Source organism: Amphiura filiformis, unplaced genomic scaffold, assembly GCF_039555335.1.
Source record: "Amphiura filiformis unplaced genomic scaffold, Afil_fr2py scaffold_21, whole genome shotgun sequence".
Classification (NCBI taxonomy): domain Eukaryota; kingdom Metazoa; phylum Echinodermata; class Ophiuroidea; order Amphilepidida; family Amphiuridae; genus Amphiura; species Amphiura filiformis.
In genome coordinates, this window is record NW_027305485.1 from 474478 (window position 1) to 546566 (window position 72089).

Here is a 72089-nt window from a genome sequence, read left to right on the forward strand (position 1 = left end):
TTAACTTCCTACTCCTACACTACCTCTGCAGTACTACACAGCTACCACCCACTGACAGCAAGGATGAGAATGAATAAGAAAGTCACACCCCTACTTTAGCTTCCTACTACTTCCACTACCTCTGCAATGCTACCCAGCTAGCACCCTCCCTCATCTGCAGCAAAAGATGAGAATCAATAGGAAAAATGTGTTAATACAATTTAACATTATAAAAGCCTACAAAAACCCAAGTTATTTTGGTAATAAATGAAAAATTGGGCATAGTAGCCCCGCTCAGCGCATGTTAATAGTAATGACACTTACGAACACATGCAAGCATGTATTAGTAAAGTATCATCATAATCTACTATACACATAATAAAACAATATGATTCCAACAGACTGTGCCTATTACCACATAACAAAAATAAACATGACTCACCAAATAAAATCCTCTCTTGTTTATACAATATAAAACTCACCAAAATGATATCCTCTCAAAAGCCACAATACTCCTCAGACTTAGCTCTTAGTTGACGTAACTCTAAGGAATACTACTCCAATCCCTACTTCTCCATAGTAGTCGATAATCCTCTCAGGATTAACCCCGGGTAACTCACAGGGCCGGCGTTAATCCCTACTCTCCATCTTAGTTGATAATCCACTCAGGATTAACCCCGGGTAACTCACAGGGCCGGCGTTAATCCCTACTCTCCATCTTAGTTGATATCCACTCAGGATTAACCCTGGGTAACTCACAGGGCCGGCGTTAATCCCTACTCTCCATCTTAGTTGATAATCCACTCAGGATTAACCCTGGGTAACTCACAGGGCCGGCGTTAATCCCTACTCTCCATCTTAGTTGATAATCCGCTCAGGATTAACACCGGGTAACTCACAGGGCCGGCGTTAATCCCTACTCTCCATCTTAGTTGATAATCCACTCAGGATTAACCCCGGGTAACTCACAGGGCCGGCGTTAATCCCTACTCTCCATCTTAGTTGATAATCCACTCAGGATTAACCCCGGGTAACTCACAGGGCCGGCGTTAATCCCTACTCTCCATCTTAGTTGATATCCACTCAGGATTAACACCGGGTAACTCACAGGGCCGGCGTTAATCCCTACTCTCCATCTTAGTTGATAATCCACTCAGGATTAACCCCGGGTAACTCACAGGGCCGGCGTTAATCCCTACTCTCCATCTTAGTTGATAATCCACTCAGGATTAACCCTGGTAACTCACAGGGCCGGCGTTAATCCCTACTCTCCATCTTAGTTGATAATCCACTCAGGATTAACCCTGGGTAACTCACAGGGCCGGCGTTAATCCCTACTCTCCATCTTAGTTGATAATCCACTCAGGATTAACCCCGGGTAACTCACAGGGCCGGCGTTAATCCCTACTCTCCATCTTAGTTGATAATCCACTCAGGATTAACCCTGGGTAACTCACAGGGCCGGCGTTAATCCCTACTCTCCATCTTAGTTGATAATCCACTCAGGATTAACCCCGGGTAACTCACAGGGCCGGCGTTAATCCCTACTCTCCATCTTAGTTGATAATCCCGCTCAGGCCTGTAGGCCTAAGTATATCCTACAAAAAGCAACCATATGCACAAGTCCGTTGGAATCAATAAAATAAATAATAAATACTGCCCATCACTTACCACGTAATTCCGTGAACGCTAAACCTTCACATAAAAAGATATATGAATATTTAAATACTTTTTCACACAACACATAGGCCTAAATAAGATTATAGGCCCTGTACGTGACAATCTCCTAATAAAAACCTAATTATCTTGAAGTAGCATTTGGGTGTGACTTGTACATAAATACTATAATCTAAATGTTAAAGCCTCTATGATTTGAAACAAATTGTAATTTCGTTACAAGACTACTTTTGGTTGAGGCCTATGTCTGTATATTAGATAATAAGCATGAATAATGTCAAAGGTCAGGCAACATTGCAACACATAATATTTGGTGAAATGTGAGAAAGAGAGTGTGAGTATTATTTTCCGAACGAAAATAATACAACGCGACAATATAATGATCCCTATTTAATTATGCACAACATGCCACGTCTAAAATAATTAAATAAATCTAAGATCCGAAAATATAAAACGGGGAACCCCCGTATTGATGCAATTAGCACATGTACATTGTATATGCACTCCCAGTAATGTACCCGTGCTGTACACGCACCTATGACCTCGAAGAAAGGTCATCCATCACCTTCGCACGTAAGCACCCACACAATGATGGAACCCATATTTAATTACAAATATAAAATAATACACAACACCAAACTAATTCAGCTCTTTCTCACTTCCCACTTTACCTAGAAAGCTGAATTGCACACCATAGTAAGGGCAAAGGTATGCTGTCTGGTTTAGGACCTATGATGATAAAATACTAGAATGAGAAATCATGAATTTGGAGGTGCATTTGAAACCATGAACGACAAGAAATTTGGATGCAGCGCTATGCACACCGCTTACACGTGCGAAACAACATAGCCAAATCACCCAACTTACGTATGAAGAAAATCGCCCAAAACACATTTAAAAACTGATTCCACGATCTCAAAACCACCTCCACGCGTTCTATACCAATATCCTAACTTAATTTGGAACTCTTTAATTCCGAAAACAATTTTAATACTCTAAAATAATGAATATTAAAAATACGACAAAGAAAAGCTGTATATATTCACCTGACAGCAAGGATGAGAATGACATGAGGTCGCCCAGCCGGCTAGCATGTCGGACGCGCTAATTGGCTGACGGAGATAATTGATTGGATACGTACGGCGCGCTAATTGGCTGAACGGTTAATTGATTGGATACGTACGCTAATTGGCTGACAGAGATAATTGATTGACTGAAAATTACAAGAAATCCAATTTAAAGGGATACACGCGATTTGGGGATAGGAAAATGAAATGGGAATTACCTAAAAATAATATTATGTGTTGGCTTGATTTACCAATACCGTTTCAAGACCTAGAAATTCGATTTTCGAGGTTTTTGCGGCGCTGTTTCGGCTCTCACCCAAAGATTCCATTTAAAAAAAAGGTAATGTTCTCACCCAATGACCCCCTATTTTTTACATTTGCCAAAAATCATGCTCTCACCCAATGACCCCATATTTTTTACATTTTGCTCTCACCGAATGCCCCTTAGTGCGAAAGTGCCAGCCCTACACCTATATCCATTTCATATTGAAGTGCCCCCCCCCCCTGGCCTTTCTTACGGTCACATTCAGGTAAAAATGTCAATTTTTAATTTTTGAAACGCACTCTACTTCATCAACACTTTGCACGAACGTGACAGTGAGGCACGTTAAAATAGCCCCTGTGTAGAAGGGAACCCTAATGTCACAAAAAAGAGTTAATTAGAAATATAATTGGTTTTGTTTGGAAGCAGTGGTTTAAAAACTCTGAAAAGTGCCCAAAGTTACCCCATTTTACGCCCGGATTTTACGGTACTAGGCCTATTTGAATTTCCGCAAATTTTGCTAAAACACAATGCCATAACTTTTCCGATTCTTATTTATTAAAAAGTATATTTTCATGAAATTGAGAGTCTAATGAGAGCTATTAGGAGATTAGGGCCAATAGGAGCTAATAGGGCCATATCCCGTTACTTTCATTTCCACAAAGAACCCCCCCCCCCCCACTCCCGTGGGGATGGGGGAGTCAGCCCGGGGAGTCAGAAGCTTTTGGAGAAGTTCACAGCCTGCTCCATGCAGCTGCAGTGCATGCAACTCATGCAGTGCAGTGCTGCTGCCATGCCATGGAGTAGCCTACTTTACTTGTTCTTCCCAATTCTAACTTTCCTGAACAAATAACAATGGGGGAAAATGAGGCTCATCATTCTTTTGATCAGGTCAGCGGTTCAATAAAGTATAAATCAATACCACAGAATTAATTCTGTGATCCATACAGACAATTTGATCAAAGAGCTACAAAGGTGCCAATCAATGGTCAAGGCTCATTGTCTTCGATCCTCACGCAGATCACGTAAAATATAAAAGACTTGGTCCAGGACTATCGGGTAAAGGAAACGACAATAAAAGTTCATACGATCGCCTAATTTGACAGGAAAAAATGGCATATCAAAAATAAGATTTGATTCTTATTTTGCTTAACGATTATATAATTTACCGAGATAAAGATAGCCACCCATCTTAATTTTCTTAGACACAAAATTGAAAATATAACACAAGGACTCAGAATCTTGGTCAAGTCTAACCTACCAATTACCCAGAAGCCATTGCGACAGTACAGCCATTTTAGTTCACTGCGTTGTTTTCCTTTACGGGAAAATACCACCGATAGAATGTATTTTCACAGAAATTGACCCTTTTCCACCGATATACGGGAAAAATCTGGATACTACGATGTATCAACCACCACATCTCCCATATGGTATGTACAAAATAGTCTGTACTTCTTTGTAATTGTGGTAAAAAGATGGAGTTTGGGGTCAAAACAAACCGGCTGCCGGCTTTTCACCTTGTTCTAAACGCGACCTTCGATTGGAATGATAAATTTTATTCCTTTGTTTTAACGTTTGTGTTGAACATCTGCCAATTATTTGTATTATTATTAAATGGTGAAGCTCATACCTAATTGTACGTAGTTTTAAAATGTCTAAAATTAAAGACGTTGTTTTGAAGAGAATGGAATCGCTGAGTGCGATCGTACGATATTTTTTTGACTGGGAACGCCCGTGCCGTGGGCTCGTATTTGGCACCAGTGTTTCACTTTCGATTCCCGATAAATGCGAATTACAAGCTTTTCTAAATAGCATTTCCTTCTTATCACAACTCATATATCATGATCATGGTAAATAAGTTAATTTAGTACCGTAATATAAATTGTAATTTAAGTCCAAATACTGCAAGCTGATCAGCAAGATCAAGAAGATGCAATGCATTGCAAGAGAGGAGATGAAAAATGGTGAGTGTGCGGTTAGTCATCCTGTTGGATTGGAATTGGATTGATGATGCTGACATGCTTCAATCAAAGTGAGATGATTAGATGATTGAATGATGAATATGGATGCTGTGTACTTTTATAATCTAAAATATAGAACAAATTTAAGTTTATTTTTAATAATTATTTATTGCATTGAATTTTTAGGTTTGCAACAATCATTTCTGTTTCTTGTGCTGGCATAAATTATCCGCAAAGAAAATATGATAAATCAAATGTTGCACACCATCCGCCATTTTAGAATTTTTTTTAGGCCCTTTACAATTAATTCTTAGTTTCCTGTTTCCCGCCCGCGTCCAAAGTAGAGAATTGCAAAATATTTAATTATTTTATTTTTATTTTGGATTTTCTCTTTTAAAATAACTTTTAATGACTTCCATTTGCTACTTTCTGACTTGGCTCATATCAACTATAATGATGAATAAACAAGGAACATAACTGTACCATTACTTATGTATAAAATCAAACATAGTTGTAAAATAATTAAATGCATGTTCCTTGTCAAAACGAGTTGATGTAGGTTGCGACATCTTGTTTTAAAATAAAGAAAATAATAGATAATTAATAATTAATAATTAAAAGTCGCCTCGTCCCTTGTTTTCAACCATGAAACCGGAAACTAAGGATCAATTGTGAAGGGCCTTACCCAGGTACAAAAATTTATGGCCATGTTTTTGATAATTTTTTTTACAAACTAGATTCTCTTGGTCGGGCTGACGTCACAAAAAAGGGGAAATAGCCTTGTAAAACCAGTGTGCGCATGTGCAGCGCATGTGCAGTTCCCCTTTCTCGAGCTGGTTGCTATACGTGCGCTTGTGCAAAGGGGACGAAGGGGACAATGTTCCCGGATGTCCGACCGAGTGAATCACTTAAGTTAGAGCCGGTTAGGGTGGAGAGAGAGTCTTTCTTTGATTTTTTTTGTCGGTGCAATCATTGTAAATTTAATACAGCTACAGGGAATATCAAAGATTTTCTGTTCAAGTTATTGAAGTACATCGCCACCGGTACTATAACGGTAATCCAATAAGCCCAATCGGCATTGGAAGTTTGCAATGCATTGTAGGACAGTTTTTGCAGTTTTGGGACACTTTGTCCTTTGACCTTTCAAAAAATTCAGAAATATTGGGCTTTTGTACGAACAAAATATAATCTAAAATGTTTTACAATATTTAAAAAAAAAAATTAGTATTTTATAAATTAATTATTTGGTATTTTTAATGATCAAAATTATGACAATAATAAGAAAATTAATAATAATTACGTCAATTTTCCCGATATGTCAGAGGTCAAAGTGTCCCAAAACTGCTCTCAAAAACCGGAAGTTAGAATGGCGATTCGGCTTATTACCGGTACTTTCATGTTTGCTATATAATTTATCCACTTGCTCCAATGAAAAATGCAGCAATTTGAATTTTGATGAAGTTTAGGGTGTTCTAGTTGGCAAAGCACTGCCACTGTCTCCTACAATGTAAGGCCACATAAAATTAAAAATTCGTTTCACGTCCACACCTTTTTGGAAAGTGAGGAGGGAGGAGGGAGGTTTTTTTTTTTTTTTCCCCTAAATTGACAAAATACAGCAGTTTTCACGTAAAATTGACATTGCTATCAGCTTTCAGCATCTGCCAGGGAAACGATGAGGCCCTTTTTATTTTAAGATTATGAGGGGTTAGACCCCTTAGAGTTCCACAAAACACTTGCAAGTGAATCATGCCTACTAATAAACTTGTTTATCAGCATTAGCATTATACTAAAGTATTAAAACTTACAATTTAATATGAAAATTGAAAAATAAAAAAAATATGGACTGATCCAAGAAAGTGAGGAGGGAGGTGGACGCGAAACGAATTAATTTTTTTATTTGGCCTAAGTTGAATTTTGTGTTTTATCCTCCTAAATTTATATTTATTTTGATTCAAAATTAAGGTCTGGTCATAAATTATTTGGCTTCCCTTTTTGATTTTGGTAACAATAAATCTAGGAAAAATGATTTTAAAAAATTCACTTTAAAAAAAAGGCAAGTTATTGTGAATGAGGAATATGAGTGTGGAATGTAAAGTTCTGGTCTATAAATTCAAGTATCTACAGATTATAACTATTTTTCCTCTTTTCATTATTGCAGGGTTCCCTGTTACACCGCAGCCGCCTCTGCAGCGGCCGCAGATGCCGCCCATCCAGCCACCCATTCAGCCACCTCAACACCAACCACCACCGCCCCAACCTGGGATCCCTAGTGGCCCACCACAACCTCACCTGGAGCAGGCCATCTTGCCAAGACGACCTGGCACAGGCAAAGAGGGACGGCCCATCACTCTCAGGGCCAATCACTTCAGGATTGCTATGCCTTTAGAGGACATTCATCATTATGATGTGAATATTATGCCAGACAAATGCCCACGTAGAGTGAACAGAGAGGTTATAGAAACACTGGTGAAACACTCGACACCAAAGATATTTACAAATCAATTACCTGTGTTTGATGGAAGGAAAAACTTGTACAGTAGAGAGCAGCTGCCCATTGGCAAAGAAAGGGTAAGGTTTCTAGTATTTGTTTGTTTGTTTGATGTATGTTTGTTTGTTAACATGTAATTGTTTCTTTGTTAACATGTATGTGTTGTTTTTTTGGTTAAGATGTATTTGTGATGCGATCAAGCAAAATGAGTCTGATGTCGATCAAAATCAAAATTCAGTTTTAAAATTCATTACATACGCCATTATCAGAGGTTTATTTTGCTGCAACCCCATATAGTTTGATATACGGTTCCAGAGATATGGCCATTTTTAGTGTTGCTCAGAACAATAAAATACAAAGGAAGTTGAATACTATTATAGGATATATATCTCAAAATCAATATTCCCGACATCCGACCCATTTTGCTTGATCGCATCACATTTGTTTCTAATTCTATGTTAAAATTTATTAAGTTAAAACATTATTTAGTTATATTTTTCTTTAAATATTTTCTTAAATTGTTGATTAGACAATAACTGCGCACTATCTATTTTGAGGTCATTGTGGAAAATTGCACTGTGCGCTTATTGTCATTCATTACCGCCATATCTGATATTTTGAACAAATCAAAATGGCATTAATGTTATTTCATGCTATAAAACGCTGTTAAACAGTTTTAATTATTGTTATAACCTACCCTACCAATGACAGAAGCGCGACAGCAACGTGTGGGCGTGTGTGTTGCATGTGGGGTGTGTGTGACAGTGTGAGTCATTGTGAGTTATTAATGACCGCGCAATAAGTGTGCGATCAGGCAATCAATATCTTTTGATTGGATCACATGCTTCGCATTATTATTATTATTTTTATAATTTTTTTTATTAAAATTTTTATTTCGTTAATTTGTTATTATTTTCTTCATGAAGTTTAATTTGTAACACTTCAAAATCATTCTAATTTTATGGCTTCATTGGATCGTACATGTATAACGTGTGCATTAGAGTATGTTTACTTGGAAGTTGAACCCGTCTGAATATTCAGTTATTTGTAATGGCTTTTCTATTTATGCTACAGGTGGAGATAGAGGTAATATTGCCAGGGGAGGCCAAAGAGAGGACTTTCAAAGTATCTATCAAATGGGTAGCAAGGGTCAGCTTAAAAGCATTAGACCAAGCCTTAGAAGGACGGCTTAGCCTCATTCCATATGATTCCATTCAGGCACTTGATGTTGTCATGAGGCATTTACCATCAATGACGTAAGTGTGTAACAGCGACTTTGTTCATGGGAGCTTCTGTTTTGGAGAACCTAACTTTGCTAAATTTGCATTAATAAAAACATACAATGTATTTTTTTCTGTCGCATGATTCAACCTGTTCAGCAGTTGAATTGAATGAATATCTATAGGATGTGCATGTAATAGGAATATAATATCTGCAATTTTGTTAGAAAAGTAAATAGCAGGTTTGGTGATCAAGGAATACAGGAACATCATTAATTCTGTACACTTAGCCCCACAGCAGCAGATAGGTGTATCCCATCATGCTCTGCAGTACCACAGTAGAACTGCACATGCCATAGAAAGTGTACACAAAATCCCTCACTTCAACTTTCAATAACTCGCTTATATCAGGGGAGTTAACACTTTTGTTTGAAAAAATATGATCTCCAAAGCTTTGTGAAACTATCATAGCTCTCAATATCTAAACCGCTCTTACTTATGTTTTGCATGTATTTGCTATGGAGCAAGCAGATGCATGATGGGATGCTCCCTTCAGCTGCTGTGACTTAGCCCAGTGACATTCGTACATTTATGTTAGAAACCTTACACCTTCGGTAATGATGTAAGCCTAATTTGTTACATTTGGATATTTTCCCTCCAAAGTGTCTGAAAATGAATACCTTTGAAATTGCAGACTTTTTTTGCATCCAAATGTCACACACAATTAGTGCAATTGTGATTTTGGCCTAAGCAGCTTGTAAGGTAGGGACTGAGTCCCGGAAATTCTAGTCCCGCCCGGGTAGCCTAGTACCCGGGCAGGAAATCCATGCCCGGATACCAAATTCAAAAAAAAAAATTTTTTTTTTTTTTTAAGTTATTTATTTTTTCGGCTTTGTAGTGTCCCTAGACCTAGAACTAAAGGATCATTCATTCATGAAAAAAAAAAAAAAAATTGCATGATGTTTTGTGTTTTTAATATGAAAATTGATATTTTGTATTCATGTCATACTCTATTAATGATATCAAAATGCATTGAATTTGAATGCATTTTGATATCATTAATAGAGTATGACATGAATACAAATTATCAATTTTCATATTAAAACACAAAACATCATGCAATTTTTTCTCTTTTTTTTTTCATTTTCTGTTACCTCGGGTACCCGCCCGAAAAATAAACGGGTACCGGGGCACGAAATTACCCGAAAATCCCAACCCTAGAAGCTTACATGATTTTAGCAAAATGCATACAATGTTCTAAAGAACTTCAAATGAATTGAATTTGATTGTTCTTCATTTGGTGGAGGAAGCAAACTTAGCATGAGGTTACCAAACAAACCATTGAAAGAATTGATACCAGAAGATACCAGTTTATGTACATCATTGATGAATCTCCTTTTCTTTCAGGTATACACCGGTAGGGAGATCGTTCTTTTCCGCTCCAGAAAATTATTTCCACCCGCTGGGTGGAGGACGCGAAGTGTGGTTTGGTTTCCACCAGAGCGTCAGACCCACAATGTGGAAGATGATGCTTAATATTGATGGTAAGTTAGCTATATAAATTAATTTTAATAATTCTTCAAAAAAAGACAAGATAGAAATTAAATGTAATTTAAAAATAGTTTGTCAAAATATGTGTAGCTTGATATTCCGCCATGGGAAATTATGCTCTAAAATTCAGGACTACACTAGCTTCCAGAGAAGTGCAGCACTCTCTTGGTCTGATTGACGCACTTACCCTGTTAATGAGAAACATATGCCGGGCTTTGATGAGCCCCGCTCTGCACCGATCGCTTCTATGACTTTGATATGTAATCGACCAATCAGATTACCTGTCTGTTGTTGTGATTGTCAGGCAATTGAATTAGCTAATCAGAACCCACGTATGTGTTAAAGCAAATAAGCAATATTGTAACATTTGCTGAGGAGGATGCCCTCAGTATTTTTTGAAAATTCTGTATTTTACGCGATTATAATGTACTTTATTAACCTTACATAGCCTGTAAAAATCAAGACTTTAGGTGCTGTAGTTTTGTCAAAATCTGAGATTTTGAATAAATTGCAGGAACCGTCGTTTAATTATTACGATGGAAATATTAGTCGAACATGTACATGATGTTCATGACACAGTATGTACATGGCGTGCACTAGCCGTGCAGGACAGTCATACACACATCAAGGGATCGTGCCGTAGCACGACAGACAGAGCAAGACAGTAAAAGTTAATGTTTTATGGAAAAGAAATACTAATCTATTTTGTATGGAAATGTTGCAACATGGCTTTAATTATAAGTTATTCTTTTCTGCCAGCAAGTGTATTGTAGTGACTAATCTGGATCATAATGTTTTTTTCTTTTAGTGTCTGCAACTGCCTTCTACAAAGCCCAACCTGTCATAGACTTTCTGTGCGAGGTGCTGGAGATCCAAAACATCAACGAACAGCGGCGACCGCTTACCGACTCCCAGAGGGTCAAATTCACCAAAGAGATCAAAGGTTGGCATAGTTATTTTTTGTATCTTGGTGGGAAATGACCAGCATTATGTGGGCCGCAAATGGCGCACGGTCATTTCGAGGTCATCAAGGGTCTTTAATATATCGTCGAGTTTGACAGACTGCCGAATATTAATTTGTGTCTTTGTGAAATTCATGTTACATGTGGCTTTAGACCCATAGTTCAGCATAGCAATTATTTAACTGTGCCCAGCGTGATAAGTGAGCGAAAGAGGGCGGCATTACAGGATTAGTTAGTAGTGTAGTGACGCACAGTCAATGCCCTGTTTCTTAATTCAAGAGAATTCATGCGTAACAGTAATTTAACAAAGAGACAAATCGATATTAGTCTGTCTGCCAAACTAATAATAATAATTATGTATCAGGCAAGTTGTAATAAAGTTGTGCCTTGCCCAAGTGCCAAGACTCAGTACACCGGTCGATCTTACCGTTTCCGATGTTGATTAAGATACTTCTTGCATCGATCCCGAGATGCGGAAAAAACCAATAGTCATTTTGTCCCACATAAATGAATAAATAACAAAACCCCCGATCCCCGAGTGGACTCACCCATTCGGTGACGTCACACACGATAATCATCCTTATCCTCCTTGGTTTCTAGATGAGATAGGCGTGTGGATTTTTCTTTACCAACGCTAAGTATCATTACGAACCAAAGGATCTAGATATACAGTTTGTTTGTTACACTGAGGTAAAAACCAACCAGTATAGTCGCTAGGGAGATAGTTTTGACGACATTTTTTCGCTAGAAAAGTGACAAAACGATCCAAAAACTTAGCTTGTATGTGTGGCTCCGTTCATATACGGGACACACGTTTTCAAATAGCCGCCCTTAGGGCGCCATTTTATTTTTGTTCTCACGTAAAACAACTATAGCAGACTAGTAAGTTACAATAGATGTTTGTACAGTACTGTGTATACATGTATGGTGAGTGATTATCGCTATGTTTATGGTGTGCTCTATCGTTATATCTTTCAGTACGCGTCTGATGACGAGTTACTGCTAAGAGTTCGGTGGGTTTCCGAAGGGACCAGCCTGACAAATCTTCCCCAAAAGGTTTTCAGTTTTTCATCCCTTTGTATATATATATTTATATCATACCACTACATCAGCGTCAGCCACTGTGCGTGTGGGTCTGTTTATTGGGCTTGAGCTTGTGTTCGGGGGTAGTGCTGTACGCTCCCGATTACTACAATGTCTAGGCCTTGTCAATCATGCCCTTCCTTGTGCCAGAGTGGGACCCGCATCCACTCTGCTACTCCCACAGGGATTGCTCTAAATCAAATAAGTGTGCTTCCTTTTGCATAGGCTTATCGGACATCCACTTCGGGGATTTAGAAAGTAGCGCTCGTTTAGGTCTTCGACACAGACAGAAGACGAAGACTAAGAAACAGAAGCCTACAGGTAAGATTGATATGGTAGGTACTAGCGCCGCCGGCAAGGGCCACGCTAAGGTAACCTCTGGGGCTCCGGTCCCGGGCAAGCAGGCGGACCCTCCGGGGACTGCTAGCGAGCCCGAAGGCCTAGCAGCCAGCGAAAGCACTGACTTAACGTCTAAGCTAGTAGCAGGCAGCAGGGCGGTACTTGCCCTAACAGGCGAGTACCAGTCTACCAGTGAGATCTCTAGCGAGCTTCTTGCAGGTGGACACCCGTCTATTGCTGGCGAAACGAGCGGGTCTAGCACCCGCGAAGTAGCCGGCGGCGGACAGTATGCCAAGGTACCCGGGCTTGCCTGGGTTGAATCCTAGCATACAGCGTGCAGCGGACTTGCCTCGGCCGGTCTGTAGCACGCAGCGTGCCAGTGGAACCCGGGCTTGCCTGGGTTGATCCACGACACGCAGCACGCCTTTCGTTCCCCGCAAGGGTCGAATGAAAACGTGCATGGGTTTAGCAGAGACGATACCGGGGCTAGCGCTTCAGGTGTAGTCTTAGCAGAACCAACTGGGGTTGTCACACGGCAGCGTTCCATGGTGGGACCGCCGAGTGATTCCCTGGGCCTTGGAATGGCTGCCGCTGTCCTCCGGGACTGGCTAGCGGCTATACCGGGGTTGGGCTCGCAGTCTCTCACGGGACAGCGACCCAAGTGCAAACAGTGGCAGCTACCGAGACGAGCTACGGCTTGACTTCAGTGGTAGCCACTATGCACGCCCCCATAGCTGCCGTGAGTGGTCCGCCACACACAGCGACCTTGGGCGAGGCTCAAGAGGTTAGGGTAGGTAGTTTGAACAGCCTGGCTGATCAACAACCCACTTATGTCCTCGAGAGCCAGCAGAGCGTGGGTGATCCATTACAGTCAATGGGTCAATTACCCTCTTATGATCGATCACTATCTATTCAGCGGAGCATGGCTCCATTGATTGATACTGCCTATTCAGGTAGCGAGGTGACTGATCGAGGGTATACACGCTCAGCTACCCGTGATACTAGGCAAGCTCCTTTTAGCCAAGGGACAGCCAGTATAGCGGGGTACCCATACACACGGCTTGATCCTCTAGCGGGGAACGCTCTGAGGCATGGGTACAGTGGTACGCAGCCGGGAGCCCTACCGGGCACCTCACGCTACAACCACGCAGGTACCGCAGTACTCGTCCTGGTTACCACAGTCTCTGTGGCAACAGGGGGAGGCGGTACTGGTACTGCCGTTCCATGGGGTTTCCCTGGTGGCGGATCCTTTCAGGGTCAGCTACCAACAGGGTATGCCCGTGGTATCCGCCGCAGGGTGGTTTCTTCCACGGTCTACCACCGTGGCAAGCGCCGCCTACCGTTGGGCAAGCAGTACCACCAGTTGTTACCCAACCCGGCGGCGAGTGGCTAACCCTGATACAGCTCAGGGTAGGCCGCACACTGCTATGGCTAGGGCGACAGCAGCGAGAGCGTCATGGATCCCGGGTGCTATAGCTAGCATCTCGGGGTCTAGCGGGGTACTCCCTCTTCTGCTGGTGTTCAGTTGGCTAGCCACACGGTGGCGACACCTCCCTGTCCACCTTCAGATGCCCGTCGTCAGATCTCTTCCTCATCAGAGAGTGAGTCAGAGTCTGAAGGCGAGGGAAAGGAGTCGGAAGATGAAACCAGTAGCGACTCACAGTCTGATGAGACTGTGCAGCTAGCTTCAGGTATCCTTCCCCGCTTCCCGTGAGGAACTCGCTAGCAATGGTCTGCCTGCGGACACCGCTGAGGTGATGAGCCGTGTGGCCCAAGGTTTGGGCCTGGCTTTCTCTCAGGAGGAGTCCGTTCAGGAGGACCAGGGCATCTTTTCAGTAGGATGCCCAGCTAGCGCGTCCACACAAGGGTCGCCCGCACTTGCATTCCCGGCGGACCTCAAGGGTAGGTTTCGTAGGGCTGTCAGGCTCGCTGGAGCTTCGACGCCTGCGTGCTTGCACGCTTCCACTGCGTGTTTTCGCAGGAGGACTCTGAAACCTACCTCAGGGTCCCTGACATGGATCCAGACGTTGCCAAGCGCCTGCCGCTGGCGGCCAAGGCGCCGGGTCGTTCTCCCCCAGTGGGAGGAGGAGCTAAAGCTCATCGATAAGCGAGCACGCCGCTTATCAGAGTCTCTAGCGTCGCTACCACGCTTGCCGAGCACCTCGGTAGGAAGGTAGCGAACCACCACGGGCAACGCCGGAACTCTTCCGCGAGGTTAATCTGTTAGCGGTGCGAACAGCTAACCGCAACGAGAGTTCTATGGGCCTAGCCCGGAGGATGTCATCTCGCCGCCGGAGAATGCCTGTCTGTCCCTCCAGTCAACTTACGGCTCCGACTTTGCTGATGCAATGAAGAAGTCAGACTCGGTGGGACAGGGGCTACTCTTTGGACAGGCCTTGTGCGCTACGGTAGAGGACCGTGCAAAGAAGGCCACCAATGAGAGCACTCTGAAGAAGTCGGAGGCTGCCCTGACCAAGGGGAAGGGCAGTAAGGCGAAGAAGAAGCACAAGAAGAAAAAGTCTTCTAAGCGCTTCTTCAGCGCCAGCTCCGGCTTCAGCAGGACGCCAGCACACACAGACTACACCCGAGCCGAGGCTACTCCAGCACCTCCCAAGAAAACTGGGAAGCGCAAGAGTAGTGCTGGACCAGATGGCAAGCCCCCTAAGAAGAGCCGTTCTTCTAAGGGTGGCAAACCAGATCGGTCCTGAGGGCACGGCGGTCGACAGTCCATGCCGGCAGGCCTTGGACTTCCACAGGGATTCCCCTGTGGGCGGCCAGCTGTGACATTACGCCCAGAGATGGCATGCCATCTCACCGGGCGCCTGGGTATTGTCAGTGGTCAGTGGGGGTTACAGGCTGGAATTTACCAGCCACCCCTCGTGCGCCTGCACGATTCAGAGGTCCACGGTAGTGCCGCCAGACGGCCCCAGCGTCGGGCACTACTGTCAGAGGTCACTCAGCTTCTCACGAAGCAAGCGATTGTCCCGGTCTACCCCCTTTCACCAAGGGGTTTTGGAGCACGCTTTTTCTGGCTCCAAAGAAGACCGGCGACTGAGGCCCATTCTGAACCTCAAGCCGTTGAACGAGTTCAGCAGGCCCAAGAGGTTCAGAATGGAGACTCGCTTGGTGCTAGCCTGCCCCATCAAGGGTATGTGGGCGGCATCGCTAGATCTCTCGGACGCATATCTGCATGTCCCGATCGCACCTCAAGATCAGAGGATTTCTACGCTTCAAGGTACAGGGTCAAACTTACCAGTTTCGATGCCTGCCATTCGCTTGTCCACCTCCCCAGAGTGTTTACACTCCTGGTCAGGGCGGTGGCAGCGTACCTGAAGCGCAGGGGAGTCAACATGTGTTGCTACCTGGACGATTGGTTCATTTACGGACGCACCCGCTGGAGACACAGTGTCTCGTGGAGTTAGTAGTCCGGACGGTGCGGGACCTGGGATTTCTGATCAACGTCAAGAAATCCAACCTGGTCCCGACGCGAGAGACACCACTATTCTTAGGGGCCCAGATCAACCTCAAGGAGGGATCGCGGTGCCCTCACCGAGAGGGTGACGAACATGGCGAGGTGTTCCCGACTCTTGGCCGAGTCAGAGGGGCACCCGCTGTGGCATGGATGAAGGTTTTGGGCCTTATGGCCAGTATGGTAGACCTCGTGCCGCACTGCCGCTTTCACATGAGGCCTATACAACCACACCTTCTAGCCTTTTACAGGCCCAGTCGTCACCCAATATCCCTCGCGGTTCCGATGTCGGAGATCGCGCGAGAGGAACTCTGGTGGTGGACCCATCAGCCCAATTTGACTCAAGGTGTCAGGTTTCCTGCACCAGCGGTGCGCCACGTAGTGACGACCGGCCACGCGTCAAAAAGCTGGGCTGGGGGGCCACATCCACGGGACTCAGTCTCGGGCCTATGGTCGGCCACGGAGACGGAGTTCCATATCAACCTTCTCGAACTTTGGGCAGTGGAGAGAACTCTCCAGCATTTCGAGAAGGTGATCGTGGATCTCATATCGTTGTCCAAACAGACAACACAACCGTGGTGGCCTACCCAACAGACGAGGGGGCACCAGGTCACCACGGTTATGCCTGCACGCACCACGCCTGATAGGGTGGTGCAAGGCCAGGCAGATTACGTTGAGAGCGATGCACATAGCGGAGTCACCAACATCCTCGCGGACGATCTGTCACGAGGAAAGGTGTCGGGACCTACAGAATGGTCCCTTGCTCCGCAGGTCGCCCAGACGATCTTCGAGGTGATGTACCACCCCTCGATAGATTTGTTCGCATCTCATCGAAATCATCAGCTGCCGGTGTATTGCTCAAGGGTCGCAGACCCACAGGCATTCGCCGTGGGCGCTCTGTCCGTAGACTGGGAGGAATGACTGCTTACGCTTTCCCCGATCTCACTGCTCGCAAGGGTGGTGACCAAGATCGGGAGGAGGATTGCAACGTCATTCTGATAGCACCGTTCTGGCGAAACACCTGTGGTTTCGACCGATGGTGGATCTACTAGCGGCTCAGCCGCGAGTACTCCCGAGTTACCAAATCTACTCCGGATGCCCGGAGGAGAGGTACCAAGTCTACCACTAGAGCACCTGCAGTTAGCTGCATGGCCCTTATCAGGGAACGTCTCTTGGCGGAGGGAGGCTTTTCATCAGAAGCTGCTTCTCTCATCGCCGGGGTAGACGCGAGTCTACCCTCCGTGCGTATAGTCAGCGTTTGGCTCCCTACTACGCGTGGTGCGATGAGAGAATACATCTCCACTAGAGCCCCTGTGCCTCTAGTGGCAGATTTTCTGACAGAAAAGTTCAGGTCAGGACTTCAGCAGGCAACGATAGCCAACTATAAGTCAGCCATTCTCTCGATTCATCGGGATTTGAAGACGGGTCGACTATCAATTCAGATGGGTCCCTAAGTCTTCTTCTCGACGGTATGTTCAACGAAGCCGCCGAAAGGAAGGTGGTCCTCCATGGGACCTCAACACAGTCTTGGAGTATATTAAGGGTCCCCTTTTGAGCCCCTGTCAAAAGCGACCCTTAAATACGCCACTCTTAAGGCGGCCTTTCTTCTGGCGTTGGCTTGGGACGGCGCTGCTCAGAGTTGCACGCAGTCTCAAGTCAGCCTCCGTGATTTACTAACAACGGAGCGACGCTGTTTCTTCGCCCGGATTTTCTTGCAAAAAATGAGCGAAGTACATTCCGACACTCGCCCCTCTTCCTCCCCAGTATTGGGCAGGGTTCGTCAATAGCCGAAGACAGGTTGTGGTGCCCGGTGAGGGCGCTACAGCACTACCTTGGCCGAACACAAACCTTAAGAGGGGCTCATGACCGCTTATTTATCACTCACGCAGAACCGCACGGTCCAGCCGCTAAACAGACTCTGGCACGGTGGCTGGTCCAGGTGTTAGTGGACTCGGGGCGGCAAAAGACGCCGCCCCAAGGCCCACTCAACCAGATCTATCTCATCTTCGTGGGCCTACCATAGGGGGTCCCCATAGAAGAGATTTGTCAGGCTGTGTCTTGGAAGAACCCGTCGTCCTTTTCCACGGTTTACTACAAAAACGTAAACCAACGACCAGGCGATAAGTTCTCCAGGGCTATTCTGCGGAGATAATATGGTGGTTGGGTATCAGGTGTTTTATGGACAATCAGAATTCCAACATGGTAAGAACCAGTGTTTCTATTCTTAACCACTGAACTTCAGTTCAGGGGTTTTTGTCGGTTCACGTAGTCTTTCTGTTTCCCGGCCGTGAGGGGGGGAAATAGTTTGACCTCGCGATTACCATGCTACCCACTCTCCCGATCCTTATCAGATGCTGGCCAATCTTGTACCTCCATCCGTCGGTTACTTGCTAGATCGATCTTTCAGATGTTGATGCAAGAAGTATCTTAATCAACATCGAACGGTAAGATCGACCGATGTACTGAGTCTAGTCCCAAACAAAAATGTTTGGTAGACTCATAACCGGTGCGATCTTACCTTTCCGATGTTGATTATCCCGGACCCCGGCCGCCCCCTACAAGTTTGGCCGAGTAGGGGCTGCCCAAGTCGGATAAGGGATGATTATCGTGTGTGACGTCACCGAATGGGTGAGTCCACTTTCGGGGATCGGGGTTTTGTTATTTATTCATTTATGTGGGACAAAATGACTATTGGTTTTTCCGCATCTCGGGATCGATGCAAGAAGTATCTTAATCAACATCGGAAGGTAAGATCGCACCGGTTATGAGTCTACCAAACATTTTTGTTTGGGACTAGTTGTAAATTTAACTCACTGTGAACAAGAACTTGAATAATTATGCACTAAGGACATGAATTAAAAAGTTATTATACTCATAATCGGAAAGTTGCAGGTTCGAACCCCCGGCGGTGATGCTATCTTGTCGTGCCCTTAGACAATGCTCTTAACCTGTCTTGTCTCTCTCCACCTAGGCGTAAAAATTGGAAGGTGAAGCAGACTTGTTGTACGGGAGGAGTGGGGAACCTCCCCCTCCCCAAAAAAGGGTCTGGTCCAAACGCCATGAAAAATGAGATTGAGCATGTGAGCATTGCTGCAGCATGACTTTAATCATTTTACCTTTATTATACTTGGTAAATGTATATAAGGAAAACCATAAACTAGAACATAAAATATGCAATGCTAACTCTTCATAATTGTAGGTCTTTGTCATTTTAATCCAGGTCTCAAGATTGAGATTACTCACTGCGGTAATATGCGCCGTAAATACAGAGTGTGCAATGTGACGAGAAGACCAGCTCAGACGCAAACGTAAGTCTACAAAATGGGTTATTTGGTTCTAATCCTCGGTTAAATTGTTACAGCAACAGAAAATAAACCATGTTCTACGGGCTCAACCAATCCATAGTTTTTTAGCTGTTTGCAATTTAATGTAGCTGGCCAAAGGGGATTCATTTTGACTGGAATTTGTTTTTAAATTCCGAAATTTTTCAAATTGTTAGCAAAAAATTTAATGTTTCAAGCTTTCAGTGATTTTTTAGAGTCATTTTTAGCCTCTTTCAGAGAAAAAATACTTTATTTGGCAAGTCTGTCCGCATGCAATCATCTTACTTCTTTTTATAAGCTCATGATATTTGTGATGTTTATTTGTATGCGTGATATTTAGGACAAAATATTTTGAATCTCAATGCCATATAATTGATCTTGTTTGCTTCATTTTTTGAAACCAAAAAATGGTTTTATTTCAGTTTATATGATGTTGCTCTTCGATCCTAATGACAGTTGTGCGCAATATGAGCATACTTAAGAGAACACATGTTGTTGGCTCTTAAATGTTTTTTAAAATAGCCATAATTGACTCTTGTATGCTTAATTGACATGCTACATCTGGGCACTACCATGCATTGGCAACTCCCATGCTGTGCCAGGTTTGGTAACCAGGATATTTCACTGTCAGAGACAGATAGACCTGGCTCTGTGTCAGGTGGGATTACAAACTGTTTTAACCTTTAATAAATTAATAAATTTTGGATTTATAAAGCGCCTTTCTCCAGATCTTGGAGGACTCAAAGCGCTGTAATTTCGCTGCAATGGTGAATCATCACAATCAGGTCGCATCAACTAGGTTGCTGCCGAACGGCGCACACCTATCCGCATTTAGATTGTAACATCCACCAATTATCTGTGCAGCTCCCCAAATTCCATTGGGTGATGGAAGTTTTTTGATAACCAAACAACTAACCTTTTTTTTCCGCAATTGACATTTTCATCTCTAGATTCCCGCTTCAGTTGGAGAATGGTCAAACTGTTGAGTGCACGGTAGCCAAGTACTTCAAAGACAAACACAGGCGAATACTACAGTAAGCCCAACACTTGGATGAAAAAAAGATTTAATATTAAGGCTTGTTTTTGATCAAAATATATTTAAATCTAAGCAGCTTATTGTTATATTTGCCAATTTGACATCTGATTGGAATTTAAATAAAATTATTTGGGATAAACAGACAGCATTCGTTAAAAGGCAACCTTAAAAATATAGTGCAGAAAATGGCCAAAAGTATAGGAAAAACTTCCAAGATTTTTTCACAATATTTTAGTATGTTATATTGATACCCTCTTTACTTACAGCCATGATTCAAAATCAGTTTAAAAATCATTTGCACTTAAGGGGGTACTACACCCCTCGATAAATTTGTGTCTATTTTTGCATATTTCTCAAAAACTAATAACACAGTGGTAACAAAATTTATGTATATTATTGGGGCAAGGAATCCAATTACTACACTGGAATTTCAGTGACCCAAGACAAGCGGTACCGATAGGATGTACCTCATTTCTTATCATAAATAAAGAACCGCTTGTCTCGAGTCACTGAAATTTCAGTGTAGTAATTGGATTCCTTGCCCCAATAATATACATAACTTTTGTTACCAGTGTGTTATTGTTTTTTGAGAAAAATACAAAAATAGTCACAAATTTACCACAGGGTGTAGTACCCCCTTAAAAAAAGGTAAAATCTCATACAAATTGATGTAGTGAAGTCTGGAAGAAACTGGCTCACAGTAATTCTATATCTGTAATATTTATATAATGGAGTGTGGTTTCTTCTTCTCAGGTACCCCCACCTTCCATGTTTACAAGTGGGCCAGGAACAGAGACACACATACTTGCCATTAGAGGTAAGCATATAATTTATATGAAACAAATATATTGGTAACTTATTATCAGATTTCAACACAAAACTTTACACCAAATATACTTTGGTTTACCTTGAGTTTGATGGTGACATCAAAGCTTTTTCGCTGTTGCCGTGCTGACAAACCGACATTGGACGCGTGCTTGCACATGCTGTGCAATTAACTTAACATGGGCGATGCAATACTGCAACCAGCAAAATTACATACTTGAGTCACTACAGAACATGAGGTGAACCACAGACAGTTTAGGTTTGAATGCTGTGTTAAGGTCTGTATATTTTGTATGCAAAAAAAGCAAATCCCAAATCAAATCTAATCAGGTGAGTTGAAACTGGAAACAAAGGATTGAAAAGGGGAGAACGGAAACACATCATTTGATGTGATGAGAAATTGCACAAAAAGAAAATTGGACCATAGCTAGTCCATAGTGTTTGTGTCATTATCAAACGTGATGATGTTGAGTAGTACTTGTTATTCAGAAATCAGTGTAAAGTTTAGAAAAGCTTCATGGGGGGGTGTGTAGTAGGATGAAGATGAATATGTTCATTTTATTTTTCAATTGTTCATTATTATAATTCCTGCCTGCGATTGATTGATATATTATGTGTTGCTTAATGTTTGTTTGTAATCAACAATATTTTTAATTGCAGGTTTGCAACATTGTAGCTGGGCAGAGGTGCATTAAGAAATTAACAGACACACAAACTTCAACTATGATTAAGGTTAGTCAAATTAACTGAATATTATTATATTATTATTATCTTTAAGTTAAGTATCATAGTTCAAAATTAAAACCATATTTGTTACACATTTTTTTTAACCGCAGGAGTCACAATTACAAAGAACCCGTTGTAGATAATCTATTGCTTTTCAAGTAGCATGGACTCATGAGTGCTAGGTTGTAGGTTTGAACCCTGATACTTTATCTCGCTTGTCCTACTCCACCTAGATGTAAATGGGGAGCTGTTAGGGTTTTCCCAGCGCTGTTATTGTTGGCTCTCAAATGGTGCAAATGTGAAGCGCTTTTGATATCCGTTTAATTTAGGATCTAAGGTTTACATTTACTGAAATATGGTTTCATGTTTCAAAACATTGCATTTTCTTCTCTATACAAAACAATTAATCATGTTAATATTATTTTCTGTTTCTCACCCATCCAGGCCACAGCAAGGTCAGCTCCAGATAGGGAGAAGGAAATCAATAATTTGGTAAGTGTAAGTGGTTCCATATTATATTGGCATCATATTTCATCAAGGATTCTGGAGTAATAATATACCATAGCAGTATAAGCATCACATTTGCACAAATGGAGTTGGTCGCATACTCAATGCACAATTAAGCGTCTGTCTTGTGTAAGAGATTGACTTGTGGAAGAGGTGATGCATATTTTGTTCTATAAAAAAATCTTAAATGAGGAATGGTTGGTCATTTCTTTCCATTACTATCATATTGTGAAAAATCATGTAGCTGAGGTGTTAGCTCAATATGCTAGGAAAATATTGTAACAGATGACCCCATGTTGACATTGGCTTAATAAACTGTATTTTTGCTGGAAAGGGTCCAAATTTATGGCAGACGATGTTCGCCATCTTGGAAAAAATAGGTGTACTGAAATGCCCATCAACTGTCAATCAAATACGGGTAAGTCTGTTTCATTATTGAAGCAGTATGCACGACAATGTCGTGCACACATACACGTAAATTTAGGCTAAGGGTTACTATGTGCATCAAATGCCTAGCAACTGCTAATCCAACTGCGGTGAAGCGACTTCACTTTTTATACAGGGATTGAATACGAGTGTCACTGCCCTGATTTCATTAACAGTCACATAATGGGCGAATCCACATCGGAGGCAAGATTCACATCAATGCACACTTCTGAGAGGCGGATCAATGTGGACTACTCTTGTTCACGCAGACTAAAAAGCGCCATGAGCGCCCTACATGCACCATTAGTGCCCTACATGCACCACGACATCACGTTATGAGTGCCTACATGCTCTATAATAGCATACATTTGTGTTGAAATGAATGCATTAAATTGATGTGTTTGCAAAAAAATGACGGTAATTTGTTCGTACTAAAATTTGATATACAGTACACTACAGATTCAATGTTTTTTTGTTAAAGGGCAGGTCTATTGCAAAAACAAGTTTATCTCTATTCGAAGAGAATAATTATTACATTACAAGTTGACACTTGTTGCAATTTTTTTATGCATATTCTGAAAAATGAGAAATTGTGTGGGTAAAGTTCAGCCTTGTACGTGTTCTTCCCCCCGTTTGAAGCGTACATGTTCTCCCCCCGTTTGGCTGATGACGTAGGTAAATGAAGCGGACACTATACCATGCTCTCATCATACAATCACTTTGACAAGTTTGACATCAGCAACAATGAGTTGTACTATCATTTACCATAACAATGCTGCATAACAATATGCAGACTATTGTTCTCATTTCGGGAACAAAGCCCACCAGTATTGTTACTATGCGTTTGCTTTGTAATATTTCATCCAACTGAATAACTATAGCATTGTAATATACAGGGAAATCAGATACATGAGTTTTATATCAATTTTAAACGTCTTATTCTCTCAAAAAAGGAGTCATTTTCATTGTCCTCATAATATTAGCTTGCCAATGATATGATGTTGTTTTTGCAATAGACCTGCCCTTTAAACCAACTGCACTTGTCTGCAGAGAAGAGCAGCACTTGTTCACCTTTTTAGCGTGTACATGGCGTAAATACAAAAGTGTGGTTCTGATTGACTGAATCATGTCATGGAAAGCATGTAACATCAACGTTGTGTACGCTAACCATGCCGCGTAGCATCTTGTGATCCTTAGTTCTTTTTACACGATAAACAGGACGCGCGCGTCATCTCCCAGCAGCCAAGTACTGTAACACAATCTTTCATATGTTCTCCTATACAGGTACACAAAGCAGGGTTTAATAAGGATCCATACGTAAGAGAGTTTGGTTTGAGCATCAGCACCAAGATGGTGGAAATCCACGGCAGAATCATCCAGGCGCCAAAGATACAGTACGGAGGCAAAGTAAGCATACATGACCATCTTGATCACATGTGTAATTTACTCAAATATTGCAAAAAAGGGTTGTTTTGGTTTGTTTCAGAAGATAGAGAATACGGATATAAAGTGGACATGCTGTGTGTGTATTATTTCTGTATTGATTTATTGCGTTAAGGAAGGAAAGCGATTGACTGAGTTGGAAGTATAAACCAAGAAGTATCATATTTGCTGAAGTATAGTCCCATGCCTATTTAAAATAAATCCTGCCTCCTGTCTTGTAAAAATGGCCGAAAATACGATTAAAATACTATTTCACCTGCAAGCTTGAGCTCAACCCCTGCCAATCTGGTTCCAAGCTTGTAACAGCGTCGAGCTGTTGTGGGATGGGAAGCTTATTTGGAAGTACAATCAATGATAATATTGCTGTCTCGGAAACGAAAGGCCTATAGTATAAATTTATTTCCCTAGAAAATGGAACAGATGACAGCAATAGGTCCACAGTGGGTGCTTTTGTTGTAATGCTGAATGAAGATGATTTGGTGAGGAAAAACATCTTCAATTCAAAGCTACAATTGGAGAGATCTATCAGCAGTGCTTGCTTCAATATAGTCATCGCACTTTTGTTAGTTTGAGAAAAAGGTGGGATATTCTTGGTATGTATTGCAACAGTTTCCTTTAGTGGGATAGTAATTTTCAACTCATATTTCACACCTTTCATTTTTTTGCTTGACACCTTACAGCAGTTGCAACAGAACCGAACACAGGCAATTCCCAACCAGGGTGTATGGGACATGAGAGGGAAACAATTCCATACCGGTGTGGAGATCAGAGTATGGGCTATCGCGTGCTTTGCACCACAGCATCAGTGCCGTGAAGAGTCACTCAGGTATGTAGACCAGTTGGCGTCTCTTATTTGTGACCCGGCAGCACAAATGAGCCGTAAATTCCCTAAATTGTATTCTGAGTTACAGTGTAAAATGTGTACGAAGGTCATATTCATCGGTAACTTAAGCTGGCCCGACATCCGTCTCATTTCGATAGTCAAAAACTAATCAATAATCCTATTGTTGAAGTGGATAATAAGCTTCTACCTTAGATGGCTATAGAACTTTTAATAGCTCTGGTCTTTGTTTGCTTATATTGCTAAATCCTGCTCAAGTGGTGGGTTACCAGGCATTGTATTTTGTACAGGTATGCATAACCAACGATTAACAATGAGAGAACTTTCTTAAACCTGGTTGACTTGGGGATGATTTGAAATGACTGCCAATTATGACTGTTTGATATTTATTGCCAATGTGGAAAAAGAGACACATGTAAAAACGTAAAAAGCTATAATTTTGTTGAAGGAGCAAAGTTTAACAAACCATAACCCCGCTTCTGGATATCGTTTGAAGTCAGATGATATACCATTTTTAAGTTTATGATGTTTATTTTTTAAACACGAAATAAAACAAAATTGACCGGGGGAGGAATTTACGGCTCATTCGCCGTGGACGGTCACATTTATCCTTGCATAGGTTTATTGAGTCTCATATTGCCTTGCACCATACTACTAAATTCACATCTTAATGCTTGGACACTTGGCATCTCGTCTGCAGAGAATTTGACTCCTGTCCGACACAATGTAAGACGAGTTATGTACAGCAGTGTCACACCTCAGGAAGAGATGCAATGGGCTATTCCAGTTGAAATCCACACACCCTCTGTGGAAGATCTCCCACACCCTCTGTGGAAGCCCTTAATCTCCCACACCCTCTGTGGAAGACCTTAATCTCCCACACAAGGGGTACATGTATGGAGTTGCCCAGAAATAGGTCAGTATACATCCCTTTGCTTCCAGTGCCCTTTCTGGTACACACTTGATGTGTTACAGGCAGAGTAAACTGAGCAGGGATGTGACTAAATTGATTCGGTTTTGAAATCTAGTTCTTATCTAGTTAAGTTACCTTCCTCCCTTACCTTTACTGCTTCATTGCTATTCAAATTTAACCTCTGCATTAATAATAACATCATCATCCTTGCCAATTTTTATTTTCAGAAACTTCACAGCACAGCTACAAAAGATCTCCAACGATGCCGGTATGCCCATTATCGGCCAGCCGTGCTTTTGTAAATGCGCCGTGGTGCCGACCAGGTGGAGCCGATGTTCAAGCACCTCAAAAAGACCTTCAACGGATTACAGCTCATTGTTGTGGTTCTTCCTGGAAAGACTCCAGTATATGGTAAGGATTGAAATATTAACCCTCTCCACGCGGGTGTCGATCTGCAGACGACAAGTTAAAATTTTTTTTAAAAAGCAACAAATTACAGAATTGTAAATTTTCATGACCACATTTGGAATCGGCATAAAAATTGCATTAAAATGAGTACAAACAAGCCTAGTGTTCAGTGGTTCTTGAGATAACTCTTGATATTTTGAGAAAATATATCAAACTTTTTATGTTGAAGCCTATGGCTAGCGCGGAGAGAATTAAGGGGTTTAAGGCTATAAGATGCTATTTTCCTTACTTATATTTCTGTCTTGAATTTGATGGACACTTTCAGAGTCAGTCATTAAGAAAAATGTCTTGGATAGTACACCAATAACAGACTTACCTGATAACAAATTCTGATAACACATTTGTAGCAGTCAATGAGTATTCTGACTTTGCAGGATTGAATTGCTGATGTTGAGGCAGCACCATACAGGGATGTAACTGGGATAAAACGTTTCCAAAATTTAGGAAATGGTTAAGGTTTAATTTTTTTTAATTTATTTTTTATGATGAAATTTTCAAAGAAAACAAGGTATTTCAGCATAAAAGACAAAATAATTATTTTAAAGGGGTGATATCATACCCCTGCCATAGAATATTCCCTGGACGAATGGCGCTCGTAAGCGCTGGGCCACCTGGATAAAGGCCACATTGATTTTCATAAAGTGGATACCCACTTGCATCCCTGTATCACATGTGCGTAAAAACGATGATGTCGCTGTCTTTGAAGTAAAAATCACCATAGTCTAACGTTGATGTTTGTTCCTTTTGTTTACAGCTGAAGTCAAGCGTGTAGGAGACACGCTGCTGGGTATTGCCACCCAGTGTGTCCAAGTGAAGAATGTCAACAGAACCACAGCTCAGGCGCTCTCAAACCTGTGCCTCAAAATCAACGTCAAACTCGGGCGGTGTCAACAACATTCTAGTACCGAGTTTCAGGTAAGTTGCATAAAGGCATCAATGTGACCAACTGAAAGCCATCAAGAGCTGACCCAGACACCAATCAAGATGTAACCAATAGATAGCTGCCCTGAACCTTTTTTATCATATTTTTGTAGTAGTCACCTAGGTTTCATTATCATTGAGGTATAGGACTTTTTATTTTTTCGGAGAAGAGCAGGTAGGGTAACTACTTGATTATATTTCTACATGTTCATACTACATACTCTGAAAATTTTAGAAAATTACATGCGAGTCTGTGTTTTAAAATCACATTTTTGTTCCTAAAATGGGGTTATAAGCGCCGTCAACGGGCACTCTCTCCATAGGGCTACATGTAAAGACCAGTTATAGATAAATGGCCCTAAAATAAAACGGACTCGTTCATTTTTCCTCAAATTTTGCATATGATGTAGATTTAACATCTGGAATGTAATGCAAGTGGTGTCGTTGCTGCTCTTCTAAATTCATTTTTAAAATGTCCGCCCCAGACCAAGGTGTAGTCAGCAGTGGTGGCACCAGGATTTTTAGTAACAAAGTGGGAGAGCAAAGTGAAATTTGAGATGTAAAAAATGTGAAAAATGACCTAAATGTGACAATATTTGCCCAAAATAGTGTTATTTCAGCGAGTTTTGGTCTGACTAGGGTCAACAGGGAGAAAGCCTATGTTTTGGGAAAAGTGTCCCCCGTGGCATCACCACAGAGTTGAGCAATGATGCAGCAGTGCCAATCCCTATTACTAGAACCCTTTTTGCATGTGCACAATGATAGTGACAGTAAAAGAGTGCAATTCAATAACGGTGTGTGTCTTTGTTTCCAGACCGGCAGTATTCCTCAAACCCGTCATCTTTCTTGGAGCAGATGTGACTCATCCTCCAGCAGGCGACGACAAGAAACCTTCAATTGCTGCAGTGAGTAACTTTCCTTCCTGGCATGGTTTGAAATCGGTGAAATCTATCCAGTTTGCAATTATATGTGTACTGACATTTAGCTGTTGTGTTGTGATCTACCCATATGTGACCGTCCATGGCGAATGAGCCGTAAATTCCCCCCCTTGTCTATTTTGTTTTATTTCGTGTTTAAAAATAAACATCATAAACTTAAAAATGGTATATCATTTGACTTCAAACGATATCCAGAAGCGGGGTTATGGTTTGTTAAACTTTGCTCCTTCAACAAAATTATAGCTTTTTACGTGTCTCTTTTTCCACATTGTTGGCAATAGATATCAAACAGTCATAATTGGCGGTCATTTCAAATCATCCCCAAGTCAACGAGGTTTAAGAAAGTTCTCTCATTGTTAATTGTTGGTTATGCATACCTGTACAAAATACAATGCATGGTAACCCACCACTTGAACAGGATTTAGCAATATAAGCAAACAAAGACCAGAGCTATTAAAAGTTCTATAGCCATCTAAGGTATAGAAGCTTATTATCCACTTCAACAATAGGATTATTGATTAGTTTTTGACTATCGAAATGAGACGGATGTCGGGCCAGCTTAAGTTACCGATGAATATGACCTTCGTACACATTTTACACCGTAACTCAGAATACAATTTAGGGAATTTACGGCTCATTTGTGCTGCCGGGTCACATATTCTTGATTAAAGTGATTACAAAACCGGAGAATTGCTAAATCAAGATCATTGTAAATCCTGTTTAGATCCATACACCCCTGATTCAATACATGACCTTAAAACTTGTACACAGGGAGTGTGAATTTCAAATGGGGTTACATGAATGGGTGACTCCAGTTGAAATCTACACCCCCTGTGTGGGAGATTAAAGTTCTTTTGTAGGGGGTATATGGATATCAACTGAAATAGCACAATGTTTCAGTAAGGAATTCGTAACTTAAAGGAGTATTTCTTGATCATAGCATCCTCTTTTATGACATTTTCAGTAGATATCTACTGAAAAAGCTTGTTCCCAAAATTTCAGTTGATTCCGATTTTATGCGTTTGTGAGTTATGCATGATTATGTGTATTACATTGCTCCATAGACAATGTGTTGTAATTTCGTTCTGGTATACCAGAACGAAATTCAAATTTCACGATATCTTTGCTAAACGAATTAATCTGCAAGAAATATTTTGTACATAAACATTATGTAGCCAGAGGTTTGCAGTGATATAAAAATCTCAACTTTTTTTTTTTTTTTTTGGGGGGATGATGCTGTGGATCACGAAATGCCCTTTTAAGTATGAACAAATTATTTTACAACGTGTTAGAAAAATTTCATTGTTAAACTCGGTTATATCTTTTATGTGTGTATAGCTTGTAGGTAGTATGGATGCTCATCCAAGCCGGTACTGCGCCAGCGTCCGTGTCCAAACACATCGCCAAGAGATCATCGCAGATCTGGCCGGAATGTGCCGCGAACTACTCATGCAATTCTACCGATCCACACGCTTCAAGCCCACCAGGATCGTCATGTACAGGGACGGTGTCAGCGAGGGCCAGTTCCCGCAGGTTCTGGCGCACGAGCTTCGCGCCATCCGTGAAGCCTGCTGCTCACTGGAGCAAGGCTACCAGCCTGGGATCACGTTTATAGTAGTGCAGAAGCGTCATCACACAAGATTGTTCTGCGCAGATAAGATGGAGCAGGTAGGCTTCCTAAAAGTTGACAAAATGGAGACAAATTCTGTATTTCCAGTTGTGAACACTCAATGCGGAGCACAACCAGGCTCCTTTTAAATACATTTGTTCACACAAAATGCTACTAAATAATGTTAACTATATAATCAAATTAAGTAATTCTTGGCCAAACTGGAACATGCGCGTTGCGTCCATGTAGTGTACTAAGCGTATACGCAGTGTAGGGCGCGTGTATACTTTCTTCTGTACCGCGCTATATTCGCATGTGTTTATCGCGGAGCCACTAGCGTTCACAGTGTTCCAGTTTGGCCAAGAATTACTTAATTTGATAATAGAGTCAATGGTTTTACATGTTTCAGAGTAGAAACTTAAAATGGTTTGCTGATCGTCTTGTTTCTTGTTGTTTTTACTTTGACTAGATTGGCAAGAGTGGCAACATTCCCGCAGGTACCACCGTCGATACTGGCATTACTCACCCCACCGAGTTTGACTTCTATCTGTGCAGTCATGCTGGAATCCAGGTAATGTTTCTTTGCAATCATCTTAAGGGGGTACTACACCCCTGTGGTAAATTTGTGACTATTTTTGCATTTTTCTCAAAAAATAAAAATACACTGGTAACAAAAGTTATGTATATTATTGGGGCAAGGAATCCAATTGCTACACTGAAATTTCAGTGATTCAAGACAAGCGGTTAAGTATATATGATAGGAAATGAGGTACATCTTTGCGGTACCTTATTTCTTATCATAAATAACGAACTGCTTGTCTTGGGTCACTGAAATTCCAGTGTAGTAATTGGATTCCTTGCCCTATAATATACATAACTTTATTTACCACTGTGTTATTAGTTTTTGAGAAAAATGCAAAATAGACACAAATTTATCGAGGGTGTAGTACCCCTATAATAGTTTAATTAATTTATATTTTGTGACCTGCTGGAAGTCACGTCTAAACTGATCATAAATGTCTTTGATGGCGTCTTGAGTCAAGACACATATTTCTGTCTTGATGTCTCCTATTGCTGAAGACGTGTCTGTCTGCAAGACACTATTGCCAAGCTTACCAGGACACTATTTTGACAGTTGCCTTTTTTTGTTCCCCAGGGTACTAGCCGTCCATCCCACTACCATGTCCTGTGGGATGACAACGACTTCTCTGCAGACGAGTTACAGAGCACCACCTACCAACTCTGCCACACCTACGTGCGCTGCACTCGCAGCGTCTCAATCCCGGCACCAGCATATTACGCGCACCTCGTGGCATTCCGTGCCCGCTACCATCTCGTAGAGAAAGATCACGACAGGTTAGTGGTACAGGGTGGTTATTTAACAGTGCGCACCAAGTTTTTGACATTTGTGATTTGGTCAACATTAATTAGCATTTTTTAACGATACACTATTTTTCTTGATAACCAGTTACCAATTAATTGCAAACAAAGGTGTTAACATGTTTTTAATGAGATACATGGGGTCTATCTTGGTAAAATATTGACCAAGTTTGTGTGATGCATGTGGTTTTGTTTAACTGAATTAAAAACAAAAAAAACAAGTAAAGTTCTTATCAAGCATTGTAAGGTATGATCATAAAATTGCGCTCTTGTGTTCAAAAACTATTACCGCAATCAGACCAACCCCGTACGACCCATGACTTACGAAAGTAAAAGTTTTCTTTTCCGTGATGCCCATATTACCAAAAACCATGTGCTCTTTTTCAACATACTTGCATCTATAACTTCGCTTCAGCAAATTCCTTCAGTGGTGTCCGTCTGCTCTTTCTGATTATCGCGTAAAAAGAACCAGGTCACATGATCTACGCTGCTTGACTAGCCAATGAGGTGCCGATGTGATGATGACGTGATTCAATTAGCCAATCAGAAACACACTTCCTTACTTACACCATTAATTTCAGCGCCAAATTTGCAGACCACTGAAGAACCTTGCTGAAAACTATAGTATTTGCTCAACAGACATGATTGACTCCTCATTTTACAGGAAAATGTGCCAACTTTCTATTCTTTTAATTGCAATTTTGGAACTAAAACATTTCTAAAACTTCTAAATTTTATGGTCATACCTAGCATTGTTTAGATATTGAAAAAAAAACGACAAAAGGAAGTTCAACAACATTTGTTTCTGTTGGAGAAAGTGTTCACATCAGAACAATGTTGAATTGTATTAATTATAACAAGGGTTGTAACCATGGTAACATACCGAAAGGTTTATCACATGACTGGTTTCCTTAATTATAAGTGGGCAACATCACTCAAACAAACTGTCTACAAGCAGGAAATATCTGGGAAGGGGGTGAAAGGTCAAGGTCAATGGAGTGCATAATTATTAGAGATGTTCATTTTATCTTATGCACATCACATGAAGTATTTTTTCCTTTCCATCAGTTTCCGCTTTGGCTGTTAATCATTTAATCAAAACGCCCAAAATTCCTTTGCGGAGAGCTATTCAACTCCGGTGAACAACCACCCCTCTAGCTCAGCTCAGCTTGACTGGCCTGCTTTTGACTCATATTTTGTAATTATCCAATTACAAAAAAAACAAAGAGGACACGATACATCCACTGCATCTTTTTTTTGTTGATTGCCATATATATTTTTTTCAATTTTTGTTCTTTTATTCCTTCCTCCCTTCTACCAAGCAGCGGCCACCAGTCGGGCACTAACAGCAAGTGAGTGCAGCTTTTATGTTTCACTCATCAAAGTTTGATTTTTATTTACTTCAGCTTTTTTTTAGTTCCTTATTTGTAGTTTTCGTTTTTTAAACTTTGATCATATTATTCATGTGTGTTTGTGTGTGTGTGTTGGTAGCAAATTAAAAAAACTCATTCCGGTCCATTTTCTCATAAGTTCTAGTTCTCACTTCCACTGCTTTCTTAACGCTTGTTTATTTTTTTGGTAGTCTGCTAAAATAGATGTTCTTTTTTATTTAGCTTGCTGTGTTGTTTGTGCTGTAGATTTGAATTTCTTGCGATAGTTTAGAACGAAGTGATCATTGTGTGCTGTTTTAGATAGGCCAATAAATGTGGTGACTTCCTCAGTGCATTGGAATTTTTATATATATTATTTGCTCCCAGATTTTATGATTTAGAGAGTTATTCTCACCCTCAGCTTGTAAATTTTTGTTTGACCCCATGACCATGAGTACTACCACCTGATTGGATACAATTAGACTATTATGATTTATAGAGCCAATCAGCAACATGGTAAGAATGGTGGTAGGGCTGAAGATGTTTAACCCCACGAGTACTACCTGCTGATTGGTTACAAGAAAACTAGTATGATTTTTAGAGCCAATCAGCAACATGGTAAGAATGGTGGTAGCTCTGGTAGGGCTAAAGAGGCTCCTCCCCATGAGTACTACCTGCTGATTGGTTACAAGAACACTTATGATTTATAGAGCCAATCAGCAACATGGTAAGAATGTTGGTAAGGCTTGAGCTTGAATATTTAGAAGCTGTATTTTAATTGGTCACTCAGTTGAATGTATCACTTATTTAACCAATCAGAAGCGTTGTAAGAAAAGGAGTAGTCCTCATGGGGTTAAAACAATGTATATATGTTGTGCTTTTATTGTGGTATTGCCCTTTATATCCCTGTACAGCCATGAGAAAAGGTTACATTTGCACAGATTTTTGTTGGTCTATAGGTTTTGCACACAGGCAGTGTTAATATGTTATACAATGAAGTAATAGGGTGGTTTTGGTAGAGATATCTTGAAATATGCAAAGGTTTCCAATAATGGTGTCTATGTTTACATGTTTCACATTTAACCGACCGTCAATGCACTATCCGGTTAGGAAGGAAAAAAATAAATGCTTCCCGGTACTCTAGCTGTTGCGATGTTAGGATTGTCGTTGTAACATTGGGAAAGCTTTTTTGGGAGGATCGACACCTTTGTACACTGAAAAGCATGCAGGAGGTAGTTGTATTCTATATGGCCACCCAAAATATTTGTGGCTCAAAAACACGACTTGTGACATTATTGCCTGGCAGGATATGTGCACATCATCACAATTTCCACTGTTTTTTGCCTGGCAGTATATGCGCGCATCATATTTTGTTCAGGGCCCGTGCTTTAAAAATTCCCTGCCACATCACAAGGCTATTGAACAGTGTAACGGTTGTATGCAGTTCGCTCAAGCATATCGATATACCAGTCCCTTGTCTCTGTTGATTTCATGGAATATCTATGCCCAATTCATATTTCAATTTGGTATTCTGTTTGGGCAAAGTGTGGCTTGTGTAACTGTGTTCTTTGAAAGATAAAATTGATGTGCACTACCACTAAGGGTTTGTGGTGTGTGCGAAAATGCTGTGTGCTCTTTAGGCTTAGTGTAAATAGTGAACTGTGTTTTGTTTCCAGCTAATCAAATCAACCTTGGTTTATTTTAATAGATAAACTGGGTAAGGAGGAAAGGTCATTGTCAATATCATATCGGCCAGAGTCAATTTACTTTTTTGAAATTTGTGGCAACAAAAAAGTAGCGGATAGGTGTGCTGTGTACCCATTCATTTCAATGCTTCAGTGCTTTTAACATTACCAACATTGTAAAAACCTGTTTAGATGAAATTGCTTTGTTATGGAAAGGGATTTTCAGCTTATCATTTATTTCCTTGCTAATTCTGATTAAAAAATTATATTTTAAACACTGAATTAGCTGTGACCAAGAGCAAGCTGGTGGTTGTTAAGTTGCTGTGTTTACCTAATTCCATTGCTCTATACCACACTGGTTTGGGCAACTTGTGGACAGATATTTCTTCTTTTTTTTGAAAAGTACATGAGCAAGCAGCATCAGATAAACCATTGTTTTCAGAAAAGGATTGTAGCTAGGTATTTGAAACGGTCCCTCTTGTCGTAGCCATGGCTCAGCATGTCTTTCTTGCAGTTTTTTCCCCGCCGCAGGCCCGCAACCCACTGCTAATTTGAATCTCCTTGTTCCTTGCAACTGATGTACTCATTCAGTGCATAAATAATGCATACCAGTATAACTTGTTTGACTTATAATTGGCGAAAATGGTTTGGGTTTTTGTTACTGCACACATCAATAGAGTCACAGCTTACAGTCACACCTGTCGCGCATTACGCAACGCACAACTAGCGTAAGTGCCACGCCCAAGTGTGTGCACCCCATTCTGTATCAATACATGATGAGTCTCCATTTTTGTGCCAATTTTAAGCTGAACAAACTATAGCAGGGACTTCTCAACGATGAGTTCACATTGGTCATTTCGCCAAATTCTTAGTTATATAAGAATACTAACCGTGAAACTTCGGTAAATGGTCAGCTAGCGCTAGTACTAACCCCCTGGTGATAGTTATGTGTCCCCATGTGCTGTGGGTTGTTGTTTTTATAGCTTATCTCTCTAGCTGTGTGTGTATATGTATAGTAGTAGGCAACTGGATACAACATAGAGGTTTGTGTTTGCTTGTGACTGTCTTCAAGCATAATTTCAAGAACTGATGTACAGTTTTTGCTATTTTGACCTTTGGGACCAGATTACAGAGGTTTAATGTGGCTGTCAAAGATATGGAAAGATTATGCAGGGGTGTGAAATCTCCTCTTTTCAGCTGAATTCCTCTTTGGAAATTCTTTGAGGCAAACGTTTAGCTTTTTCTTTCATTTTCAGCCCATTTTGAGCACATTTCAGTGCTTTTCCTCACTTTTCCTCTTTTTTGATCAAAAAATAGAGGTCACTCACACCCATAATTATGCTATATTGGGCTATTCAGTTGAAATCCATACACCCCCTATGGAAGACATGACCTTAAATCTCCCACACATGGAGTGTGAATTTCAAATTGGGTTGCCTGAATGGGTGACTCCATTTGAAATCCACACCCCTATGTGGGAGATTAAGGTCATGTCTTCCATGGGAGGCGTGTAGATTTCAAGTGGAATAGACCGTCGTGTTCATTTTGCCCCAGATAATGTTCATCATGCATGAAAGGGCGTAAAATACTTCAGAGGGGCCTAAGGGCAAGTTCCAAAGCACCCCCCCAAATTTTCACGGAATAGACCTAAAAGTATTTAGCAATGGTAAAAAGTACACATAAGGTCTAGACTTGGTTTTAAATAAAGCATGGAATGAAAATTTTGCAGCAAAAGTGTGAATCAATGCAAATAACAGTTGCAGGCCTGTGCTTTCAGTTTGAACTGTGTGTAGGCCAGTAATGTTATTAGCCGAGCATAATCTTTTTAAATATTGTCTTTAGTTTAAGTATGACATTAAAGGCCGCTCTAAATATCTGGAAAACATATTAAGTTGGGAGCTGTGTAAAGTTAAGTGGTAAGAGGTGAAAATTGACTTGATCATATTTTAAGCCTACTTAATTGGGTAACATACTGTTTGAGGGCACATGCAAGGACATATCACTCTCAAGATAAACAAAATTAATGTAGGCCATATACAGTCAAACAGAAAGTGTCAGAGCATAGATGGTCAGAGTGATCTTATTGAGACATTTTGTATGTCAACTTTTCATTTTTAGAACTGAACCATAGAGAAATATAATTTCCCCATTGAGTAGAATTAAAAAAAACAACCTAAAATCATCAACATTTTATACTATATCATCAATTTCATCATGAAATTGATCATAGAGCTCGAGATGAAATTCATACTATAGACCCATTGAACAGAGAATCTGAATATGTGACTGTGCAGTAACCTTGTGGCTTGTCAATAATGTGTAGACATGTTTAACCCTTGTAATCATTTTTTAATCCCTCAGATATGTGGTGGGTTGCCCCATAGATGGTTGCCTTGAACAGTTTGCCTGGTCAAACCTATGGGCCTTTAAGCATCTAGCGGTAGATTATTAGTTGAAAGAAGTAGTCTGGCTTGGTAGAGCAATAGAGGGTGTTAGTGCAGTGGTATGATCTAACAGTAGATTCATGGATAAAGGATCCATAAATATTAAGTTTATTGATAGTCCTGCACCTGAGAGTACACTAGTGCGGTAAGATTTACATAGTGTTACAACCAGCCCATGACATTTTGTAATGAATGCCTGCTGGTATAGACTCGATGCAGTGAATCGACTGGAATAGTATAACAATTGACTTAGCAGTCACGTTGGGTGACAGTTCTACTATGACAGAGGGACAAGTCTCTAGATCGAGTCCACAACCTACCACCTGTTTCATTGTAATTATGATGTTGAAATTTTCTTGTGCAAGACAGAATTTGATTTCAAATGAGGATGACTCTGTCATGGGTGATGTCATATTGCATTGAGATTATGTATAGGATAATGGCCAAGGATTAGAACGTGAGTGGCTAAGAATGGCCGTGGGCCGAAGGCCCTAGGCCATTCTTAGCCACTCACGCTCTAATCATGACCATTAACCGACTTAATACACACTTATGACGTCGCGCTATTGTTTTACCGCTCCATTATTTTCCACGAATGGAGTGTTATTGAAATTTGGTGCTCTTTACAAATTGATCAATTGCTCACACTGAATACACTATCAAATACACTAATAGAATGATCGTACTAGGTGCGGGTGAAAAATACACGGACTCAGCTTTATGTAAAATTTCTATAGAATTACCCATCATATCACGATCCAGGTGTTTAGTTTAAATCATCCGTAACCACGTTCTTGAATTATAAAGATCTAAAATGTTTGTTACCCAAATTGAATAAACGTAGATTCGTAAAATCATTAAAGTGATTAGAAGTACAATCAATAGTTCTTTATGCCCACTTCTAATGTGTTAACTATTGACATGATTGAAGTAGTTGCGTTTGGGTCGCTATTTTGCATAATAAAGAAAATTGGCAAAATGGTCATAGGTTAATATGAAATAGTTAAATGCAGATCATTGCAGTTTTGTACCTCAAGAAAGCCAGACCTGCCGCTATACCTGAGCAATAATACTCTTCTCTATGAATCGAGTGTTCGATTTTGGACAACCTTGCAATTATGGACACTATTTATTTATCTTGGATACTAGTAATTATAATTTTGTGATGGAATCATTCCGAGGATATATATCGTTGATTACGCAGGAAGGACCTAAATCAGGTATGATTCTACTTTAAGCAAGTAAGGTACGAATATTTTAAATGTGTAAACTTTGTTGTATTTGGTTGGCCCTATTGCAACCCTTTTTACCTAGGCCTATTATGTCCCTGAACTTCAAGTGCAAAACAACAACAACAAACAAACTTCGCCGCTTCCTATACGCGAAATAAAAGCTCAACTTCCAGTCCCCCTCCCGAAATCAACTGGAGCGTCCCTAACATTATAATATTTAATTATCGGATAGGCCTACTGATCGATGTAAGTAAATATTCAAACATGCCAAAATACTATCAGATGAAACATCAGATGTACTAAAGTGAAATAAAAATTATACCGAAAATAGACCTACTGTGGCTTTTATCATTATTAAACATGCCCAAAGCAAACGATTTAAAAATAAACAGATACATAGGCCTAAGTAGCAATGTTGCCCAAAATGTAACAAATTAAACGTTGGTCCCAAGCCACTGAAAACGTATAAAAATATAAAGAACAAAAAAATGATATAAAAAACAGTAAGCGTAGAAAGAAAGGTCCAAATAATTTAAAGTTACGGGCTTATACTAAGTGAAGCCTAAATAAGCATTTTCCAAAGTGAGGGTAAAAACACATCTTGCATAATAAGTATATACAACTTTTAACCTACCCGTTTTGATCTTGCCTTACTTTTCACAGATTGCATTGTAAATTTATGTTTAAGGGCTCGGATAGCGACGTTTTCACGTGTAGGCCTATATATATATTTTTTTGTGGGACCTGAGAGCAAATCAGACACATCAAATTGGATTTTGAACACGAGGAATGTCCTTCTGATATCAAATAATTCTGATTTTTATTAAATTCGCGATATATACATTACACATTTTATGGCAAATTATTAAAAATTGTAAATTGTAAAAAAGTAAATTGTATAAATCTAACGATATGCACCTAATGATTATGAAGTTGGGATGAACAGCTGTCCATCATATGAAAATTTTGACCTTCATTATTAAAGATATAGATTTTTTCCTCAAAACACTAAAAAATGTAGGTCTTTTTGGAAAAAATGTTTATGTTCAATATGAAAGGTCAAAATTTTCAATTCGCTTTTCATCCCAGCTACATAGGCCTACAGTTTCATTACATATCATTTATTAGATTTATAAAGTTTACTAAAAATATGACATTTTAATAATTTGCCATAAAATTTGTATTATATCACGAATTTCACAAAATCAAAATTATTATTTTTTTTATATCAGAAGGACAATCCTCGTATTCAGCATGTAATTCGATATGTCTGATGTGCTCTCATGTCCCATAACAATAATGTGCAAATGTTGCTATCCGCTTCCTTAATTTATTGTATTAATGAAAATCATAGTTTTGTTGTTTTTCGTATCATTGTTTTGCATGAATGAAGTGATGATAACAATACTGCACTTTACGCAAATACATGCTTTTCGAAAGTGCAATTGTTATTAACGCTACATTCAGAATGCCAGTACTTTTCCCTGAAAAGTATTTGCTTTTCAGAAAAAAGAGAAAGGCATTTACGAATGGCGTGTTATTGTAATCATCGCTCCATTCGTGGAAAATAATGGAGCGGTAAAACAATAGCGCGACGTCATAGGTGTGTATTAAGAGTTTATAAATGAAGGCTGTACTCAAACAGAATAGTCTTGTGTGTACCGAGTTGATCAGGCCACAGCTGTCAATCAAGCTTTTGATCTATTGGCCTGACACAAAGTTGAGCGGTTGCATCGGATCCTGGCCATCACATTGAGTGACATTCCTTGCAGGCATTTATACCACCAAATCATGTTATACTCAGAGAGACAGTCTCGGAGATGAGTGCAACACATCTGATACCTGTCTCCACTGTTGTTAGCATTCTTGTTAACAACTTGTGGCATCTAGGGTCAATCATGAACAGTTTTGTATCCGTCAGACATTGTATTTTATCATTTGCAAAATACAAACTCTTAGGATTGCTCAAAGTCTTGATAGGCAACAGTAAGGATATATTGCGCACACACGCTTTATTTTACCATACAAATATGAAATATAGTTTCTAAGATTACACTGAATTGGCCCCTTAAAATAATCGTTACAGTACCTTATAGATTGATTGGTGGTAAAGAGCAAATAGGATGTTTCATTTATTAGCAAGTGGTCATACTATATTCCTCATGACTAAGTATTGAGGCAGTTTGCATGGGAGTAGGTCAGTATTTCGAGTTGCACTTGTATCTCAAATTCACAACCGTCATTGCATCAAAATGCAGTCAACAATTAGCCTGATAAGGCCTTTATTCTTTAGATTTACCAGAGGTCTTCAGGTATTCGACATTGGGTATGAGATAATTAGATAGCATGGTGCATTCATCAAATCACAGATTTCTAATGATGAACCTTACCAAGTTTGCAGCACAATTAATTGATCAAATACTTTCACCTGTGTTTGTGTACCAGTTGTATTTCTGATTTCTGATGTGTTTTTTTTAAGCTAACCAATCATCCAAGCAAGCAAGCAAGCAAGCAAGCAAACAAGCAAGCAATTACTCATTGTGTGCATTCATGTGGCTCATCTCAATGCCTTAATGCTTACTGGTGGTCAGGGAGGGAGGGAGGAACAGAAACATATCGTGGCCTGCATCACATACTATTTTCAAAAGGCTGCCTTGTGTGATTTTTATTATCATCGTTGTATTTCATATTGTTATTTTACACTCCGCATGCTTCTTTCTTTTATGAATGGACATGAGATTGTAATATTGTGATAATACCTCGAAATTAATTTATAAGTTAATTTTACAGTGCATCACATTGCAATTAGATGACAATATTAAAAAAATATCACAGAAGGCAGCCTTTTGAGATTTTACAGTATGTGTAGCAGACGACGATATGTGACACGATCTGATCCAGGCAGGCCAAAGATGCAGCTATTTTTGCCCTGTATCTCAATTTGATGATGGCTGCCTTGTGTCTGGTCAGATTGTATTACGCCATACATTCCATGTAGCATACAAGCATGGCTGAACTAAATTTCATATTGTCAATGTATTGATACGTTGCCAACATGGAAAAAGTTGAGGTTTGTGGAAAAAGTAAATGGGCATTAGTGAGTTGTTGTTTCAGTACAACATGACAGACAACACAGCAGAAAATAACAGATTGGTTATTTTTTTTGTTTACGATGTTGATATGATTCTTTGTAGTATGCCCAGTTCAAAAGCTTTGCTAAACTCTATGTAGATTCTGCTTTGTGAAATGCTTGTTCCATTGCTTATTATTATTTGGGCAAGTCAAAAAGTCAGACAAATGATCTGAATTAAAGGCAGAGTCCAAGACCAGCATTGAGGGCATCCACATAATACTTAATAAAATGTATTTTTAATCACTTACAATGTTGGTAGCGCTGTCAGTATTTGACCTCCAGGTCAACTGTCGCCTGTTTCTATTTCTTCAGCTAGCATAGTGTAGTAGTCATGGGCAAATTGATCTTTATTAACACTCTCTTCTTTACCGTTTATAGTGGGGATGTGGATATCTTAACATATTTCCAAACTGATTCATTTGAATTTTGTAGACTCCACCACAGTTCTCTTGCATAACATAGCAAATTTACGTCAGAAGTCATGGTGTGTGATTTGATGTATATATAATCCGAGGAAGGCAAACAAACAAATATGGAAACAAAACAAACACACATAGAAAAGTTCTAACTCAAGAACCGTGCATTATGAAGACGCAGGATTTATCTTTTCGGTAAATCCCATAAACCTTTGCGAATAGACCTGAGATGTTGTCATTTGACATCACGCTTCGTTTAGTGAACATCGCTAATGCGCATCTCAAAGCCGTGAAGTGCGCAGTAATGATGCGCACATCGGCTTGATGTCAACATCTCAGGTCTACTCACAAAGGCTTATGGGATTTACCGAAAAGGTCAGTTGAAAAAGCTTCAAGTCAGGCACCATCACTTCATTAGCTAGTCTCACGATAGAATGTACGCTTAATTTGAAGGCACCATTATTTTTGTTGCACATGGTGTTTTTATATTTATTATTGTAATGGATTTAATTTCAATATCAATTTGACAGTTATTTCTATTTTGATTGTGTTTTATTTGATTATTTGGTGATTAAGGGTAATTGGGCTGTTCCAGTTTAAATCCATGCACCCCTATGGAAGACATGATCTTAATCTCCCACAGGGGGTGTAGATTTCAAATGGAGTCACCAGGTAATTGCTTTTGAAATTTACACCCTCTGTGTGGAAGATTGTCATGTCTTCCATAGGTGGTGTATGGATTGATTAAATTATTCTCCAGTGTATTTATCGCTAACTTCTCCGCTTGTTTTCTCATTTTCTTCTTTCCAAATTTTTTTTGTACCATCACAGTGGAGAAGGAAGCCACCACTCAGGCTCCAGTGGCGGACGCAGCTTTGAAGACATGATGCGGGCTGTCAAGGTGCACGCCGACACTCTGCGAGTCATGTATTTTGCCTGAGACGTCTACCTCAATGTTCAGCACCACAAACCTAGCCACTGGTATAGCATGGTATTTATGTACATGCATTATACTTTCTGATGGAAAAGATGGTTCTTGGGGGAAACACCATATCATTTTAGGTCAAATAGTTACAGCACCTTTACTTTCCATTTAAAAAAAGAGCCCAAGTTGTTTTCTATAAGGCAGTCGCTGATGAGCTCATGGAAAGCAAGTGGTAGGCAAACTTGCAAGGTATTCACCCAGTGCACTGTTGCACCATATGCAAGGAGAGCCTCGAACTGGCAATAGACATGAAAGGAAGAATTACGTAACTTTACACAACGTTATATGACTGGTTCAATTGCCGGATCGAGGCTCTCCTCGCATATGTCAGAACCGTGTAATGGACGAATACCTTTGTTTGGTAGTGACGTAGGTGCTCCATATGCAAGGAGAGCCTCGAACTGGCAATAGGGTCATTATTTCTCAAATCACCCAAAAAAAATATGATTTTACACCTCACCCCCTTCAAATTTGTTCAAAATTGGTATACAGGGTGATTTTGGCTGGCAAAGCTCAAATTTCAAATTTTAGCTTAATCGGACGTCGGTTTTCGCTATGCCCGCCCATTTTGGTGATTTATTTGCGAAAAATGGCGCCCATCAATATTATCGCGACCATATCTCCGTAACGTAGGTCCTACTGAGCTGAAATTGGTGTCATTTTTAGCTAATCTCTCAAAGAATCCAAATCTACTATCATTTAGTGTGTAGGAGGAAGAGAAAAATATGACCTTTTTTTCTGTACTTTGACCTTGAATTTGACCTTGTTGCCCACGTGACCGCGAGGCGAATTTGCGTTGGAATTACACCTCCATATGTTGTCTACATAATATCAAAAAATTGGAGGGGTAATATTTTTTGTTTTCTTGCTAGGCTTTCATAAAGCAAGCATGTGGTTGAAAAACTGTAATTTTGTATGTAGGCTCAGTATATTGTACACATGATACTATTATAAATATAGGCCAATTGTATAGGCCTATATGTACATGCATTAAATACGTATGTTTTCACCTGCATGCTTGCTTTGTGAAAGTCTAGCAAAAAAAACAAAAAATATTACCCCTCCAATTTTTTGATATTTTGTAGACAACATATGGGGGTATAATTCCAACGCAAATTCGTCTCGCTGTCAAGTGGGCAACAAGGTCAAATTCAAGGTCAAAGTACAGAAAAAAAGGTCACAAATTTTCTCTTACTCCTACATACTAAATGATAGTAGATTTGGATTCTTTGAGAGATTAGCTAAATAATGACACCAATTTCAGCTCAGTAGGACCTACGGTTACGGAGATATGGTCGCGATAATATTGATGGGCGCGCCATTTTTTTTTTTTTTTTCCAAAAATGGGCGGGTCATAGCTTGAAAACCGTACGTCCGATTAAGCTAAAATTTGACATTTGAGCTTTGCCAGCCAAAATCACCCTGTATACCAATTTTGAACAAATTTGAAGGGGGTGAGGTGTTTCCCATTGGGTGAATTGAGAAATAATGACCCAATAGACATGAAAGGAAGAATTACGTAACTTTACACAACGTTATATGACTGGTTCAATTGCCGGATCGAGGCTTTCCTCGCATATGTCAGATCCGTGTAATGGGCGAATACCTTTGTTTGGTAGTGACGTAGGTGCTCCATATGCAAGGAGAGCCTCGAACTGGCAATAGACATGAAAGGAAGAATTACGTAACTTTACACAACGTTATATGACTGGTTCAATTAACCGAGGCTCTCCTCGCATATGTCAGAACCGTGTAATGGACGAATACCTTTGTTTGGTAGTGACGTAGGTGTTTTTTTTTCGCTTGTCTCAGTATCGAATTGAGCACACTAACCAAATCCTACAGAGCGTATACACACATACAAGGGCGGTTTTTGGCATTTTTGCTGTGCAAATTGCATAAGGGCACTCTGATGTCGCTACCAAACTGCTGATGTAACAGTGTAGTTACAAGGTTTGGGTAAGAGGTGGATGCGGAGTGTTATGTGTTTGTCATGTGTAGAGTCTAGTTGTCTTATTCAGCACATGTGAGCAAGTGAGGTCTGAAGTCCACTTGATCCACAGCAAACCATGCTCTGCGTATAAAACCATATTGACCTTTTTAGGAGAACTTTGACAAAAAACACTGATAATTATGTGACCGTAGAAACATATACAACCTATCAGTGTCTGGCGATTTGGATGCATATTCGACCTCGCAGTGGACACGGCATTCAGTATGCAGCGTCAAGTACGAGCAACACGGTACATAATTGGTATTCATGAACAATTATACCGTGAAACACGCTTGTCGAATGCGCCGTCACCAGTGTGTGGTTGGCTTGGGTGTTTTTGTTTACCGCACATGGCATCTTGCTTAACTAATTTCACTGCTCAGTGCCAGAAGTGGGTAAGTGCAATAGCTGCCCTGTGAACATTTGGCAAATTTACACACAGTATATTGTACTCATCTACACATGGCAGCTACGTGCATATGTGGCAGCTATTGCACTTACCCACTTCTGGCACTGAGCAGTTGATTTCCGATCAGCTGCTGAAAAGGTTCTTTGTACTCTGCGTCAACCGCTTACCTAATAGAGCTACATGGAGGGTGCGTTTCTAAGAAAGGGCAAACCAAATGTGTGGGGGCTTAATCAGTTTATGCCTACCCTAACTTACTGAAGGTGATGAATATCCTACACACAGTTGCACACACAGACACACTATCCTGTGCACATGTTTACAAAGATGTACAAAGTAATTTATCCAACATGTAAAAAACATGCTTCAGGTCATGCAAGTTGACAGTGTCGTCTGAATTACAAATCACGACTTGTGAGTGACATCATGGATGAGGTCCTCGCGACGAATGGCATTTCAATATATCCGAGTGAAAATGTGAAGAAAAAAATACTTGGCTGTAACAAAGGGTTAGACAAGGTACCTCAATGTTTTACTCACTTTCATCTTTTTCATCTGCATAAAAAAAAAATCATGTTTCCACTGCAGTTTTTGAAACATTTTTCATGTCTGTATCATTTACGAAATAATATACATGTAAGTCCTTGTGATTACATACAGCTGTACATATTGTCAAAATATTTGAAATGAAGAAAGAGAAACTCATGCAACAAAACATATCGCTGTATTTTAAGGAAAAAAAATTCTATGAAATATGATGTAGAATGCAATATAGTGGCACAAAGTAATACATTTTTTCTTGAGAAGAGAGATATTCTTAACGTTCATACTTGGTGTATTGGTCACTTGTGAAGTCACTTTGTATCACAGTGTTGTAGTATAGAATTGGACATTTTTTTACACTCACGTCACACATTCACTTTGTCAATATTTGTCTCATAAAACAGAAGACACCACTATATTTAGGTCGTCCGAAGGAAAAGACCTTAGGCCTGTGGCATCACAAATCATACATGTGTCAAGTCAGTCAGCGTGTCAACAATTATGTAAGATGGTCTCATATGAACAGATGAAATCCTATTGCAACCTAACTTTTGTCATAGCTGCACTATGGGAACCTTAATGTATTTGCGGTGTTCAAGGTCATATACTGAGGTCCAAGGTCATTTGAGGTCAACTTGTAATATACCATCATGTAAGACTTTTGGTTATAATTTGGTCTCATATGAACCATTCAAATCCCATTTCAACCAAACTTAGATCATAGCTGCATTATGGGTACCTTTGTGGTATCCAAGGTCACATACTGATTTCAAAGGTCATTTGAGGCCAATTTGTTAATAGGCTGAAAATGGAATAAAAAAATGGTTCACTATCGTGAATGTTTCCGATGCGCCGTTTTCTATCTTTGGACGACCTATTTAGGACTGCAGTCCTCCTTTTTCTTAGTTGTACATTTCTCTTTGTTGTTTGTACTTAAATCTGTATTGTATTGAAGCTCTTTTTCTGAGTGATTTGTATCTGGGATAACATTGGGTAAAAAAACTAGGGCTATTCTAGTTGAAATCCACACACACCCAATGGAAGACATGACCTTAATCTCCCACACAGGGGGTGTAGATTTCAAATGGAGTGGCTCATTTGGGTAACCCCTGTTTGAATTTTACACCCCCTGTGTTGGAAGATTAAGGTCATGTCTTCCATAGGGAGTATGGATTTCAACTGGACTAGCCCATTACCAAGCCAGTGGTGCCATATAACTCCAAGGCATTCTGCTGTATCTGTTTTTTTGAATAACCCATTTTATTGGCAGGTGATATTCCATACACTAAGATCATGTTTTCAATTCCATTTTGTCACAAATGGCCGGCACCCTGTCTCTATTCCATCTGTAGAAGTCTGATTATTATGAGGCTATGTATGAAGCATCAACCAATGCTTCTTAATAGTTGTATGATGACAATCGGGTCACTATACTAAATTGCTGAAAACCATTGATGAGAGCGTACTTTATTACATCCGTCAAATACTGTAAAAGTAGAAATTTTCGCGAGGTTTTTATTTTCGCGAATTTCGTGAGTGGACATAAAATCGCGAAAATAAAAACTCGCGAAAATAACCTTTTGCATTAGGTTTCTATTGTATCAATATCAAAACCGCGAAATTTAATTCTCGCACAATTGACAAAATCTTCAAAATCGCGAAAATATTGACTTTTACAGTATTCACTGTGTTGATCACTCTCGTCTCTTGATTGGCAACACGATCGGCTGTTGTCGAGTCATTGAATTACGCGTTGCACCACCTTGTTAACATCAATGAAGTACGCTCTTGTCAAAAGTTTATAACAATTTCACCAGTTTTTTATAATGGTTTTTTTGTGACTACATCTGAATGCTTGATCATGCTGGCGAATCAGTAAGCAGTATGCTAGTGTCGTCGATATTGCTAGTAACTGAATTTGAGTTTATCGCAAGTTGCTATAGTCTCGTCTCAAGTTGAGAGTAACGCCACATTGGATTTCGCAGTGGCAGATTCGAGGCGTGGTCGCCAACCTAATCCGGCGGGGCGTATTCACACACAAAGAAGAGCGATTTGTCCATACACAGGCGATATAATCGCGTAAACGTACGGATTCCAATCTGCCACTGTGAAATCCAACGTAGCATTTCTCTCATCTTGAGACTGACTATAGTAATGAGAGACAAATACTGGCTATATTTACATAATTGTTACCAGCAGTTGATTACACTTTCGTCATAATTATCAACCTCTGAGAATTGTTCCGATTGGTTACAAAGAGGGCTTTATCATGTTTTGAGCCAATCAGAGACATGCTAAGAATGATCAGTAGGGCTGAAGAGGATTATGCTTAAAAGTGCCAAGACATCTTAAAAGCTCTATTCTGATTGGTTATTCAGATGATTGTATCATGTAATTAACCAATCGGGGGCACTATAAAGGCAGTTGTGGCCATGGGGATAAACACTGCGACTGCTAAGTATGATACAACATTTAGATGACATCTTTAGTAGGCATTGTCGCAAAACTTTTAAGCTCTTTTTTTCTGTATCGATGTTGTATACTCATCCCAGTGTGACGATTCCAGCCTTGTCATTTTCAGACCAGTTTTTGTGTGGTGTACATGGGCAATACTGAAGCAGTAATATTTGAAAAAAAACAGACAATGCATATCAGTAATATTGAAATACTTAAAAAAAAAAAAAAATTTTACATGTAAAGATTTGACTGAACATGTACATTGTATATTTCTTGTATAAGTTTAACTAGGTCAAATTATAGGTAGGGAATAATTGTTTTATATATTATTATGGGCCTTATGGCTGAAAGCGACCGTTTTCTTTTTTTCGTTTCTTTATGATTCATAATGTATGTGTATCTATTGTTGTGGCACTTTTTGTATACATAATTTTCCCCCCTCAGGTTTTGTTTCAATTTTTGTTAATATGTTGATAGAAATTGGGAGGGGTGATTAAAAAATGGACCAAACTCGGGAAGAACGATGTTACTAAATAATTCTGGTACCAAGAAATGTTACATTACAGGATACATATTAGACGGCTTTCCCAAAAATAGAAACCTTAATTGAGCTGCAAATGATATTGTTACTAAATTTACTGCTACTGAGATGAGGTAATATGATTATACTTGGAAAGACAATTGAATGAACACAGCGTGGTTGAACGTTTGCATGCATTCCCGCCACTCCACCATGACAATGCGCCCACAGGGAGGATATGGAATGCACATCTAAAATGGTATGTTGTGTTTATTGAACTGAGTTTCTGATTGACCGTGGAATGAAAGAAACATTGTTCTATTTCAATTTTTTTATTCAATTTAATACAGAAGGGATTGTGAATTTGTAGGTATTGAGACATTTTGGGGGAACAAGCCCTGATTAATGCACCACAGAATAGTATACATATCACAGACTGCTATGTATACAGACTATTCGCAAACAGCCAAAGTCCCTGTGTTTTGTATGCTGTGAATTCTCGCATATTCATGAGGGCCGATCTTTCGATCATGCATGTCTAACAATCACGCTAGCATTGCCTGCCTTCGTGTTAACCTCATGATAGAGTGTACATAGCAGTTTCGTATGTCGCACTTCATGGAACATTCATTCGGTCCTCATTAAAGGGTGATGCTGAGACTTGACTGTTTGCAAATAGTCTGTAGTAGTCTGTGATACCTATAATACTCTGCCATCATGCAGTGCAAAATTAAAATAACAAAAAAGTGTACATTTTGATGCAAATTAGTGACAAAAGTGTTGCAGTGTAATGGAAGATTCAGCTTGGGCATACCGAAGCATAATAAGTGCAAAACTGCTGGGGATCGAACCAGGGCACTTGCAATTTCTGGTAGAGAGCTATTCTGCCGTGCCGTGCCAAAATACAGCAAAGTGCTTGTGAGTTGATCATTTTAATTACTTCCACTCACAAGTAACTTGACCAAAGAAATTAATTGGACGCAAAAGCTCTCACAAATTTTAAAGGGCCACATAATTGAAATTTCTATGCAGAGGTCATATGATGATGGAAGGAGTTGATACATTCTCTGGTTACAATCTGTGGTTGCGATTATGACAATAATTTATGGACCACACGATATACGCTTTCAACTTGTTCGTTCTTTCTGTGGTTGTAGATCTTATAATAATTATCTGTGGTTGCGATTAGGACTTTAGTTTGTGGGCCACACGCTATACTCTTTCATCTCGTTCGTTCCGTGAAGGTTTGTGTCTCATTCTACCTGAGGGGGCAATCACAAGGATAAATTGATCAAAACATTTTGTGGGGAATTTTTAGTAGCTTTTATACCAAATGTGTTTGAAGTTGCACCAAAAACAGATATCACATATCAACATTATTGTTAACCTCATGATAGAGATAATATTTATCCCATTATTATATTGTATATATTATTATACCTGTGCATTAAGAGAAAAAAAAAAGGTGAACACTTGTCACCGCTTTCTGCTCTAACAACAATGGTTCTAAGGAGAGGTCAGTGGAAGACTGCATAAAACGGCTCAACAAACTGAAATGTTTGTGTACCTCAATCATGTCATTTGCAATAGTTTGGTACTGAAGAGACGGATTGTTTTGTTTGCGAGGTAGTAAAATGTATATAACAGGTATAAAACAGTTGCAATGTATTGCATGGTAGTATCGAAATAAGTAGATGGAAAATCAAGCATGGGTTTTAAATTTGAAGCAAAACGTTCACGTCTCTTTGGTACCAATGTAACTACCACTCGAAATTGCAGTGGCTCGAACCAAAAGTTGTGAGATAGGAGAGTGGTTGTGACAAGTGAGTGAAGTATAACAAAATATTGTGCTGCATATATATATTAGCTTGTCTATGTGCAAGTACCTGATTTATTATTAGGAGGAAGTGGTGGTATTTTTTCAATGCTTGATTTGAAATGTGCTTTGAAGGAGCTGAAGACCATCATATCATCCCCTTTGCAGTGGTTGTGCGATTTAGGAAAGAACTGTTACGCATTTGCCACACAGTTGAAATAAATCCGGAAATGGCTCGGGATAGCATTGTGCTTTAAGATGAACCAAACATGGGATATAATGCAGCGAGTAAAATATACTAATTGGTCCCTATTAATGACAATCCAAAATGTTATATTCTTTCTGTGGTAGTCCTAAAATGGCTTTATTTCTGGTGTGAACAAAATGTATTTGCATCAAATATGTTCACATCGCTGCAAAGGGGGAGTCACGCAAGTATTCTTGTGACTCGGATTATATTACAGACGCGTCTTTAGTGTATTTATGATTCCGTTTATTAAATAGGTATATCTTCAGCATCTGATGGATGGAAGTTCTTTGCAAAGTGCATTTCTTTGAAAGGAAAGCATGATACGCCACTTTCTGTAGGATATAGCGTGTCAAGAAAAAAAATACCTCCGAAACCGTTTCACACCTTGAAAGCTCAGAACAATTCCAAAGGGGCAATTATTTCTTTGAAAAATACTAATACTAATAATTATTAGTCATGAGACAGTCTTGTAAACGAGAGACTAATTATAGACTAGAATGCCAAAGCAACTCTTAAAGGGAAAACAAAATGGATGACTAATATTGGCATGATTAATAATAATTAGACTATATTTCTAGCTAGATATCTGTTGGTTTTTTTTAAACACTAAAAAAAATTAAAATGGGCGAAAAGTGATTAACCTATTTATATACAGTTGTATTCTTCCTGAAGCCAATCATGACTTATTATATTTCTAATCTGTGTATACCTATCTGATTGGTTCTTGGGGCTATTGCAATATGAAAAACAGTTTTTTGACACCTTTTTGAAAAAAGTGTATCTTGTTTACGTCGACAAATTGTAGCGTCGGCAGGTTTTTAATCGAGCAGTGGAAGAAGTCGTCTTTCCATGTACTGATGTTGCTTCAAACTGAAATAATGGCGTCGAGTTTGGGGCGACTAATGTGTATATTGCTGAATTTTGACTGAATAATTAAAAATGATTACAAGTTGCTTGGTACAACTTGTCATGCTGTATCCCACTGTGCACTGAGGTAACAATCTTGTAGAGCCCATTTTGGGGTCAGAAAACAATTTTTTGTCACAATTGAGTTATTTTTCATTGATTTTTCTTAGATTCCTGTGCATCGTATTTGTTTTGGACAAAAAGCTGATTATTGAGTATTATTTGAGTATAATTACGACAAAACTCACACTGTCCCTAAAAGTACCATCAATATACAGCTTAATTCAGTAAATTTAGTTTAAATCACTTTAACTTCTCAATAATTTTACCAACTCTTCCTTAAATTAAAAAAAAAATACAGAATGCGAGAGAAAACTTTCGTGCCATGTATTGTTTGTATTTTGTTTCATATCAATGGCCTTATCTTCTACCATTGTTATTTGCAGTGATTTTTAGTTTTGTAGAAATGAATTGTATTATAGAATGATTATAGTCCATGAACTCCCTCCCAAAGACATGTAAGGCCAAAGTATTTTGTAGAACGCACCTCATTATGACCTCATGCATGGATTTGTACTTAAGCATAACTAAAAAAAGAGCAAATTATGCATACACAGGTTACACACAAATAGAAAGTGGGTTGTGATTGGTTGGCGTGATGATAGAAACGTGTAGTCCCACCTCTTTATACATACTGACCAATCACCTTTTAAAATGGCATGATTGACATCAAGTTTGCAGCGATTGAACTCTTACTCATTTCAATTTTGTCATAGTATGTCATGCTTTGTTAGTTATGTCTCGAGTACAGTCCGAAGAAGTTACCAATATTCTATGATCCTAATATTTGAATTATTTTTTAGTAGAAATTAAAACAATTGTACTTTTCCCAGGTATTAAGTTGTACAGTTCAAAACTTTTTTTGTATCACTGACTTTTCCATTCAAAATGGATCTTATGTATGTGGGTAACTTATACTGGAACAAATGTTTGAGCTTTATGGTCAAGAAATGTTTTCATACATAGTTTGCACCTGGGCAAAGTCACAATACTACAACAAAACTATGTGTCAGTTTATTCGCTGCCGTAGTGCATGTTAGTAACCACTGGTAACTGGTTCAAGCCTGGGCTCATCAACCTGTTCCGAATTTTGATATGCTATAGGCTTTGTGTTGTGATCATTTCGATCAGTGGTTCGTAACACAGAGAGCGTGAACCAGTTGACCTAGCAACGGTCATATTCCAACGTGCACTACGCCAGCGAATAACAGCTGACCAATGTTGATGCAATTTTAGATTGTATAAATGCCATAAGATACTTTGTTTTGATAAGATTGGTATTCATGGCATATTTTCATTTTCAAGTTTGATGATTGTACAAGAAACGTCGCTAATCAAATTTTTTTGAAAAGATTCAAACATTTGTTCCAGTATTAAAGTAAGCAAATCAATACGATGTAAAAATATAAAAGAAACTAGTATTTTGTAGAGATAGGTATTTTTGAACTGCATATTTTGAAGGAAGACAAAAAAAATTGAATTTCTCCTACTCAGAACATAATGAGCAATTCAACATTTGCTATATAAAACAGCTCGTCCCTTATAACTCAAGAAATTCTTTCCAGTTTTTTGTCTTACCTATTCATGTGCTGCACTAATAACCTAACATTTTGTAGTGTACTTTTGTGTGTTTTTATTATTATTTTTGGAACACCATGTATAAAGAGTAGAAACACTTTGTGTTTACTTATTATGAATATTATTATTACTGTACAATGTTTATGTATATGAAGTTTTTTCTTTGTAATAAGGGTATCAAATGTGGCAGAAAACAAATAACACCAAGTCAAGTTCATTATAAAGATGGCAATAATTCCCCGATATTCACACTATCATCAGTATTTATAATTTATTTAGACAAGTACTCAGAAAGTATCATATGAATATAATCAAACTTTTACCTCCAGCCTATGCTTCTCTGTTTTTGATCTTATCAAATGTTTCCTACGAAATTGAATCAAAACTGGACTTTTTTTGCAACATATTTCATAAGTTTAATTTTAGAACTTTGGAATAAAATGAATTCCTTTTACAGGACCAGGAGGGGCCCCTGGCAAAAGTTATTTTAGACAGATATAATTATCAAGTTGCCTATTATAGAGTTTTAGTATATTTTTCCCCAAAACTTCATTGATCATCTTTGAAGCATGTGAGGTCAACATTTAAGTCATTTGAATATGTGTAAGTTTTGGCCCAACTGAATGACAATTCAGTAGAGGAATTTTATTCAATTAGTAGTTTATTCATATAATAGGAAAGATATATCATGGTGTTTTGTTTTCTTGCTGGTTTGATGATGCTACATATAATTAGTGGTATGCCCTTTGTTTAATTTTGTTTTTTGCTTTGTTTTTGGCGTGTTTTACGGGGTTTGCAGTAGAGGATAAAGTGCATTATTATAATAAATGACATCCCAAGTGTATAAAAAAAATTCTGTGTGTGTTTGCTTTGCTCCTACTTCGTGTGGTTTTGGTTAAAGATTTTGATTCCCAAAATCTTCTCTGTAGTCCACTTGCCCATCATGCAAGATATTACATTTATCGTAACCACTCGGGTATAAGCCCACCTTCGGCTATAAGCCCACCCCTATTTTTCAAAGCATTCTGAGAACAAGGGTGCACTCGGGTATAAGCCCAGTAGTAATTTTGGCTTAGTTCTTTCACATTCTAGAACAAATATAAATTAAATTAAATTAAATTAAAAATTAACATTCCATACTTGTAATTAAAAAAATTGATATAGATGATAGAAATTGCTGGTTCTTCGGGCATATTCAAATGGGGCAGATTGTTCTTATTTTAAAATTCAACTACTAGCCCTTCCCTGGTTTTAGAAGTGAAATTGCCCATATAGGGAGGTGGGCTTATACCCGAGTGGTTTAATACGGTAATATAAAACTCCAATTTGTATTAATTTGTGCAAAATTGATAGATTTTCCACATCTGATTTTTCAGTCACCATACTAGCTCCTCAAGCCATATTTTAACATTTCCATAAAAAATAGATTAGTATTTCTTTACCATAGTACCCAAAATGTCCACAAACAATTCCACAGTTTGCTGTAAAACCCGGGTGTAAAACATGCTGGTTAGATCTACTAAGCGAGATATGGTGAATACTTGCATTAATCAGTTCAAAAACAATCAGTTTTTTGACCTTGGCTTTCGGCTAGCGCCAAACCTTCAACGTGCTAGGTTATAAAACAACTACTGTGATGCGAGAAAAAATTAATATACATGCGGAAGTTGTTTTTTTATGTTAAAAGTCCAGTGGTTTGAATGATTGCAACTGGTGTGGACAGAAAATGCCCTAATTTTGAGCCGAACAACTGAAAACAAAGAAACTTGGAATTTACTACTATTGTCACCAATGCGTGTTACTCCATCAGTCGTGCTACAGCACGATCCTTTGATATGTGTATGCTTTTCACTAATATTTCCATCATAATAATTAATTGACGGTTCCTGCACTTTATTTTTAAAATCTTGGATTTTGATAAAACTACAGCACCTAAACTCCGAGACTACATAGAGGAACAAAATCCCTGGTCTTGTATCGGACACAGAGATGTAGACTTGAGTCGTGTGACTTGGACTCGAGTCTGACTCAAGTCACTATTTTTGTGACTTGTGACTTGACTTGCAACTTTTGCAAAATGACTTGACTTACTTGTGACTTCGACAAAATGACTTGGACTTGGACTTGACAAAAATGACTTGTTACCAACCCAAGTCTGAGGTTACTTTCCTGTAAATTGAAATTTATGGATGTACCATAGAATTTATAAATATTAGTGGGCCTACAATTTCATTTAAGAATTATCACTAATGTGCCAAATTGGGCGACCAAATCGCTTCAATTAGGTATTCATTTTAAGTTTCTTACTTCTGAGGGCCCCTCATACACCCCCCTTCATCGCGATGCCCGCGGCCATTTTTGACTGTCAGTGTGTTCCCTCGCTTTCAAAAATGCCCTTGCAAGTGACTTGTGACAAATTGTGACTTACTTGTGACTTGACTTGTGATTTGATGACTTGTGACTTGACTTGACTTACAACTTTTTCAAAATGACTTGACTTACTTGGGACTTGGACAAAAGGACTTGTGACTTGGACTTGACTTGCAAAAAATGACTTGTTGACATCTCTGATCAGACACCCAAGGGGTCGGTGCTTCAAACAAAAACGAGTTTGGGTGTCCAAAATAGACACCAAAACATCAACTTTTTACTTTAAAAACATGCGGTCCTTAGAATGGTTTCAAAAGGGTTGGAAACGCTGATAAATATACGAAACAGCATAGATCTGGGTCAAAAAAGTGCATTTTATCGACAGATCTAATAGACCTGTGACGCCTGCGTGACGCCACGGGTCTATACATGTACAGGTAGCCGGGTATAGCCCCCTTCATCTGGCCAGACGCCACCAACGGCATCTATCTCTAGTTCCGAAAAACTCTGGATTGCAGAACTGGTAGAACTTGCTTGTTAGTGTAAAGTTGGGTATGACTAACATGTTCTGTTTTAATATTGACATCAGGTATGAAATGGGTGTCCAGTGGGTACCCTTGAGCATTCAGAGAAATGCAGGGTCAAAGTTTACACTCAATGTTTTGATTTGGTTGCAACCTATTCCTCAGTTCACAAAGATTAAGAAAATATATAGTTTTACCTGCCTATGACTAAACAGTCTGGTAGTGAGTCTGGAGTTATTGATGAAAAGGTTGTAGATGGGAATTTAGGTTCTATAGGGGTCAAACACAGAAAAAGAAGTATCCAAATTTGATAAACAAATTTTCAGAAAAGAAATAGTTTGCACAACCTATGATGTTTTGTTACCATGGTAACACATGAGTTACTGCCTGTCCAATTGATGTCGACATATTTTCCCATGTTACCTAGGTAATGAAATATCGTACATAGTGAAGACTATTTTTTTCTGAATTATTTATTTTGAGCCCATTTTATGAAAATCGGATAAATTTTCAGTTTTCGACCTATGTTAAGCCCAATAGTAACCTTTGACCTTTTTGTCAATAACTCCATTGGTCATAGGCAGGTCAAACTATTTTTCTGAATTTCAGAATTCTTGTGACCTGGGGAATATTTTGCTATAGTTTTTAACCAATAGAGTAATTTTGAGTTTTGACCCCCTGTATACTTTTGCCCTCATATTTCTTTTATTGCCCATTGGGTACCTGTCATTTTTAACCTCTCCACATGTTAAGGGATCTGGAATGAGCGTTTCGACAGTATTTTTTGTGGGACATGAGAGCACATCACACATATCGAATTGCATTCTGAATACAAAGAATGTCTTTCTGATATCAAATAATTTTCATTTTTTGAAATTCACGATATAATACAAATTTTATGACAAATTTTTAAAATTTGATATTTTTCACATTTTTGATAATATATAACAGTCCTCAAAGTAAATTTTATAAATCTAATGATATATTCTTAAAGTGTATGTAGCAGGGAGGAAAAGCCGACGATCAATTGAAAATTTTGACCTTTCATTTTGAGGATATGGATTTTTTCCCAAAACACAAAAAAAATTACCGTAGGTCTTTTGGGAAAAAAATCCATATCTTAAATACGAAAGGTCAAAATTTTCAATTGATCGTCGGCTTTTCATTCCACCTACATACACTTTAAGTACATATCAGATTTATAAAGTTTACTTCGAGTACTGTTAAATATCAAAAATATCAATTTTTAATCATTTGCCATAAAATGTGTATTACATTGCAAATTTCAAAAAATCAAAATTTTTTGATATCAGGACATTATTCATATTCAGAATGCAATTCGATATGTCTGATGTGCTCTAATGTCCCACAATAAATACTGTCCAAAAGTTCATACCCCACCCTTAAGTATGAACTTAAAACAAGGAAAATATTAGTCATACGCAACTTTACACTAAAGGGGGATGAACAAAACTTGCTCCCCAAAATGACTTCTTTTAAAAGCGAAAATTGAATGTGGGCAATGTGCACAAAAGGTCTGCCGCCACCTGAGACAAACAATCATCTCAGGCAGACACACTGTATTTCATAATGAGGCAGGCCATTGTTTCCACAACTGACGGCACACAATTATTAACCCTGTCTATACCTATACTCGTATCCGAAATTTTCTTGCTCAAATATGCCCCCTCCCCCTGATGTACTATGCCAAACGTCCCAGTTTGTCTAGGTATTGGATGGTTTATCAGTGAAATGTTCCTCCTTTGGCTAAATGTAACATTTTTAACATTTGGCGCTTTTGTTACTATTCCAAAATGCATCCATGAACAAAGGAGATATTGTGGAGTCATTCGTAAAAGAGAAATATATTTTGGTCTTCGTCGTCATGCTGGTAACCGATTCAATAAGCTTCTAATGTCTGTCCAGGGGAACGGAATGGAGAGCTGTTACCAAAGAGCAACAAGTGAATAGTGAAAGTAGCATCATTTTGTATGTCGTCATTGGCAAAGGATTTATATTGCTGTGGAAACTGGACATTATTTCAACAAGTCGTCCAGAACATTGATGCAACAGAACTTCATAATCAACAACAAGAAGATTGCTGGAGAGGTAAATATTATAATGTGGATTTTATTGATTGTATGCATTCATGTTAATATCGGCAACAATATTGCCTAATTGTACTTTACTTTTCATTAAAAATTTAAATTTTGTTTTAACTTATTGCTAACATCTACAAACAGTGTGTTGTTTTCTTGAAGAGGTTCATTAGGTTTGTAGAAACTCATAATAAACATTTCATTTTGTCGAAACCAAAAGTTATTTTACAGTTTTGACCATCTTGGAAAGATGCCCAAGTTCTTGAGAAGGAATGTAATTCGGGAGCCTGCCATATCAGAGAAGCAATCTGGATAAGGAATAGAGCACTGAACACTATGAATAGAGATGAAGGGGTCCATTACCTTAGTCACGTCCCCTATATGACCTTTCTGGGTGCTGGTGTGCCCTCTGTTGGTATATACAGAAGTTGGATCGAAAAACATTACTCTGAAGATGGCCATCGCCCAAGATGGTCCAAACTGTCAGGTCAGTATTAAAATAACTTTTCGTTTTGACAAGATGATATCAGTGTGTTGTTGTGCATTCATGTGAGAACTGGGAAAAGGTGTTTTGGCCTCAAGTCTTTCCAACTTGCAACACTTATCCATTTCCTGATACAGAATGATGTGATAATACAAGTACCGTATTCATTCCAATAAGCGCCCAGGGCGCTTAACAAAGTCATTTTGGGTGGGCGCTTATTTTTACCTGGTTTTTAGTCATCAATCACCGCCTGAAAGTATTTAGTTACTTCAGTTAGTGCGCCTCATATGTGTCTTAATTTAATATTATATTGACAAAATTGTTTTGAGGGCGACTATAAAGATGGCTGCTGCCGCTACCGGCAAAAAATACTGAATTTGAGACAGAATTAGCTCAAACTTGGCCTTTTAAAGGCATTTGCAGGTGGTTATTGTGAAGTATTTTTAATATCTATACATCTGCACACTATAAATATATGCTGCACACTAGCGTCATAATTTAATTTTGGTGAACATTTTGGATACTTTTGATGCTCAATTTCCCTCATGCATGCATGTAAAATCATTCGACAGGTAAGCTTACTGGAAGTATTTTGACAACATTGGATGGGCGGTTAATAATTTCATATTGTGTTTGTTGCAAAGTCGCTGGGTGGGCGCTTATTGGGGCATGGGCGCTTATTGGAACGAATACGGTACACCATGCAGAGACCCAGCAGCTGGCTTTCTTAGTGCAAGTCATATGATTAGTCATAACCATGCACCTACACCTCACTTTGGCTGTCTGTATGATGGGATGTATGGGGGTGTGCGCGTGTCTGGCATGCAGTGTCACCTCAGGAATGGGAAGGCCATCACATATCATTGAGGGAATCTTTTCCTGCATGCTGGTGATATTAGATGACATTCCTTATGTACTGTACATCAATATCCTTGCCAAGAAACAATCAAAGGTAAGTGTTATTTATTCTTTTCAATCTTAGATGCTGGTTGTCAAAGGAACGAGGATTACTGTGGGCCTTTCTTGGTCCTGTCGCAGTGAGTGAATCTATGCCTGATAGCATGCTGGTGATATTAGATGACATTCTTATGTACTGTACATCAATATCCTTGCCAATTAAGAAACAATCAAAGGCAAAGTGTTATTTCTTCTTCTTTTCAATCTTAGATGCTGGTTGTCAAAGGAACAAGGATTACTGTGGGCCTTTCTTGGTCCCGTCGCAGTGAGTGAATCTATGCCTGATAGCATGCTGGTAATATTAGATGACATTCCTATGTACTGTACATCAACATCCTTACCAAGAAACAATCAAAAGTAAAGTATTATTTCTTCTTCTTTTCAATCTTAGACGCTGGTTGTCAAAGGAACAAGGACTAATGTGGGCCTTTCTTGGTCCCGTCGTAGTGAGTGAATCTATGCCTGATAGCATGCTGGTGATATTAGATGACATTCCTATGCACTGTACATCAACATCCTTACCAAGAAACAATCAAAAGTAAAGTATTATTTCTTCTTCTTTTCAATCTTAGATGCTGGTTGTCAAAGGAACAAGGACTAATGTGGGCCTTTCTTAGTCCCGTCGCAGTGAGTGAATCTATGCCTGATAGCATCATGGTAATATTAGATGACATTCCTTATGTACTGTACATCAACATCCTTACCAAGAAACAATCAAAAGTAAAGTATTATTTCTTCTTCTTTTCAATCTTAGATGCTGGTTGTCAAAGGAACAAGGACTAATGTGGGCCTTTCTTAGTCCCGTCGCAGTGAGTGAATCTATGCCTGATAGCATGCTGGTGATATTAGATGACATTCCTTATGTACCGTACATCAACATCCTTACCAAGAAACAATCAAAAGTAAAGTATTATTTCTTCTTCTTTTCAATCTTAGATGCTGGTTGTCAAAGGAACAAGGACTAATGTGGGCCTTTCTTGGTCCTGTCGCAGTGAGTGAATCTATGCCTGATAGCATCATGGTAATATTAGATGACATTCCTTATGTACCGTACATCAATATCCTTGCCAAGAAACAATCAAAGGTAAAGTGGGAAGGCCATCACACATAGCAGTGAGTGAATCCATACCTGATAGCATGCTGGTGATATCAGATGACATACCTTATGTATATCAATTCCCATGTAATGAAGCAACAAAAGAGATAAAGCTAAAAAGTTGTGAGAATAACATCTCATGGGTGCGAATTCTGGCGTGTATCCTTTAGGAATAATGCCACAGAAATATATGCTGCTTGTAATCAATAAACATGGAGCTACATGGGATGGTGTACCTTGTGAGTTGTGAGAATAACATCTCATGGGTGCGAATTCTGGCGTGTATCCTTTAGGAATAATGCCAGGGAAATATATGCTGCTTGTAATCAATAAACATGGGATGGTGTACCTTGTGAGTTGTGAGAATAACATCTCATGGGTGCGAATTCTGGCGTGTATCCTTTAGGAATAATGCCACGGAAATATATGCTGCTTGTAATCAATAAACATGGGATGGTGTACCTTGTGAGTTGTGAGAATAACATCTCATGGGTGCGAATTCTGGCATGTATCCTTTAGGAATAATGCCACGGAAATATATGCTGCTTGTAATCAATAAACATGGGATGGTGTACCTTGTGAGTTGTGAGAATAACATCTCATGGGTGCGAATTCTGGCGTGCATCCTCCTTTAGGAATAATGCCGTGGAAATATATGCTGCTTGTAATCAATAAACATGGGATGGTGTACCTTGTGAGTTGTGAGAATAACATCTCATGGTTGCGAATTCTGGCGTGTCCTTTAGGAATAATGCCAGGGAAATATATGCTGCTTGTAATCAATAAACATGGGATGGTGTACCTTGTGAGTTGTGAGAATAACATCTCATGGTGCGAATTCTGGCGTGTATCCTTTAGGAATAATGCCAGGGAAATATATGCTGCTTGTAATCAATAAACATGGGATGGTGTACCTTGTGAGTTGTGAGAATAACATCTCATGGTGCGAATTCTGGCGTGTATCCTTTAGGAATAATGCCAGGGAAATATATGCTGCTTGTAATCAATAAACATGGGATGGTGTACCTTGTGAGTTGTGAGAATAACATCTCATGGTGCGAATTCTGGCGTGTATCCTTTAAGAATAATGCCAGGGAAATATATGCTGCTTGTAATCAATAAACATGGGATGGTGTACCTTGTGGTGAGTTGTGAGAATAACATCTCATGGGTGCGAATTCTGGCGTGTATCCTTTAGGAATAATGCCACAGAAATATATGCTGCTTGTAATCAATAAACATGGGATGGTGTACCTTGTGAGTTGTGAGAATAACATCTCATGGGTGCGAATTCTGGCGTGTATCCTTTCGGAATAATGCCAGGGAAATATATGCTGCTTGTAATCAATAAACATGGGATGGTGTACCTTGTGAGTTGTGAGAATAACATCTCATGGGTGCGAATTCTGGTGTGTATCCTTTAGGAATAATGCCACAGAAATATGTTGGCCCATTCCATGTCAACTCAGGATGTGCACAGCACCTCTTCAATTTTTTCTTTTTCAGTGTGGTGGTAGATATTGATGAGAAAGTAAAATCCTGAAAATTTGAGCTTCATACTCCATTTAGTTTCCTGGCATCAATTTGAAATTTAGGGGGGTCGGCATAAAAAATGTGTCTCAACGCGAAAGACGTTTCGTGGTCCATAAATGTATAAAGGGAACCCTTTAAAACTGTGAAAAGTATGTATTGAGCTGGGGTACTTTTTGGTGTAGAATTCAAATCCTATCAGAGTTGTACATGAAATCATTATACATGCAAAATCAAAATGTGTACAACTCATGGAGAAGGCAAACCTACTAATGTGTTGAAGCCATCAAGAACTTTGGCTCATATCTCTCAGAAATGTTGTCCAAGAACATATCTTCAACATACCTGAAGTTGATGGTGGGGCAAATTGTCTGACATTGGTTTTCAGGGGTGTAAAATGTAAAAAAGTGGTTTTCCACGGACAATATCTCAGCTAAATGTATTCTAATATGCTCAATATTGGATAAGAGTAATGTCCTACCAAAGGGCTCTGACTGGAAAAAAAATTGACGCTAAAATTATTTTTACTTTTGGAGTTCTGACCCCCCCCCCCCCCCCCAAAGTTGGTCCTGGTTGGACAAAGTTGCATTTTGAGGGCCCTATATCTTTTAAAGTAAAGGAGTTAAACGTTTTCTGATAGCAGATTTGAATTCTACACCAAAAAGTACCCCAGGATACATACTTTTCAAAGTTTTAAAGGGTTCCCTTTATACATTTATGGGACATCCAAACATCGTCTTTCGCGTTGCGACACATTTTTTACTCTGACTCCCCTAAATTTCAAATTGATGCCACGGGAAAACTAAATGGAGTATGAAGCTCAAATGTTCAGGATTTTACTTTCTCATCAATATCTATCACCACACAGAAAAAGAAAAAAATTGAAGAGGTGCTGCGGTGCACATCCCTGGAGTTGACATGGAATGGGCCTGCTGCTTGTAATCAATACACATGGGATGGTGTACCTTGTGAGTTGTGAGAATAACATCTCATGGGTGCAAATTCTGGCGTGTATCCTTTAGGAATAATGCCACGGAAATATATGCTGCTTGTAATCAATAAACATGGGATGGTGTACCTTTTGTATGTCAATATCCATGTAATGAGACAGCAAAAGAGATAAATAAAAATAAAATAAAGTGATGAGAATAATCCACGGTGTGTAGCACCTGGCTGTCTGCATGACGAGATGTGTGAAGGTGTACACTGTGTTACCAAAGAACTCACATCTGACATGAACAGTGTCATCTCAGGAGTGGCAAGGGAAGGCCATCACACGTAGCAGTGAGTGAATCGACACCTGATAGCATACTGTATGGTTATATCAGATGACATACCTTATGTATATCAATTCCCATGTAATGAAGCAACAAAAGAGATAAAGCTAAAAAGTTGTGAGAATAACATCTCATGGGTGCGAATTCTGGCGTGTATCCTTTAGGAATAATGCCACGGAAATATATGCTGCTTGTAATCAATAAACATGGGATGGTGTACCTTGTGAGTAGTGAGAATAACATCTCATGGGTGCGAATTCTGGCGTGTATCCTTTAGGAATAATGCCAGGGAAATATTATGCTGCTTGTAATCAATAAACATGGGATGGTGTACCTTGTGAGTTGTGAGAATAACATCTCATGGGTGCGAATTCTGGCGTGTATCCTTTAGGAATAATGCCACGGAAATATATGCTGCTTGTAATCAATAAACATGGGATGGTGTACCTTGTGAGTTGTGAGAATAACATCTCATGGGTGCGAATTCTGGCGTGTATCCTTTAGGAATAATGCCACGGAAATATATGCTGCTTGTAATCAATAAACATGGGATGGTGTACCTTGTGAGTTGTGAGAATAACATCTCATGGGTGCGAATTCTGGCGTGTATCCTTTAGGAATAATGCCACGGAAATATATGCTGCTTGTAATCAATAAACATGGGATGGTGTACCTTGTGAGTTGTGAGAATAACATCTCATGGTGCGAATTCTGGCGTGTATCCTTTAGGAATAATGCCAGGGAAATATATGCTGCTTGTAATCAATAAACATGGGATGGTGTACCTTGTGAGTTGTGAGAATAACATCTCATGGGTGCGAATTCTGGCGTGTATCCTTTAGGAATAATGCCACGGAAATATATGCTGCTTGTAATCAATAAACATGGGATGGTGTACCTTGTGAGATGTGAGAATAACATCTCATGGGTGCGAATTCTGGCGTGTATCCTTTAGGAATAATGCCAGGAAATATATGCTGCTTGTAATCAATAAACATGGGATGGTGTACCTTGTGAGTTGTGAGAATAACATCTCATGGAGTGCGAATTCTGGCGTGTATCCTTTAGGAATAATGCCACGGAAATATATGCTGCTTGTAATCAATAAACATGGGATGGTGTACCTTGTGAGTTGTGAGAATAACATCTCATGGGTGCGAATTCTGGCGTGTATCCTTTAGGAATAATGCCAGGGAAATATATGCTGCTTGTAATCAATAAACATGGGATGGTGTACCTTGTGAGTTGTGAGAATAACATCTCATGGGTGCGAATTCTGGCGTGTATCCTTTAGGAATAATGCCACAGAAATATATGCTGCTTGTAATCAATAAACATGGGATGGTGTACCTTGTGAGTTGTGAGAATAACATCTCATGGTGCGAATTCTGGCGTGTATCCTTTCGAATAATGCCAGGGAAATATATGCTGCTTGTAATCAATAAACATGGGATGGTGTACCTTGTGAGTTGTGAGAATAACATCTCATGGGTGCGAATTCTGGCGTGTATCCTTTAGGAATAATGCCACGGAAATATATGCTGCTTGTAATCAATAAACATGGGATGGTGTACCTTGTGAGTTGTGAGAATAACATCTCATGGGTGCAAATTCTGGCATGTATCCTTTAGGAATAATGCCAGGGAAAGATATGCTGCTTGTATATAAATCAATAAACATGGGATGGTGTACCTTGTGAGTTGTGAGAATAACATCTCATGGGTGCGAATTCTGGCGTATCCTTTAGGAATAATGCCACGGAAATATATGCTGCTTGTAATCAATAAACATGGGATGGTGTACCTTGTGAGTTGTGAGAATAACATCTCATGGGTGCGAATTCTGGCGTATCCTTTAGCAGTGTTGTAGTCCTCGAGTACTGTCCTTGGCCTCGAGGACTCCTCGAGGACAGTTTTGAAGTCCTTGGTCCTCGGACATGTAGTCCTTGGCCTCGGAAGTGTAGTCCTTGGCCTTGGCCTTGACCTCAAAGTCCTTGGTCCTCGACAACAAGGACCCGACAAGGACAGGCAAAATCATCAAAAATGCAGGCAAATGTTTAAAGAGTGATACTGAGTTACACAATCTGCTGCTATCAATTAGAACTTTTTAGAGAAACATGACCAGGATAACTTTTTATTGTACCTGATTGAAATACAAAAAACTCTATCAATATTTTGGTGCACTTTTAACTACCATCTTTGCTTTTTGCAAAACATGCACATGGGGGCCAAATATGCGGTTTTATCAAATTCCACTCAGCCAATATGATTCCTAAAATAGGAATACCGAATAGACAAAAAAGGTTCTTTAAATATTTTAAGAAACTCACTTTGATCTTAAGATAGATGACCATTAGGCTGTTTTGTCGCACATGTTATACCACATAACTGCCTAGCATTTTGACATCAAAATGGTAGATATGCGGATCAAAGACATACCGTAAAATGGGGTAACTTTGGGCACTTTTCAGAGTTTTTAAACCACTTCTTCCAAACAAAACCAATTATATTTCTAATTAACTATTTTTTGTGTCATTAGGGTTCCCTTCTACACCTTGAAGTTGAAAAAGATTTTTAATAATTTTGTAAGGGTGCCCTAGGGGTTCAAAATGACCTGACCAAAGTTACCCGCCTTTGGGGCAACTTTGGTCACAGTATTACATTCCATGAAGGAAAAAAAATCAAAAAAATTGATCTTCGCTGAATATGGGCAAGTTGTTGTTTTTTGTGACATTTGACACCTTGCAAAATGAATCAAACACACATACATCCTTGATCACAAATATCGATTTTTATTTTTTCTGAAAAAAAAATGTAAAAAAATGCTGATTTTTGGTCAAATATCCCGCTTTTTTCGTAAATTTCAAGGAAATTACACATGAGCGACTATTATTTCTTCCAAACATATTTCTTAACAAATTGACACCAAATATGACTAAAAACAATATTGCTGTACGAAAATATGACCATTTAAAAAAATATATTTGACCGACCAAAGTTACCCCGCTGACCGAAGTTACCCCATTTTACGGTAAGCGTGATATTGTAATCTTCTCTACCGTACTTAAATGGATCAGTATTGTAGTCTAGACCTGTAGGTCCTAGACCGAGACCAAGACCTTCCCATCCAAGATTTAGACCGAGACCCAACCTTCCGAGACCAAGACCACCCCCCTTCCGAGACCAAGACCTCTAAGTTCCGAGACCATGATCGAGACCTCGGTTTAATTGGGAGGACACATCACTTCTATTTTATTTTTATTTAAATGGCGTGATTGGGGCTCGAGCAAACTGGCATATGAAAATATTGAGAGAGAAAAATCAGGACTCAGCGGGATTGAACCCGGTCGCTGGATTACCGGTCCAGAGCTTTACCACTGTACAACCTGAGTTCACAGTTGGTACTCGGGCAATCTCAACTTAAGTCCCCATGATAACTCTCTCATTGTGTCTCAAGCGGCCAATTATTTTTATTTAGCAATGTTTAGTGGGTATGCTCCCCGAATTTGGGTATGATGGGTCTTTCGGTTAAGTTAAATTCAGGGTCTTTCGAGCTACACGCATGATTCAAAAACAGGGTCTTTCCGGGAGCATACCAGTATTAAAAATGAATTTTGTGTTAAGTGCCCCAGGGAGTTTATATAACTGAAACAGGAAGCTCATATCTGAACATAGTTTGAAAATACAACATTGGGTTTTGAGGGTTGAAACTAGAATAAAGAGCCCATTTTAGGCATGTTTATTTTATAAAGTTATATAGGCTTACCGTGCAGCATTATTTAATGTGCATATAAAATTGCCTTATGTTGACGACAATATGACTCCCCCCCCCCCCCTCGGTCGGGCGTGGTTTAGTATGGTTCATTATTATGAAAGTCCTTGGTCCTTGGCCTTGGCCTCGGAGACAAAAAGTCCTTGGCCTCGGAGGGTTGTCCTTGGCCTCGGACACCATGTCCTTGGCCTTGGCCTTGGCCTCGGATACCAAGTCCTTGGCCTTGGCCTTGGCCTCGGACATGAGGTCCTCGACTACAACACTGTCCTTTAGGAATAATGCCACGGAAATATATGCTGCTTGTAATCAATAAACATGGGATGGTGTACCTTTTGTATGTCAATATCCATGTAATGAGACAGCAAAAGAGATAAATAAAAATAAAATAAAGTGATGAGAATAATCCACGGTGTGTAGCACCTGGCTGTCTGCATGACGAGATGTGTGAAGGTGTACACTTTGTTACCAAAGAACTCACATCTGACATGCACAGTGTCATCTCAGGAGTGGCAAGGGAAGGCCATCACATGTAGCAGTGAGTGAATCCATACCTGATAGCATACTGGTTATATCAGATGACATACCTTATGTATATCAATTCCATGTAATGAAGCAACAAAAGAAATAAAGCTAAAAAGTGATGAGAATAACATCTCATGGGTGCGAATTCTGGCGTGTATCCTTTAGGAATAATGCCACGGAAATATATGCTGCTTGTAATCAATAAACATGGGATGGTGTACCTTGTGAGTTGTGAGAATAACATCTCATGGGTGCGAATTCTGGCGTGTCCTTTAGGAATAATGCCACGGAAATATATGCTGCTTGTAATCAATAAACATGGGATGGTGTACCTTGTGAGTTGTGAGAATAACATCTCATGGTGCGAATTCTGGCGTGTATCCTTTAGGAATAATGCCGCGGAAATATATGCTGCTTGTAATCAATAAACATGGGATGGTGTACCTTGTGAGTTGTGAGAATAACATCTCATGGTGCGAATTCTGGCGTGTCCTTTAGGAATAATGCCACGGAAATATATGCTGCTTGTAATCAATAAACATGGGATGGTGTACCTTGTGAGTTGTGAGAATAACATCTCATGGGTGAGAATTCTGGCGTGTATCCTTTAGGAATAATGCCAGGGAAATATATGCTGCTTGTAATCAATAAACATGGGATGGTGTACCTTGTGTGTTGTGAGAATAACATCTCATGGGTGCGAATTCTGGCGTGTATCCTTTAGGAATAATGCCACAGAAATATATGCTGCTTGTAATCAATAAACATGGGATGGTGTACCTTGTGAGTTGTGAGAATAACATCTCATGGGTGAAAATTCTGGCGTGTATCCTTTAGGAATAATGCCACGGAAATATATGCTGCTTGTAATCAATAAACATGGGATGGTGTACCTTGTGAGTTGTGAGAATAACATCTCATGGGTGCGAATTCTGGCGTGTATCCTTTAGGAATAATGCCACGGAAATATATGCTGCTTGTAATCAATAAACATGGGATGGTGTACCTTGTGAGTGAATCCATACATGGCAAGCATGCTGGTGATATTTTAAGACCTTGCATATAAATTGCCTTGTAATAAATCAACAAAAGAAATAAATAAATACAAGATACAAAGTGATGAGAATAATTCATGGTGTATAGCACCTGGCTGTCTGTATGACGACATGTGTGAAGGTGTACACAGTGTTACCAAAGAACTCACATCTGACATGCACAGAGTCATCTCCAGAGTGGGAAGGGAGGGCCAACACACATAGTGAATCCATACTTCATAGCATGGCAAGCATGCCAGTGATATGTGATGACATTCCTTATATTTATAAATTGCCATATAATGAATCAAGCAAACGAACAAATACAAGATACAAAGTGATGAGAATAATTCATGGTGTATAACACCTGGCTGTCTGTATGACGACATGTGTGAAGGTGTACACTGTGTTACCAAAGAACTCACATCTGACATGCACAGTGTCATCTCCAGATTGGGAAGGGAGGGCCAACACACATAGTGAATCCATACTTCATAGCATGGCAAGCATGCCAGTGATATGTGATGACATTCCTTATATTTATAAATTGCCATATAATGAATCAAGCAAACGAACAAATACAAGATACAAAGTGATGAGAATAATTCATGGTGTATAACACCTGGCTGTCTGTATGACGACATGTGTGAAGGTGTACACTGTGTTACCAAAGAACTCACATCTGACATGCACAGTGTCATCTCCAGATTGGGAAGGGAGGGCCAACACACATAGTGAATCCATACTTCATAGCATGGCAAGCATGCCAGTGAGGGGACTGCTCTATAATCCGAAGGTTCTATAATCCGAAAGTCCTTTAGGCCGAAGGTTCGCTAGTCCGAACACACTCATGTTCATAGCATTCGCTAGTCCGAATTTTAAAAGAGGTTCTCTAGTCCGAAAAAAAGAGGTTCTTTATTCCGACGGTTCTTTATTTTGAAGGTTCTATAGTCCGAATTTTAAAAACGGTTTTCTAGTCCGAATATGAAAATAGTCTCTATAGTCCGAATTTAAAAAAGGGTTATATAGTCCGAATATAGAAATAGGCTCTATAGTCCGAATTTTAAAAAGGGTTCTATAGTCCGAATATAGAAATAGGATCTATAATCCGAATTCAAAAAAGGGTTCTCTAGTCCGAAATTGCAAAACGGTTATATAGTCCGAAACGGATACCGTGTTCTTTAGCCCGAATCAGTAAAAAGGTTCTACAGTCCGAATTTTTAAAACATTAACATAACCTCTAGCTAGATAAGACTAAATCAGAGTTAAAAGTAAACGAGATGACTCTACTGCTAAAAGGGCATACACCACCAAATCACGATGTAATGTAGATGGATTCCAATAAAAACAAAAATCTTTTTAGAGATATTTTGGCCTTCCTGTGGAAAAAAGAGAGGCATGTTATAGCTTAAATAAATATTTGAGACCTACACATGAGCTTGGATCGCCCAAACAGTTGCATAAGACAATTTTTGAATAAAGTAAGCCCTCGGATTGAAAAATGGCCAGAAGCGGGTTTTCAGGGTAGAGAACGGGTCGAAAATGATGATTTAATCACAAGACTACCCGTACATTCAAACATTTTACACCCCGGACACCCCCCTCCCCCAAATCGAAAGACAAAACTATACTTTAACTATTCTGTAAACTAATTGGTTTAAATGACTACGATTTGTTTAAATGAAAAAGCCGCAGCATTTACATACATGGTGGGATGGCGCTATGAAAATTTGAACTCGACAATGTCCGAATACATCGTTGAATATTACTAGTATATAATATTATAATGGAATGAAAAACGAATAAAAATGAAGAAAATATCACCAGAATAAAGATAAACCTCAACGTACGCGACAGAAAATATCCAGAGAAACCAACCATGTTGAACAGCAGCGGATTTGTAAAACATTTGATGAGTTGACACTGAAACAAATGGTAAAAATAAAATTCGGACTATAGAACCCGCTTACCAATTCGGACTATAGAACTGTTTTGCAATTTCGGACTAGAGAACCTTTTTTTCAAATTCGGATTGGAGAACCTATTTCTATATTTGGACTAGAGAACCTTTTTTATAATTCGGACTACAGAGCATATTTTCATATTCGGACTAGACAACCGTTTTTAAAATTCGGATTAAAGAACCTCTTAATATTCGGATTAGGGAACCTTTTTTTAAATTCGGACTATAGAACCTTCGAAATAAAGAACCGTCGGAATAAAGAACCTTCGTAATAAAGAACCGTCAGATTAAAGAACCTTCGGACTTAAGAACCGTCGGACTATAGAGCTTCCACCTGCCAGTGATATGTGATGACATACCTTATATTTATAAATTGCCATGTAATGAATCAAGCAAACGAACAAATACAAGATACAAAGTGATGAGAATAATTCATGGTGTATAACACCTGGCTGCCTGTATGACGACATGTGTGAAGGTGTACACTGTGTTACCAAAGAACTCACATCTGACATGCACAGTGTCATCTCCAGATTGGGAAGGGAGGGCCAACACACATAGTGAATCCATACTTCATAGCATGGCAAGCATGCCAGTGATATGTGATGACATTCCTTATATTTATAAATTGCCATGTAATGAATCAAGCAAACGAACAAATACAAGATACAAAGTGATGAGAATAATTCATGGTGTATAACACCTGGCTGTCTGTATGACGACATGTGTGAAGGTGTACACTGTGTTACCAAAGAACTCACATCTGACATGCACAGTGTCATCTCCAGATTGGGAAGGGAGGGCCAACACACATAGTGAATCCATACTTCATAGCATGGCAAGCATGCCAGTGATATGTGATGACATTCCTTATATTTATAAATTGCCATGTAATGAATCAAGCAAACGAACAAATACAAGATACAAAGTGATGAGAATAATTCATGGTGTATAACACCTGGCTGTCTGTATGACGACATGTGTGAAGGTGTACACTGTGTTACCAAAGAACTCACATCTGACATGCACAGTGTCATCTCCAGATTGGGAAGGGAGGGCCAACACACATAGTGAATCCATACTTCATAGCATGGCAAGCATGCCAGTGATATGTGATGACATTCCTTATATTTATAAATTGCCATGTAATGAATCAAGCAAACGAACAAATACAAGATACAAAGTGATGAGAATAATTCATGGTGTATAACACCTGGCTGTCTGTATGACGACATGTGTGAAGGTGTACAC

The 72089-nt window shown here is 39.4% G+C and overlaps 1 protein-coding gene across 1 annotated transcript; it reads left to right on the top strand.

Annotated features, from left to right (window-relative positions):
• Positions 1-4272: 4272 nt before the first annotated feature.
• On the top strand, positions 4273-43088 carry LOC140143368 (protein argonaute-2-like). The gene is given in 22 exon segments (XM_072165223.1): positions 4273-4418; positions 7108-7517; positions 8512-8693; positions 10065-10201; positions 11017-11151; positions 19282-19369; positions 20335-20418; positions 21174-21237; positions 21906-21977; positions 22416-22463; positions 24189-24311; positions 25028-25173; positions 26329-26408; positions 26411-26512; positions 27324-27448; positions 27450-27484; positions 28305-28395; positions 29767-30096; positions 30507-30608; positions 31194-31393; positions 32743-32769; positions 42529-43088. Coding segments are annotated over 22 exon segments (2718 nt in total). The 5' UTR covers positions 4273-4390; the 3' UTR covers positions 42638-43088.
• Positions 43089-72089: the final 29001 nt, after the last annotated feature.